Raw genomic sequence first — 72,089 nt, forward strand, 5'->3', positions numbered from 1 at the left:
TTGGAAATATCCTTCCAAAATAGCATTTTCTTGGTTTGGTAGAATTCCATCAATGAATGCACCTTAATTTAGCAGTCCCTTATGTTGAACATCTAAGTTATTCCTCATTTTTCATTAACATCTCTCCATCAGATCTTATTGAAAATATTTCATTAATTCATTAGAATGAATTTCTGGAATCGGAATTATTTATGATGTTCAATATATTAGCCAAATTTTCTATAAGGAAATTTCTACTTGTTTATAACGCTACTAGATATAAAAATAGGGCACATTTACTCATATATTCATCATGTTTAAATATTATATTTTTGATAGCAGTCATTTTTCTAAGAAGAAATATGTCTCATTTTTGTTTTATTATTTTTTACTAGAGAGACCAGTACATATTGAAAAAACTTTTTAAAAATCTTTATGGCTAAATATCATAGTTTTAAGTTATAAGTTTTCTTAGCTATTAGTTTTCAATAAGGTTTTTAATAAACCTTGTTTTTATTATAATCTGGAGATTCTATTCTTATTGAAATCCTTTCTCGGTAATTTTAGTTCAGCCTAGGATGATATAAATCAAATCTGAAAATATCCACTATTTTAGATCACTACAAAATATTCTCACAAGTTTTTTAAGGTGGAGATTCTATCTGATTGCATTCTATGATGCAGTAAGAATATATTACTTAAATTCCTAAGAACTACCTTCTTTCAGAGCCATTTGGACCTGCGTGTTAGGAAGAAAAGGAGAAATATGCAGATTTATTTCAATACAATTTGGAAAAGTATAATTAATATATTGAGTAAGTATTGCTACTGGTTGAAATTTTGAGCACTTATACCAATTCGGAGCTTCTCAAATGTATAAGATATTCTCTATTTTAGAAGACTCTATTTTTGCAATAATGGCAAATCATTGTAGCTAGACATTGATTTATTGTATGCAGCCACTTTCTGATTAATCTACCACATCATTTTAATCATTATTTTCATTAAAATTATTTCCTCATTATGATTTAAGTCTTTCACCAAAAGATAATGACAGGAAAGGGAAGATAAAACTTACTTCTAATATTCAGAGATGAAGCTCAGACAGGGTATATGTGACTGTCAAGAGATATTAGGGTATTGATACTTCCACCCTGAGGTGGCTTATTGAATGTGAACAGAATTATTAGGCCAAAAGATACTATAAAGATACAGGTAGTCACTGACTGAGAAGAGACTACCTACTTGATGCTTCAGGGAAGCAATGGAGAATAACAAGTTAGGGAAGATAGATGGCAATCATTCTACAGGAAAACTTGGAGGTGGGGAAGTGGGAACACATAGTTGGTTCGTCTATTGAAGCATTTTTACTCAGGAACATCATGAAAAACTGGTAAGTGTCGATAGCTGATCACTCCTATAGGACATTCATGAGTCCCATGGTTTGCTTAATTATTTATAATTAGGCTTTGACCGACAAGCTGAATAATATCTCAATGAGGGCAAAATGTTTCTGTTTGTTTGCGTACTTCATAAAGAAGATAGTAGCTTGCTTATGCTTTTTTTACTCAAGAATAAACCCTAATCACATGTAATGAGGAAACTCCATAGGGCAAGTTTTTCAGACTTCACCAAGACTACACAAAACACAAAAGGCCTTGGGTTTTTAAGAAGTCTTGCTTCTAAAACAGTTCACATCCACATGACAGGAAAGATGCTCTTGGAAAGTGGACAGATCCCCAGATCTAGATCCCAAATAACTACTATATATATACTTTTATTTCGGTGCACGTGTTGTTTCCTCTAGTGTCATACATTTGCCTGCATGTGTGGGTGTATGTTTGAAATAAATGTGCATTCCCTATATATGGATTACAACATGATATTATCTATTACAACAGGCTTTTTTATATTACATATATTAATTAAAACCTGAGTATCTTAAATTTTTAATTTGTATTTGTTTTGTCAACGTCTAAAATATGTCTGGGGCCGGCCCCATGGCCGAGTGGTTAAGTTCATGCACTCTGCTTCAGCGGCCCAGGGTTTCGCCAGTTCGAATCCTGGGTGCAGATAAGGCATCACTCATCAAGCCATGCTAAGGCGGCACCCCACATGCCACAATTAGAAGGACCCCCAACTAAAAATGTACAATTATGTACTGGGGGCTTTGGGGAGAGAAAGGAAACATAAAATCTCTAAAAACAAAATTAAAAATAAAAAAATCCAGTTAAAAAATAAAATAAAATATGTCAGTTGCCCACAATTATTGTGGATTGTGTATTTTCCTCTGAGTCTTTGAAATATGTATATATATTATATATACGTATATGTCTATGTATACACATGATACAGTTTCATGACTATTAAATTATTTTAAATGGTTTCATTTTGTCAATATTCCTCTTTATTATTTTATTTTGGTTATAGTTTATATTTTTTCTCAAATTCTATTTTTTTAAAAAATTTTGCTACATTTCTTTTTATATATATTAGCATTGATTTGTCTCATAAACTTTTTCGTATCATTTATTGGGCATTCTTCTGCTCACAAACTTTTGACTATTTCCCATTCCTCTTGGATTCAAATTCAAATTCTCACTTTGTTTTATAACTCCGGTGATTGTACTCCCACAAATCCACCTGTCTAGGCCCATAATCATAACATTCTCTCTTTCCTCCCTCACTCCAGGCATGTTGACCACCTTACTACTCTTTGAACTCCTATCCCAGAGCTCTTGTATTTCCATTCAGAGCCTCTTCTCTGGAATGTTCTGTTAGTAACTACACGACTGACCTGCTTATTTCCTCTTGTCCACTGTTCTAACGTCATATTATCAGAGAAGCCTTCTATGATAGGCAGACTAATTGACCCCAAAGATGTCCGTGTTTTAATCCCCAGGAGCTATGAATATGTTTTATATGGCAAAAGAAAATTAAGGTTGCAGATGAAAGTAGAGTTTCTACTCAGCTAACCTTAAGACAGGGAGATTATCCTGGCTTGTTGGAATGAGCCCAATGTAATCACAGGGTCCTTTAACGTGGAAGAGGCGGGCAGAAGAGAAGGTCAGAGTGATGCAATGTAAGAGGAACTCAACCTATTGTTGCTGACTTTGAAGATGGAGGAAGAGGGCCACAGGCCAAGGAATGAAGGCAGGCTCCAGAAGCTGGAAAAGTCAACTAAACAGGTCCTCCTCTAGAATACCCAGAAAGGAGCTCAATCCTTTTGACACCTTGATTTTAGCCCAGTGAGACCCATGTCAAACTTCTACCTACAGAACTATAAGATAATACATTTGTGTCGTTTCAAGCTACCAAGTTGTAGAGATTTGCTACAGCTGCTCTAGGAAACTAACACACCTTCTGAGACCAGCTTATACAAAACAGCACACCTGCCCGTCTTTTTTACTCTTCTTTACTCCGCTTTTATCTCACTTCATAGCACTTATTACCACTTAATGTACAATGTAGTATAATATAATATAATGTAATATATATACTCACATATATATATATTATTGTTAATATTAGTATATTATTTCATATTTCTCCAGTCTTTATCTGGCACATTTATAGTCACTTTCTAAGATCAAGATCGAAGTTTTCTCCTCTGTAAACTTTTGTAGAGTTCTCGTAACTTGTTAAAAAAAATTTCTGTAAGATCATGTAATCGTATGTATAGATTTGTTCTGCTTACGTACCTGAATCTGTCTGTAATTAGACTGTGAATACTCTGTGGAGAAAGACAGCATTTAGTTCAACTTGTAATCACCTTGAGTAAAGCCATTCATTTAAATATTTACCCAGTGTCTACTAACTGACAGGTATGAAAACAAGACAGATAAGTACACAGGGAAATAAATACATAAAAGTGATACATTCTATCAATAAACTAAAAGAAGGTGAAAATAAAGGATGTCTAGCAGTGATGATGATGAGTAAGGCAGGCAGGTCTGAGATTGCATGGTCAGGAAAGATGTCTCTGAGGAGCTGCTGTTGGAATTGAGATCTGAATGACCAGAAGTAGCTAGGTATGAGAAGATCTGAAGGAAAGACATTCCCGGCATAAGGAACTGTTGATTCAAAGGCCCAAAATGGCAACAAGCTTGGAATGTTGGAATAACAGAAGGAAGGGCAGAATGAAAGGATCATAATAAACAGTTTGGGGAATGGATTGGGGTGAGGTTGAAGAAGTAAAGCAGGGACCATTTTGGCAAGTTCGAATATGGAGTTTGGATTCTATCCTAAGTGAAATGAGGAGTCATCATGACCTATTCAGTTTTCTATTTTAAAATAGCATTGCTGCTATGAGATGTTTGAATAGTGCCAGAGCAAGAGTGGAGGCAGAGAGACCAACTTGGGAACAATTGTAGTGGTCCAAGCTGGAGAGGACGGCGGTAAGAGGGGATAATGAGAAGATGTAGATAGCTTAGTATTTGTCCAGAAGAGAGTCAACCTGGAGGCTGATGAAGCCTGAGCTCCTGATCTTTCACCTACACGCCATCTTCTGAGGCCATTTGCTCATTCTGTACTAATAGTTTTATAATGTTTTTCTTAATAAAAAATGGTCCAAAGTTGTATAAACTTTAGGCCCCATGAAATCTGGATTCAAATTGTTTCTGTAAGTAGCAAAAAAATTTACCTAAGTATATTACCATAACGGTAAATCATGAGGGTATTACATATGTATGTATATATGTATACACACACACACACACACGCACTGATATTGGATTTGGAATGGATTCCAAAGCCAATTGTCCTAGGAACGTTTGAAAAGTTGCTCTCTATGATTTATAGGACTTTTGTTTTCCATGAGTTTTTACATGTTTCAAGGTAGAAAATATACGTATGTGTATATACATGTATATATGTAGACATATGTATACATATGTGCATATAAATACACATATATATTTCCTCATATATATTAGTATGCAAGAAATATCTCATTCGGTATATATTACATCATACACTATATATAATATATTTTATATCAATTATATATAAATATATATAATAAATGTAATGAGGAAACAAATGTAATGAACGAGTAAATGAAGAATACCTCATTAGTTATATAGATAATATATATAAAATAATATATTATATATGTACAACTAATGTGGTATTCTTCATTACTAATTCATATATTACTTATATAAATAATATATCTTATCTATGTTTAAAAATCTGGAAAGAAAATAAAATTCTATAAATCATAGAAAGCAGCTAGCCAAAGGTGCCCCAGACAATTGGCTTTCGAATCAGTTTAACTAATTCCATTGCCACCAGTGTCCACATTCCAAAGAAGCTCCACTTAAAAAAATACATAATTTTCTTAAATATTTCTTACTCTACTCTTTTGCCAAAGGTTTTTTGGAAAGAGACTGAAGCTGCCCAGAATCGAGGTAACTATTTCAAACAAGGAGTAATTTTGTGTTTTATCAAAAGGCACTGATTACCACTTAGGAAAACATTTCTATCTATAGCCAGATCCATCTGGATGAAAATGTCCATTAGCTGGGAAGTGGAACATGCACATGTTTTCCAACATATAATCATCTGAACTCTAAATAGCCAATCCTGCTATTTTAAGTGTCTTAATGTGCCTTTTTAACACATGTGGAAATACCAGTGACCTTAATTGTATATCCTTTCTCTATATACTAAAGACGCATTTGTATATATCCAGAAATATGCAGTTTTTAAATAACAGATTGGAGGAATATTAGACACAAATACTTCGCTATGCACCCTTCTATGCTTTGTGAAGGAGGTTTACATAAGGAGAAAGTACAATAAATGATTGACAGAAACAAAGACAGATTTTGGTATGATTCCTTCTTTTCTTTATTCTCTTATTTTTAATTTTGTTTTTTATTACAAAATAGTACATACTTATGTAAAAAGTAATACAAATGAAAGTTGCTCCATTCCCCATTTCCAAGTCCCAGAGATAATCACTGAAAATAATTTGGTATGTATATTTCTAGATCACATATCCATTCTCGCTCGTACAACATATACACACGCCTGTACATGTGTGTATATATTTGTTTTACAAAGATGAAATAAGGCAATAAAATTGTCTGCAATTTTTCCACTTGTACTATAGCAGGGACATAATTTCATATTATTACATCAAACTTTCTCTTTTTCTAATAGGTATATAGTATTCCATAATACTACCAATATACGTTTAATTCTCTCTCTCTCCCCTATTATTAATTTGTTACCATCAAAGTCTTTGTGCATATACTCAAGAACTTTCTGGAGAATATTTCTGTGTGTTATTTTCCTTAGAAGAGGAACTGCTAAGACAAAGCCTATTCATGTTTTATATCATGATGATTACTGAATGAATTGTTTTTCAAAAATGCTGTGCTAATTTATTTTTCCTCCAAAAAATGTTTGGCAACATCCCTTTTCCACACAACTGCCAACATACTAAGATCACATTTCTTATAAAAATGTTTGTTTTCTCTGGAGTTACTAATTGCTTCTTTTATTAGCATTCACTTGTTTTTCTGTCTACTTATTTCTATTCCAGGGCCAAATTTTTGGTTTAACATAATCTCCCAAATATAAATCTCCCTGTGCAATCCATACAAATCAAGTAGTCTATCAGTTCCTCTGATTGTTTGTGTCCTCTTTTCACCATCCCATGAGGAGCCCCATCCTTGTGACCCCTTAGAACTTCTAGATCTTAGATACTAAGTGTGGCTAGCATTCTGAGACTTCCCTCCAATATCGTCCCGGGAATTTCCTCCACCTTTTTCTAATATTTGAGCTCCTGTTTCTGGGATCTCATGACTTCCTTCTAGGATTACTATATTATTTTAGGAACAAATACTTTATGGAAGATTACTGAGAAAGTGCTTATGATAAATCAATTGCTTTAATTTGTGTGCCGGAAATGTCTTGATTCTAACCTTATACGTGGTCGGATTTAAAATTCTAGATTGAAATATTTTTTTCTGATAAATAATGTTTTTGTTATGGAATCTACACTGAATTCTGAATTTTTATATAGCCCTCAGTCTTTCCATTATATAAACTTTTAGGATTGTCTCTTTATTTATGGTATTTTAATTTCACAGTAATGTAAAGCTATGGGTCTTTCCTCATGCATTATACTAGAGACTTCATGAAACAAACTCATGTTTCTCCAAAAATTTTTCTTACATATTTTTTTTGATAATTTCCTTCCTCCTATTTTTTCTGTATTCTTTTCTGGGAGCTGTACAAATCTGATGATAAATTTGTCAGAATGACTCTCTAATTTCATTCTCTTTTCTAATTTTTTTTCCTGTTAGATTTCCTCAAATGTAAACACCAAGCTATTGACTTTAAGTTAGAATTTCATATCCTTGACTCTAGGAACACTTTCTTCTTGTACATTGCTTTAACATTCTTTTTTTTTCTCAATAGTATTTTGTTTTGTCGCATAATACAGTAGCTTCTCTTGCCTATAATATTATATATGGGACTTTCCCCGAAGTTCCTTCTGCTCGTTGAGTTTTCTCTTTCCTCTGACTTCTTTCATTCTGATTATTACTTTTTTTTTTCATGTTAAAGGATTTTATCAGATATCTGATGATCTTTGGCTGTGCATTCATATTTAATAGCAGCACATTAAAACTGTTATTAGAATCATGGTGTTTGTGCTGGGCTACAGTATAGAGGTCTTGTTGACTGGTGTTTTTGCTGCTCCCTTTTATAGTCCATTTCCCACAAGATGAATCTAAATTCTTCTGCCTCATGAATTTAAGTTTAGCTATCAACATGTCTAGACTGGAGGATAATCCCTTACTTGTGGAAAAGTGTCTCTTCTCTTCCTAACCAGTTTCTGATTTTACTGAGTACAAAGTCTCCAGGATAAACTTCTTCAGAGTGAAAGCTTCCTGCCTCCTATAAGATTTAGGCAGGACCAGAGACCTGGCTACTTGGGCAGATGAAAGAGATCTCAGGGTCTAACGCTTCCATAGACACCAAACACACCCTCACTTGTAGCCCTGCCATGTACTTTGGCCTTCAGAAGCCTGCTTTTAACTATCCCCCAGTCCCCAATATATCTCCCTCCCACACTCACACATGCTCTTCAGAGCAGCAAAACTCTGACACTCACTTTCTATATTCCACAAAGTCACTTTTGTCAACTCTTCCGGTTTCTTTGCCTTTCAGGCCCTATGTGCAATTAATTCCATTGCTGTAATTTCAGTAGAATTTTGGCACAGTTCAGAGATAAACACATGTGTTTGATCTTCAAGGTTTAAATGCAAGCCTAGAATTTTGATTCTTTTTAATTCAAGAACAAGTTATATGTTTCTATTTATTTAGGATTCCTGTTGTATTCCTTAATGGTGTTTTAAAGTTTTCTTTATATTAGTCCTACACATTTCTGTTAGGTATTTTCCTAGGTTTATTGGTTTCTTTAATATTTTGGCAATTCAAAACACAAACTTTTAAAATGCTCAGTCTTTCATCTGACAATTTCATTTCCACAAATTTGTCCTTGGAGAATAATCTAAAGTTCGCAGAGTTACGTAAAAAACAATGACAACAGGAACACAATTTTGTTTTATAATAGTCTATTTATACCACTTAAATATCTAAGGGGAAGAATATTTAGTAAAGAATGTTACATGCATCTGTGAGATTAAATGATTATAAAAGGCTGTCAATGTCTTGGGAACGTGTCTCAGATATAATTTACACATGGAAGATTAGAGGAATAGTGATAAAATCTTAAACATCTTTGTTTTAGGGTATAAAGATAATGAGTTTTTTCCTCCATTTTGCCTATTTGTCATTTTCCAAGTTTTCCACAATGTGAAAACGTGTTTTGGGATTTTTTTAATTGGAAAAATCTTCATATCATGCATCTGACATAGTGAGGGAATGAGACAAGAGGTTTTTTTCAGATAGCTGATTTTTAAACCTTAAAGCATTAAAAAATATATTAACAAAGCAAAAGTTTCCAAAATGACACATTTCTTGTTTCCTGAAAGTGATCTAAGATACTCATTATAAGAAATTGAAATGTGCAATAACAATCTTAGAGCTTATAGGGAATTTATAGTTTATATTTATTTTTATAGTTATATTTATAGTTCGTATTTCTTCATGAGTATAATTAAACAGAACACAGTGATTTTATAAGTGTATAACTGAATCTCAGAACAGTCACAAGGCCTTTGCCAGGTCGTGTCCCTCATAATCACTGAGATCCAGGAGGTTCCTCTTTGTTGAAGGACACTTGGTACAGAAAAAGTCACCTTTAGAGAGGTTTCCAAAGGTGGGGTGAAAACTTTATAATGAACATTGACAATACTTGATTGGTCCAACTGGCTGATTTGAAATATACAGCGAAAAATTATAAAAAAGCGTTATTTAACTGTCGTATTTTTGGTTGTAATTATAAGTATAAGCTAATTTTTAGAATTAAAAAGAATGAATTGTATTAACTTGGGGGTAATTTTTTGGGCAAAATTAAATGATAGCACTATATTTTGAATGAACAGTCTAAAAGGGAGGGGTATCATTTTTGCAAGAATTTTCAAGGATTTTCTTCATCAAAATTCTGAAAAGCTCTTCATTGTTTGATATTCAAAATTATTCTCTCTTGAAAGATCTTTTTTTCTTTTCTTTTCCATTTCTCTTCTTCAGTCATTAACCACGCTCACTCTGCTTGTGTCTTCACTTGTAGATTGCTTTGCATTGGTTGTATTAGTTATCCAAAATCACTTTATTAGATTTCATGAAACCCTGCAATCCACATGATTAACAAGTTCCTTATCTTTTTTGCTTAGTATTTGTGTGAGTAGATTTTTACAATATCTGAAAAACAGGAAAGGTAGGATATGACAGAAATAAAACACAGTGCTTAGACTAAACAGAATATTTTAACAAATAATCAGTTCATTAGTGAATATGCTCATGTGATGATCACAGGAGCTGCCCTGTTAACTGTTACCATTGGACTAAATGGCCTTTCCATATGCAAGTTTATTTGTATCTATTCTCAATTGCTCTAAACTTTACTTTTGTTTAAAGTGTACAGTAGTTCTTTAGTCTCCAATGTCAACATTAGCTCTCCATTGCATGTCCGTTCTTACTGGTGTCGGTGGACCTAAGGCCAGCCTCCAACCCACCCTTCCCTGCCTGTCCTAGTTCTGATACCTCACCTCCTACTAGAAACACATTCTCTCTACTTTCCAGTTTCTTATAATGTCTAAAATAGCAGAAGGCAAGTTCCAGACAAAGGTATAATGGGCTGTCTCGTAAATTGTATGAGCTTTAAGATACAGATCCCATAGAAATTGTGACTTCTCTTTGACTGCTTAAAATGAGTATGGAGAATAATACTTCTGTAAGAAGTTACATATTACACACTCATACATACATGCACGTATATTCCAAGGATAAATACTGGAGGTTCTTTTTTGGTTGTTGTTAACTGCAAGACGTTTTAGAGCCTTTAATATGCTTTTCAGCAAAATAAATCTTCAATATGAAGACGTGATTTGCAGCGTATCTCAAAATCTAATTGACTTCAGATTTCTTTATTTTTTAAATGTCTTGATTTGATTACTGTTCAGAGAATATTTTGAAAAACCTAGCTTGAATATTCTTTTTTCTCACCTACTTCTGAATCTCATTTCATTTCCAGCAACTGGGAACATCACATGGCTCACATCCATAGAATTAAATTATTATATTTGGCATTTTAATCTTATCATGGGGCTCTGTGTACCGACATTTTACTTAAAGTCAAGTTCAATCAAAAATTTCAACTCTTTGTTGACACTTTCATAACATTTTCATTTTCTTTCTTGTTTTTTTCCCACCAGAGGTAATGAGTCACATTCTCCTTTGGCTTTCCCATAGACCAGTGGTCCTCAATGAAGAATAGGGGATGGGGACAGTTTTGCTCCTGAGGGGACATTTGGTAATGTCTGGATAGATTTTTGTTTGTCACAATTTGGAGAGAAAGGCTGCTACTGGCATCTAGTGGGCCAAGGCCAGAGAGATTGCTAAACATTGTCCACTGCAAACGATAGCCCTCAAAACAATTAGTAGTAGAGCCCAGGTTGAGAAAAACTGCTGTAGATGGCTGTGCTTTCCACAAATCCGTTTCTACAAACCTCTGAAGTGATGTTGTGGTAAAAATCTGGGAATGCCCAAGTTAAACTAAAAACCAGAAGGTATGTTAATACGAATTTCTTCCCTTTGAGATAAAATAAACATTGACAAGGAAAAGACAACTTTCTCAAACCCCAAATGTGCAAGTCTAATTATAAACTCTTAAATAGTCTAAAACAAACACTAACCAAACTTGATAGGTAAATTAATGCCATGGGCCAATCTCATGCAAGGCTCATGTGCTGACGCTTTTCTTAACATTTTCCCTCCTTTCTAATATTTAGATTGAAAGTGGATTTCTAATTCTTATTCCACTCATTACTTAACAGGAACACAGAGGTCACCGCAAATAAAGCAGTATGAGTTAATGAGAACAGCTTTAGCCAAAGAGGAGGTATTTCTCCAAGTACATCAAGTGCTTCACATATATTAAGAAACCCCAGCTGAATCGATTTAATAATGTTGGGATTTACACAATTATTACGGAACCTTCATTATTCAGCCAGTCTGCGCATACCACAGCACAAATGAACATCTCAGTCTGGTGGTATTAACATTGCCATTTTCTCACCCGTTCCCAGACCATCTGCTCAATGCTGATCATTCATGGCTTTAACATTTAACAGTTACCCAACTGCAACTTAGCAGATTTGTGTACTTTTGAAAACAGCTGGTTTAATAACTGCTTCAGAGCTTTTGGATAAAGAAATTATTTTGTAGTGCTTTATAATAGTCTTTTTTTATCGGTGCCTCTAAGGAAAGAGTTTTACACTTGCTCCATTTATGCATCTGCAATCGCTCGTAATATTTCTTGTCACATTTGGAAACATATTTTCAGTATTTATAGCACAATCATGTAAGAAGTCTTTATTACCCTCCTTGTTTTTGCTGTTTGTTTTTTTAAATATCTCTGAGGACTAGAGTGAAACCTTTTGCATGGAATAATTGCGAGAGGCACAAAGGTATAAATTTCAGTTGTCTCAGTTTCAACTCACTCGCTATGTCATATGAATTTGTTTCTACTTCAGTAATGTTTCTCTTTTTCCTCTCAGAGAAAATGAAAGAAAGAAAATAACTACTTGTTTCAATATTCCAGGCCTCCAAGTAGATATATTTCCCCTGGGTAGTTTACTAGGTAACTTTGTGACTTGGTTGCTCTGTTCAAAACTGGAAGTGGCCTAAGAGGTGCTTCTGAGTGCTGGCACTGTTCTGATTTCTTGATCTGTGGAGGGGTTACATATGCATGTTTACTTGTGAAAAATTTTTGAGGCGTACATTTTGCATCCTCTTTTGTATGTATATCATATTTCAATAAAGTGTTCAAAAATTTAAAAAAACAAAAGGAAAACTTTCCTGGATTCTCTGCATGTGTATAGGCTAAATCCTAAACTCTTTATAATGACACAGAAGGTCATTGATCCTGACCTGACTATGGCATCAGTCTAATATTCTACCATTCCTCACTTTACACACGTTCAGCAATACAGAGCTGTTGGACAGTTTCTAATACAGCTTGCTGATTCACTACATATGGGTTTGCCACTGATTCTGTTCACTGGTAGTGGTAAGTGAGGAGAGTGGCTTTCTGTTTAGTGCAACCTCCTGACTCTTGTAAACCGAACTCAGCGTCAAAACATAAACACTAATATTTGTCAATTGACATGCTATGTCTAATAAAATCTCTTAAAAATCCTATAGCTTTATGGGGATTTATTTTTGTCCTTTTCCCTGGTCCAAGGCATCTTGTATAAATGCTTTTTTGTAAAAAACATGGCTTTTTAGCTTAATCTTTTTACATATTTAAATTTCATAACTTACCTGTCACTGTCTTCAAAGGCTCAGAGGTTTTGTTATATGATTCTTTTCTCATCAGTTGGAAGCTAAATCAAAACCTACCTTTTAGATACATTAAGATACAAGAGAAAAGACTTCTGCCTTCAGTTGAGATGAAATAAGAGAAGCTGGATTTTATCTTCTCATTTGAAACAAACACAACAATAAACAGATGAAATAGAAAATGATCATATTCAAGGTTCTAAACATCAGACAAGAAAGGAAAGAAATTCCTGACAGACAGAACATGAAGGACTAGGGTGGCTAAAATTCCTAAGACAGAATAACAATGAGAAGAGAGCTACATAAAGAGAGAATCTCAGAAATCTGCAGAGACCAGATGTAACTTTCAGCATAGTGGTGATTAGACCATGCACCAAAGAAACTGTCTGAAGCTGTGGAAAGAATCATCTGAAAGGATAATAAGAAAGAGCTCTAAGCACTCACATAGGAACTAGACTAGTACCTGTTTTGACCAGCCAGACTAGAACACGTCAAAACTCACAGAAAATTGGCTAGAGTACTAAAAAGGATCGTGCTTCGGGAGTGAGGATTAATTAGACCTAGATTAAATGATGCTCTGGTCCTGCCTAAAAGATCAACTTACTTTCTTTGTTTTTACAAGTAAATTTAGTGTATCCTAGACTAAAAGTAGTATCTATATAGCTAATATAAGTATAATATACTATGAATATATATAAGTATATGTATTAAGAATATATAAATATCCCGCTCCCAACAAGATTCAATTTGCAATGTAATTGTAAGTTACATTGTAAGCATCCAATTTACATCCTAATTACATTTGTAAGCATCCAAAGAAAAAGGAAAATATAACATAATGAGGAGAAGAAACAATTAACTGAAACCGGTTTAGAACTGATATAGTTATTAGAATTAGCAGAAAAGGACATTAAATACTTATTATAACTGTATTCCATATTGTCAAAGAGATAAGTAGCGACATGGAAGATTACAAAGAAAAAGATTCAAATTAAATTTGTAGAATTGAAAATCAAAATCCTTGAGCTGAAAAATACATTGGATAGAATTATTTGAATATTAGATATTACAAGAAAAAATGATAGTGAAATTGACAACATAGCAATACAAATTATCTGAAATGAAACATTTAGAAAATAAAACTAAAAATAAAAAAATGAATGAGTAATCTAATATGTGTCCAGTTAGAGGCCTAAAAGAATATAAAGTACACAGAAAAAAAGCATTGGAAGAAATAATGGTAAAGAAATTTGCAAACATAATGAAAACCATAAACCCATAGATTGAAGAACCTTAGCAAAACTCAAGACAAGATACAAGAAGAAAACTTCACCAAGACACGTCATAATGTAACTGCTCAAACCCAGGAATGAAGAGAAAATTTTACAAGAAACCAGAAACAAGGTAAATACAATAGAAGACTTGTCAATAGAAACAACGCAAGTGAGAAAACAGGTGATCAAATTTTTCAAAATAATGAAAGAAACAAAACTATTAACCTAGAATTCCATATTCATCAAAAATATCTTTTTAAAGCAAAAGTGAAGCAAAGACATTTTGAGACACACAAAAGTTGAAAGAATTACTTATTTCCAGATCTATGTTATAAGGAAGAGTACAGAAAGTTCTTCAGATAGGAGGAAAATGATATGTGGTAATATGAATCTATACAAAACACTGATGAACACTGTAAATGGTAACTGCATGGGTAAATATACAGTGTATTTTTCATATTTTCCAATATCTTTAAATGATGATTGACTATTTAAACAAAAGTAACAGGTTACTGTGCAACTCGTAATATATATAAAAGCAAAATGAATGAAAACCAGCATTAAACTCAGAAGGGAAGAAATGAAAGTATACTAATGTAATGTTTGCATACTACATAGAATGTGGTATAATGTCACTTGAAAGTAAACTCTGATTAATTAAAGATGTCTGCAATAAACCCTAAAACAACCACTAAAATAGTAACACAAGTTATAGCTTATGAACCAATAAAGAAGGTAAAATGGAATTATGAAAAATAATTAATTCAAAGAAGATAGAAGAAAAAGAGAACAAAGGAGAGAAGGGACAAATTGAAAACAAATAACAAGTAAATGGGAAAAAATGAACTGGAAGAACACATTTGTAAATGAAACATCTGATGGAGTAGTTGTATCTAGAATAGATAAAGAACTTCTAAAACTCAACCACTTAAAAATCAGAGAAAGATTTGAATAAATGCTTTTCATCAGGTAAGATAAACAAATGGCAAATTAGTACATGAAAAGATGCATGACATCATTAGTCATTAAGGAAATGCTTATTACAACCACAAGACTCTACTCACACCTGTTAGAATAGTTGCAATTAAAAAGATTGACCATGCCAAGTGTTGATGAGGATGTGGAGGCACTGAAACTCTGTTACCCTGTTAATGGGAATGTAAAATGGAACACTTTACAAAAAGTTTGGTAGTTTCTTAAAAAGTTAAAGATACATTTGTCATATAATCCATTTGTCATTTACTCCTATTTACCCAAGAGAAATAAAAGCATATGTCCATACAAAGACGTGGACACAGATACTCATAGAAGCTTTATTGAAATATGCCCAAATTGGAAAAAATTCTAATGCCCATCAACAAGTAAACAGACAAATTATGGCATATCCATACAACGGAATGCTATTCAATAATAAAATATAATAAATCATTGTTATGTGCAACATTTATGTATTTCAAAATAATTATACTGAGTGAAAGAAGCCAGACAAATAGGAACACATACTCTATAATTACACTTATATAAAATTCTAGAATATCACGTAAATCACATCACCATTTGCCTGAGATCCAATGGGAACAGAGAGCAGGAAAAAAGGAAAGATTGAAATGGGATATGAGAAAACTTTCAAAGGTAATAAGCACGTTCTCTATCTTGTTGATTAAGATAATTTCTCAAGTGTATACATATGTCAAAACTTTTCTATTTGTATATTTTAAATATGTTCAATTTACTGTATGTCAATTATACTTCCTAAAGATTTTTTAATGGTAAGTAAAGTTAGGTACTCCTGTTTTCTTGCTTTTCTCAAAGGTTGTGTAGGCATGAAAATCTTACTCTGGTTCTTTTAGAAAAAAATGCTATCCTACAATTATAGTTTTATAATTAGAATATACTACTGATTTATAAAATAAATTATTTTGACTATTAGGTTAAAACATCTTACAAAACATTGTATAGATGTATGTTAGTAAAGTGGAAATTCTCATTTCTTGAACATGATAGTGTTCAAAGATTCAACTGTTTGTTTTCATTAACATCCTTTGTCCATTTTTCTCTGTTCTGTGTAGGCCACCTTTAAAGCCTGTGGTAATTGTTATGCACACAGAAACATTAGTATTCAGTATTGTTCAGTAGAATTCAATCAGTTATATAGACAAAAGCTTGTATTTATGTGCCAACAGAGTGACGATTCATGGTGGTTTTTAAAGACTTCTTCTCTTACACAGCCATCAATCAAAATGACAGTGTTCTTTAGATTAACTTTGGATTCCCCAGCACAAATTAATTAATCTGTCCACTACTTCCTATCTCAGTGTTTCAATCAGCCAACAAATAAAGCCAATCAAGATTTCAATTCTTTGCTGATTAACCAATAAACTGTGACAGTAGACTTGTGGCAGGACTTCTGGGACTCTCATAGAAGCTTATTTATAGATGAAGCAATGCTGTGCTCAGTCTCTAAACCACAAATAAGAAGAACATTGCGTTTTCTTCCCCATTACTTTCATCAAGGCAAAGAACCTTTTGAGGTAGAAATAAAACTGTTAAAACAACAAGTTGGAAGCATACTCTCCTTGAGGTTATATTAATGATGTTTTGGTGATGCTGTTGCTTTACTGGCATCAAATTGTGTAAATGCCATGGAATTTTAGAATTTAAAGAATAGCTTTTGTTCAAATGAAAGGATGCATACTAGTGCTGTCACTATTTCCTTATTGTCAAGAACCCTAAGTACTCTTCCACCAAAAGAGAATTACTTCCTGCTTTTTATATATTTCTGAAAGAATATACTTTGTGGTATATCCTAAATTAATCCAGTATACGTGCTGTCTCTCAAAAATACTTCTATAAACCCAACTCGAGGAAAGGATATAGACTGGGAGTCAGAAATCTAGGGTTAGTCCAGATTTTTCCAGTAACAAATTGTGTGAGCTTGAGAAAGTTACTTAATTTGTGTAAACTTTGGTTTTCTCTTGTGTGAAATTAAAGGTGTAGAGTAAACACCCTCTAAAATCTGATGGCTCAGCAAAACATGCTAGTGTCTTTTTTCTTCCTGAGACTAGATCTAGACAATTTTTCTGCTCTTTGTTTTTACCACCATCACTTTTTCAAGTTTGTCCAAACGTCAACGACTTCATGAACTTGACACTGAGCAGTAAGCAAATGTAAGATGAGGTTAGCGAACTTTTGGTTCCCCATTAGACTTTGCATTCCATTTCTTCACCTCTTCCCTGGGGACGGAGAGAGGAAGGAAATAAAACAAATCAATCCTGTTTCTCAAAGTATATGGGTGCCATCTATCCCTCTTGGCAAGCCCTGACCTTTGGCACTCTAATCTTCTAGCCATTCTACTTCATTTCTTAAAGACTTTAGCTCCTATATAACAACCTATATTTTATGCCACTCTTGTCATCTTGGACAATGACCTATCAGTTCCCTGACTTCCTCCTTTCCTGGTGTTTTTATTTCTAATGGTATTTTCCTCCATATCACCTCAGTCAGCAATTTCCAATTTTATACCAGAAAGTGAATCACTTCTGAAATCTCTATTTCAAATATTTTCCTTTACGCCAATCATCTCCTTTCACATAACTTGTTCAAGTCTCTATACAACTTTACTTTTTGACCTTACCAAAGTATTGATTGTAATCTATTGTCCATCATTTTATTCACACCCTTTAAATTTCCTTCCTCTCTCCCCTCCCATTTACGCTGCCTTGCAGAATCTCAACTGTGTATGTTACTTGTGTTCACAGTTTTTATGTGGTCACTTAACACTGACTGGAAAACCAACTATGCTCTACTCTTAAGCTCACTTTCTCACTTTTTGGAGTGACTCTTCTCCACCATATTTCTTTGAGAAAATGTAAGGTGGAAATTCGAAACTCCCTTATCTTTCCACCAACAAATCTACTTTTTCACTTGCAAAAGTACTCAACTTCTCTTTCTTCCTATTATAAAAAAACAAGTATCCCTACTCTTATCAAATTCCATTCTTTCCATTTCAGTCCTGGGCTCCATTTTATATCTCTCTTCCCTGAATGGATATTGTATTTTTGATGATTTTCCTTATTTTCTGCATCTCCAATCACTTCTCCTTTACTGAGTTAGTCCCATTGATATCTACAAATTTTCTATTATCTATCTTATAAAATCAAACAAGAAATTGAAAACGCCATTTCTTCAATAAACAAACCAGTTTAACGCCTACACAGTTTCTTTGTTCCTTTCATACCATGCTCTTTCCAAATTTCTTCCTCAATTCTCATATACTCTTCAATCCATTCTAGTCTATCTTTTTAAAAAAATTCTTATACAGTAGTCTTTTTTAAATTGCTCTTAAATCATCAAATACCTCTATTTTGCCAAATCCAAATGACACTTATCTGTTCCCATCCTACTCAGCACCTAAGGAGCTCTAAGCTCTCATACTCAATTTTTAATTTGTAGAAGTCATGGGAATACGCCACTCAGATCTCCATTCAAGAAAGAAATTGCCATTTGGCTACAAGGAATAAAATTAGCTGACAGTCTTCAGCTTCAATGTTTTCAAGACCTACTTCAGTTTTCAAACTGACACTACTTCTTCCCAGGCAGCCCCTAGACAAAGACTGCAGATGGCAAGAGCACTAAAGTCTGGCCATTTCTGCCAAATGCAGAGCTCCTCAACAGGCAATTCAGTATTGTCTATTACAGAACTATTTTTCTTTCCTAATTTCCCACTACTAATAAGAAGACATGATTATTTTATTTGTCATTATTATGCATATATGTATGTATATTGTGTGTGCATATATATACACATATAGGTGCATGTGTGTGTGTATATATATATATATATATATTTTACTTTTTTTTTTTACCTGTCTCACAAATAGATAGCACAGGTACCATTGAAGGCAGATCTCTTATAAAGTCCCAAGGAATCCCCAATCTCTAAGACAGCATTCATAATCTATTCCAAATAAACGTCTATTAAGTTGCTGAATGAGTGAAAAAGCCAGTAAATGCTACAATGTTTCATATATTTCTCTTTCAAAAATTAATCTTTAATTTCTCCAAAATTCTAATATCTGCTATAGGCATGATAAAATAATTCAAACTGAGAAATAAATTACAATCATCCTAACATTGCCTTCTTCAGTTTTTATTCATTTAGTTTTCTTTTAAAATATTTTATTTATTTTTAAAATTTACTTCTGTTTGATTTTATTTATAAGCACAATAGAATTTCCTTTCAAGGTCTATTACTACCGTATAGAGAAGATACTGCAGGGCAACAAACAAGTATAAAAATCAATCACAGGGGCCGGCCCCACGGCTGAGTGGTTAAGTTTGCCTTCTCCACTTCAGCTCCCCAGAGTTCGCCAGTTCAGAGCCAGGGAGTGGACCTACACACCACTCATCAAGCCATGCTGCGGCGGCATCCTACTAGAATGGGATGACTTACACCTAGCATATCCAACTATGTACTGGGGCTTCGGGGAGAAAAAAATCAATCACACTGTCGACTTAGTCTACTAATTTAAAATGGTCTCCTCTCATCACACACACACACACACACACACACACACAGAATGAGTTTTGTCTCTATGATACAGCTTTATAAACTTAGAAAACCTTATTTTGCAAATATCACAACTATTGAGAAACAATGGGAGCAAGCAGGAATGTGTGTGGTGTCTATATGTGTAGGAATAGCAGTGCTTCCACTAGTTGATCACAATACTAATATTATGCCCTTATGTCACTCTTCCAGGTTTTTGCTCTATTTGAATAAATGCACAGTAGAAAACTCTGGGTATAAATAAAGAGAAATGACAACACACACAGGCTAAATTCCCAACTGAATGCAATAAAAGAAAATCAAGCGAATGTTTTAAAGATGTCGCTTTGCTCAAATGACAGCAAAAACTGTTGAAAGTTAAATCAGATTACAAAAAACAATGGAAAAGTCTAATTATAAACTGTAGAAGCTCCAGAAAATAAGACTATCCTCAGTGATATGTAACATACATGTTAATTTTAAGATTTAATGTCTAAGGATTTGTTATAAGTGGCTTGGTAAGACAAAATTTAAACTTTAAATTATTTTCACTTTTGCAATTACAGATCCAAAAGCAGCAGCACATTATGAAAATGTTCATTTCAATAGTTTTTTAATAATATCAATATAATTAAACATATTAGAATTTTCTAGGCATTGAAAAGTAGATTGATGATGATATACAATATTAACTATAACTCAGGTTAAGAAATTACATAAACTGTATTACAAGCTAAGAACAATTAAGTTGCATATGATTTATTTAAATTCAATATTTTAATCCTAATCTATTAACCACCTGCCTATTAATCAGCAATTATATTTACATAACACAGGTGAAGAAAAGAAAGGCATGCTATACAAAATAAAATTTTTAAGTAGAAATTCATTGAGTTCCATTTTTCAATGTTTCATCTGGATTTATTTTTTGTTTTGTTTTGTGTTTTTTGGTGTGTATGCGTGGTTTTTTCATTTGTTTATTTTGTTTATCATGTTAGAAACTAAGAAGAAAGGTTCTTCCTTTCAGAAGTTCCTTAGAAATATCTCATGGGGAAACATGAAGAGAGAAACTATATACTTCCTGGAAATTTTAATTGAACTTTGAGTACTCAGAAGGCATAAACTGTTGACAATTTTCCCAGGAAACCATTTCCGATACTCAGATCTGTTTGAAAATTTCCTTCACCAGTCATTCAATGTGATCCTTTGTGTGATCCTATGATTATAAACCAAGAAACCTCACCAGATTAGGTTCAGTTTGATTAATCAGCCCTAGAAGAGCAGTAGTTTAACGTGAAGAGTAATTAACTGGCAGATGAAGATTAACGGATGTCCTCAAACCCCTAAAGAGCTATGGGTTCTGCTCCTTCAAAAAGAAGACATTTGATTCCCTCCAAAGCAACCAAAAGCCAACACATACTTATCAATATTCTTATCTAGCTTTATAAAACACCAAACTCTTGAGGGCCAACTGGAAAAATTACTTAGTTCTGACATAAATAATCAGAAGTTTCATTTCATCCAACTTTTTTTAAAAGATAGGCCTAATTTACGTGTTAAATTCTTAAGAAATAAATCTCATTATCAACAACATGTATTAGACACCTAGAGTACCAGCTCAGCAGTTAGGTCTAACATAATCTAGAGTCAAGGTGAAAAGAACGATGCATAGATAAGTAAGTACGTGTACATTTTGTGATCAACATAGGTCAATTTGCATAAACTGGCTAATATGAGAGTAACAAGGGAAGACAGAAATTGAAGATATACATCTTGAGCCAAAGAAAAATTCTTAACTCAATTTTATTTAATGTATTTTGAGTTATTTTCAAATATACAAAAGAATATTGCTAATAAAAATGGAGACTTTCTTTTCTGATTATATAGTGGATCAGAAATCTCTCCCACTAAAAGACGCCTAAAAATATATATGTAGACACATATCTCAAAAATGTAAGGTAAGTTTTCTGAAGCCAAAAATCCCCCAGGTAACAACTTTTAATTTGATATAAACCATAATGACAGTACTTTATTGGTCAGGGTTCAGTTATAAACTACAAAAGCTGCTTAAGCTACTTGAAGTAGGAAGTGATTTATTACAAGGTATTAAATGAATTAGAGAATGTTTGGAACTGAAGAAACAGACAATCGTTTGAACTGCCAGGAATCACTCTTATGCTACGTTACAGAACTGGGCCACCAAAAGATCCTTAGACTTTGCCACTATCAGAGAACTGTAGAATCAAGAACCAGTCTGCAAATTTTGGAGGTAGCTTTAAAGTTGCTGTTTCCAACATTCAGCAGTCCTTTCCATGATCTCAACAAGCTCAAGTTGCTCGGTAGGGGTGGGGACCTTCCTCTGAGGAAATCATCTCTTAAGGAAACCCAGGACACAGAGCATTCCCAATAACAAAGTTTCAACAACTCTTATTCACTCAAAAGAAAAATCATGAAACATACGATAAAACAAAATATTATGAGCAAAAGTCAGCTAAGACAATAAACAGCAAAATTGAATTATCAAAGATAATTATGTCAGAATTATCAGAGAAAGATTACAAAATATACATTTTTAATATATGTAATAAACAAAGGAGGGAATAAAAGCCATGAGAAAAGAATACAATCTGTCAAAAAGAAGCTTAAATTCCAGCTTTATATAAGATAATGGCATCCACTTAATCGAAATATTTCCACTCAACCTTAAAATTTGATTAACAAGGAGATCAAGTATAATAATCGATAACCCATGCCTATATATATATATATATATATGCATATATATATGTAAAATACGTATATGTATGTATGCATGTAAAATATATATATATATGTAAAACTAGGAGACAGAGTATGTTATAACTTCATAGTAAATGGAAGCACTCAAACAAATACCCCAATTCAGCAAGGTTAGCTCTAGAGCCCACTTTAGAGCAGAGAGTCAAGAGGAACTGACGAGAAAGAGGGGACAGAGAAGTGGAGGCCTAGTAGTGAGAAAGATAGATCAATCTGAGAAAAGAAAATCCCACTGTCTAAACTGTGGATCTCCCAAATTCATTATGCAGAAGTCCTAACCAGCACTACATCGGGATGTGACTGTACTTGGAGATGGGGCCTTTAAAGAGGTAATTAAGTTAAAATGAGGTCATTAGGGTGCACCCTAATCCAATGCGACTGGTGTCCTTATAAGAAGAGGAGATTAGGACACAGACACACACACAGAGGGAAGACCCTGTGAAGACACAGGAGGAAGACAGCCATCTACGAGCCAAGGAAAGAAGCAACAGAAGAAACCAAGTCTGCTGAAGTCTTGATGTCCAGAAATGTGAAAAAATACTTTTCTGTTGTTTAAGCCATTCAGTCTGTGGCACTTTGTAATGGCAGCCACAGCAAATTCATACACCTGCTAAGCTGAGAAATACATCAATTAGTTCTGAGATCTGAGCACTAGCTGCTATGGCAGGGTGTGCCAATCTTTCTATGTAAAGAAACAAATAATGATTATATTAGGGTTTGTATTCTATATGGTTTCTTTGGCACTACTCACTCTGTCACTGTAGCATGAAAGTAGTCTTAGACAATATACAAACAAGTAGGCGTGACTGTGTTCCAATAACATGTTATTTACAAATACAGGCAGTGGACTTGATGTAGCTCCTGGGTTATAGTTTGCCAACTCCTGTATAAGAGAATCAAAAGGTGCTTAAGATCAAAAGAGATCAGATGTGGCAGTCTTGATAAAGCGCTGCTTCTGGGGAAGAGATGAGTAATTTGGAAGGTGGAAATTCCTCTATAATTCTCGGTGGTGAAGTAAAAAAGAAGCAAGAGTTGGAGGACACAACAACGCTATACCCTCCATAAAATAATCCATCTCTTAAAATCACTGAATATGTTAAACCAAGAGAAGAAGGTGCTCTCGACTGAAGAAATTATAAGCCACCTAAACCTCTCACCTCTGGCTACATACAACTGTTATTCCCAGTCCAGGAAAATAAGATATTTTAAACAAAAACAAAAAAAAAGAAAGAAAGAAAACATCCAAGATAACTTCTTTAAAAAAGAATATGTAATATGAGATTTAGAGTGCTGTAATTTTGGACTTGGCAAGTTTAGAAAGATATAGTCTGAACAAATAAGATTTGTGCTTCATGTACAAAGTGGTGAGCCTACAGATAAAGATTAAATATTTTCTTCCCATCAGAGCCTCTTATTTCAAAAGGCTTTGTGTCATTGGCCATTAAGTTATGAGTGATGCTTAGCAAGAGCTCTGAAGCCAGTAAGTAAAGATCGGAGACACCAAACTTAAAAATTACAGCCTGATAAAGTGTTTGCTTGTAGTTATCCGAACAAATACTGACAAGAATAATATAGACCCTGAGTTTATTAATTTTTTTGGAGGAAAGTGTATATGTATTGTCAAAAAATCTCCCATCCTCGCCTGCAGGATCTTGTCTTGGTGCCCTGCATCAGGAAAAGATGGACTGCTAAAGCTGTAATCCACATCCCAGTTCTGATGTGGCACTGGAGGGTAGTGTGCAAGGAATAGCAGTCTAGAGTGCGAAAGCTAGGGGCTAACCAAGTAACTTACGCCTAACGAAGCTTGAATATTCTTAGCCAGGAGCTAGGGACTGCTAGGTATTTCCTATTTACCCCTCATCTGGAAGGGAGTTTGAATGAGCTATGTTGTTCCTTGTCTGTCAATGTGAAATGAGTGAGTTTGAACCAGATGAGTTGTCATTCATCTAAAAGGTTACTAGACTATGAGAAGACACATATGAACCTGATCTGGAAACCTGGACAAGTCCAGATCTAGGTCTGGTAGTAACTTAAAGAGAACTGGGTGTTGTGAGAGGTAAAGTGTGGTCTATTACAGAAATAAGGATGTACATGAATGATGGTGGGCAAAGGGCAGACTGGCTGACTTATAATTTTGTTCCCCAAATCGAATTTCTCGCATTTGTTTTGTAATAGAACCCCAGTTTTTGCCTGAGCACATTTCCTAGCCTGTATTTCCCAACTGCTTTAGCAGCTGGGTGTGACCATGAGACTTAGTGCTGACCAAGGACTTGGAAGTGGAAATGTGATGTGGAACTTCCAGAGAGGCTGATTAAAAATGCTCACTCAGCTGTTTAGCTCATCTCTTTTGCTCTTCCTCTTTTCTCTTTCCTTTTTCCTAGGAGAACTGAACATGATGGCTGTACTAGTTATATCAATCTGTGCCGTGACCTTGAGTATGAAAATCAGCCTAGCAGAGAGAGAGTTAAACGACTTTATGGGGCTTTCATATTATCCCAGGACTGAATATTTTTTGTTGTTATTGTTTTTCCTTTTTTTGTTCCCTCGGGTGGTGTTGGTTTTTATTTTTTTATTGCTTTATTTATTTATTTATTTGTTTATTTATGCGGAAGATTTGCCCTGAGCTGACATCCATTGCCAATTATCCTCTTTTTCCTTTTCCTTTTTCGCTTGAGGAAGATTAGCCCTGAGGTACACCTGTGCCAGTCTTCCTTTATTTTGTATGTGGATGCCTCCAAAGCATAGCCCATGAGTGGAGCAGGTCCGCGCCTGGGATCTGAACCTGTGATTCCTGGGCCACTGAAGCAGAGCACGTGGAATTTTAACCACTCTGTCATGGGGCCGGCCCCCTCATTTTGTTTTGATCTTAATGTGAGAGAATAAATTCTAGTGTGTTTAATCCAATCCCTAGTAGTTTCTCAAGTTTTCTGTTACAATGAACTTAAAATGTACATGGCCGGTATTCACTATTTTTAAAAATTACCTATTTCTTATTGAACTGCTGTAAACCTTGACATACTGCAATTAATCATGGTTCCCAAGTTTTAGAGATAGAGCAGAGTAATGGAGATACAAAACACCAAATAATTTGGTCAGAAAACAGTAGGAAAAATTTTCCCTTCTTTAAATCATAGAGACTATGAACAACTCTGGAATATCTCTGTGTGTGATAAAAATAGTATCTTTACTGAATCTTTAAAAAATAACTCTAAAGTTTGGTTGAAATCTCCATATATTTGGTTCTGTAGTTCAGAGGTTAACTATCAGGGTGAATACTATTGGTATATCTGCTGGCATAGCTACATTTTATTATTTTATTAGTAAAATGCATCATTTCTTCCATTTTTGTTCATATATTCTATAGGCCACCTGTGAAGAATAACTTAAATCTTGACGCACATTCTGGACAATTAATGAGGGCATCTTGGTTTGAAAGATCAAAGCCTATTCTGAAGTTGTCCAAGGAGTATTCAGATGTCTTTCTAATAGCTAATCAGATACTATCAGATATCAAATCAAAGCTATTTAACTTAAAAAATAAAATTGATGGAGGACTTGTTTCTCTTAAGAGCTTCCAATTTAATATTATCAGTGTATTTGAGCACCAAAAAAGAAATTCTAATTTTGGGTAGAAGATAGTGTGGGCAGCGGGTCAATGCTCCTGCTAAGAACCACTAAAAATCTACACAATTACAAAAATTGGATATCAAAGCCATCAGAAAGTTGAAAATCTGAACGGTTTTGTGCCAAGTAATTGTTTTAAGTAGGATAAAAAGAGAACTGATCATAAAAGGAAACTGATATATTACATGTCATCAAATTTGTTTTTCTGAAGAAGGAATCCACAGAATAATAATAAATATGTATTTTAAAGGAGTTACATCCAGAGAACATAAAATACTGTTAAAACTCAATTATAAGAGCAAAAACAATCTCATAAAAAGATGGATCAAAGATGTAAATGGACATGTCAGCAAATAATATGCACAAATGGCAAACAGACACAAGAAAAGATATTCGACATCATTGCTTATTAGAGAAATGCCACTTAAAGCCAATAAGATAGTACTGCACATTCACTAAAATCTCTAAACTTAATAAGACTTAGCATGCAACATTTTGGTAAAGATTTGGAGCGACAGGACCTCTCATAAATTTCTATTGGGAACACAAATGGCACAATCACTTTGGAAAACGCTTTGGCAGATTTTTAGAGAGTTAATTATCTAGCAATCCTAATTCTAGGTGCTCACCCATGAGGAATGGAGAAAATAAAATAAAAATTGACCAAAGTAAAGGTAGAAAATCCTAAAAAAAGTATTAGTAAAACAAATCCAGGGATGTATAAAAGGACACATCAATTCCATGTATTTCACAACCAAATGTGAATAGTAAAACAATAGAACTTTGGAAGAAAATATAGGGAATATCTTCATGGCCTTGGAGTAAAAAAAATATTTATTAACACAATACAAAAAGGACAAACTATAAGGAAAACTTAAGAAATTTGATTATTTTACGGTTATGACACCATTAATAGTGAAAAGGGAACATTGTATGTGGGGGAGATATTCTCAATATATATATCTTACCAAGGACTCTTATTCAGAATAATTCTTAGAAATATCCCATAAATCAATACAAAAGACAGACAACTCAAAAATAGTCTTGGCAAAATAACAAACAAACAAAAAAGAATATGGAAAAAGCCAGTGAACATTTGAAAAGATGCTTTAATTTTATCAATCATCAGGGAAATACAAATTAAACCACAGAGTGATACCCTGATCACTCACTAGAATGGTTGAAGTGAAAAAGCAGGAAAATATCAAGTTGGTGGGGATGTAGGATAGGAGCCCTCATATATTGATGATGGCAGTATTGGAATATATATATATACATAATTATACTTGCACACATAAGGAAGTATATATTTTTCTTTTGAGGAAGACTAGCCCTGAGCTAACATCCAGGCCCATCTTTCTCTACTTTATATGTGGGATGCCTACCACAACATGGTGTGCCAACCGGTGCCACGTCCGCACCCGGGATCCAAACCGGCGAACCCCGGGCTGCTGAGAAGTGGAACGTGCACACTTAACCGCTGCACCACTGGGCTGGCCTGGAAGTATACATTTATATTTTATATATATCCAGTAGAAAAGCAAATATCTATCACACAAAAGATATGTACAAAGGGAGCTGGCCCCGTGGTCGAGCGGTTAAGTCCCTGCGCTCCCTGCAGGCGGCCCAGTGTTTCGTTGGTTCGAACCCTGGGCGCGGACATGGCACTGCTCATCAGACCACGCTGAGGCAGCATCCCACGTGCTACAACTGGAAGGACCCACAACGAAGAATATACAACTATGTACCAGGGGGCTTTGGGGAGAAAAAGGAAAAAAAATAAAATCTTAAAAAAAAAAAGATATGTACAAAAATGTTCATAGTAACGTTATTTGTAGTAACTCAAACTGGAAACTGTGCACATTCCCCAAAACTGTAGAATAGATAAATTTTTGCATATTCAGAAATAGAATAGGAGACTACAGCAATGAGAATGAGCACATCACAATTATATGCAACACTATGGATGAATCTCATAAATTTAATATTGGGCGAAAAGATATAGACATAAAATAAAGCATAATGTAAAATTTCATATTAAGTCCCAAAACAAGCACTGCTAATCTGTGGTTTTAGAAGTGATAGTAGATGCTTTGGGGGTGACTGGATAGGGCATGAGAGAAGTTTCTGAGATGCTTCTCAGTTCTCCTTTTGTTCTGGGTAGTAGACAGGTGTGTTGTACTTTGTGAAAACTTATCAAGCTATCTACTTATGGTATATGTATTTTTTGTATGTATGTTATATTCCAATAATGTAAAAATTGGGATAAGTACTATAATTAATTGAAAAAATTAAATACATAAAAATCTATAAGGCCATAATAAAAAGAGCGAGTCACTTAAAATCAAACAAAAACATATTTTTACCATTTAAAGTAGTTACTATACCACATTTCTACACATAAAAAATTTTTTGATTAAGAGAAATAAATGAAATATTTATTCTCCCTTTCTTGGAGATACTATATTACACCATAACCAAATAGCTTTACCTGATGTAGGAAAGCTCTTCTTTATGGAAGAGCGCAGTTCAACAAATGTGAAAGAAAGTCCTAGAAAAATTACCATTTTATAGCTACTGGATAAAAAGTTGATGGGAACAAATTTTTCTCAAGATACGAAAATATCACTCCATCCAGTATTTCTAGTTTCAAGGGAGAAAAAAATGTAACTTTACAGGGGATGAGTAAAGCTATCTCCACCCTCACTAGGTGATTAACTTTAGCATCACTAGGAATGGAAAACAAAACATTGTGTACCTACTCATGTGATGCAATATGACATACACACCACCTATAAAGAATTCTTGCCCAAAATGTTTCACTTGAATCAGAGGCTTTAAACCAAACTTCCACTTTATATAAAATACAGATGTTTGAGACTGAATGTTTGCTTTACCCCCAAATTCATATGTTGAAGCTCATGTGATGGTATGAGAAAATAGGGCCTTTGAGAGGTGATTAGCTCATGAAGACAGATCCCTCATGAATGGGACTAGTGCCCTTAATGCCCTTATACAAGGGACCCCAGTGAGCTCTCTCAACCCTTTTCTGCCACGTGAGGAAACAGCAAAAGACAGCCAGTCAGCCTATCATCTAAGAACCAGGAAATGGGTCCTGATTCTCATCAGCCTCCCGTTCTGCCAATGATTTGATCTTGGATTTCCCAACCTCCAAAATTATCAGAAAGAAGTTTCCGCTGTTTAGAAGCCACCCAGTTTACATCACTTTGTTGTAGCAGCCTGAAAAAGGCAACACGAATAGAGAAACATTGGTGTGACAATTTGAAAACTTGAATACAAAACATATATTAGATTATATTGATAAACAATAGCTTTGATGTTCTCATAATTGTTAATTTTGTTAGGTGCAATAGAGTATTACTTTTAAGTATAAAATGTCATTATTTATTTAGAAAATTATAATAAAATATTTCATAGTGAAGCTTCATAATGTTAATAATTTATTTAAATATTTTGGCAAAAATAGATACAAAAATGGAAAAAATGTGAAAATTATCTAATCTAGGTAATGGGCACTTGGATCTACATTACATGATTTCTCTATATTCACATAGAACATTCTAATATTTATGTAGAATATGTTTCCTAGAGATTTAGACAAATTTCCCAAAGCCACTTAATTATCATATATACATAATCTAGTAAATTATAGATTTCTATATCCTTTCTAATGTTTTGGAGCCCTTATAGAGTTCACCTTGATCTTTTGTGATGAGATGCTCACACTCAGATTGTTTTCAACATTCCATTATTTATATTTTGGATACACAAATCTGAGGTAATTTTGATATTAGATGACATGATTGATTATAATTCAGATAGATTGTCAATAGCGAAAAAAGCCTCATGTCCATCAATAATGTGCTATTTTTTATTTATGATTCTACTAACTTTTATCACATGCATGTTTGTTTGATATTTCACAAAGCAACTAAACTTGTGGAAACTGACACTTTTTTCTGTTGGGCTTCTCAGCTGTTTCCGTAGCTGTGTGATAGGGCAATTCCATCATCGAGTGACTTGAATAATTTATTGATGAAATCAATAGATCATGTATTGGTGCAGATAAACGTAAATGTTGTCTAACTATAGATTGCTTTAAGGTTTTTGTTTTTGTTTTAATATATTGGTGGGGAAGTGAAACTGGCTTATCGTTCTCTTCATTTTTTATCACCAAGACTGACAGATACTACCTTAATTCGTAGTATCATCATGCCAACATGAATTTTCCAAGGTAATATTACACTTTATTTTATGCTGAACATTAAGAGAATGGTTATGTGCTTTAATATTGCTGTTAAGGACAGGTTCTGCTGGAAAATATCTTCTTCCTCTCTTGATCTCTGGTGATCCATTGTCTGTGACTTCTCAAGAGTCTCTAATGTCTTTAATTTAAGGAGCTGGATACCATGACTCTCTGGCTGAATGAAGAAGGTAATCCGCTTCTCAGACAGTGTGAAATAAAAAAATCAGAGAGAAAAGAAAGCTACTTATAGCTGTTTGCTAAGGTTGGAAATGTCCCCAGTCTATAGGTTTCTTATTCTAGCATTAAAATCTAGCTAAATTCATAGCCATAGCTTGGATTTATTTCTAAATTTGGTGTCTGGGAGAAATACTGTGCAAGATTTATTTTGTGTTTTGCATCATTTACTGCATATTTAGTGTAAGAAGATAAAGCATTTTCCTTTAGATATGTGTGTATGTTTGTGCTTTCATCTTCTATTACTCATTATCTTTCACTGTTTAAGAAGAAACTAACTAAAAGAAAAAAAATTCGATCTGCTACATTAACTTACATTGATTCAGTGGTAGCTACAGCCAAGGCTGTTAATGTGAATAGGTAATTATCCCATTGTGAGTTTTTCCAAAACAAATGCCTGCACACATAGAATAGGCTGATTGGCCCACAAGGCTGATGTTCTGGTTTTCAAAGATCTTAGAAATGCTGAGTTCTCTGATTCTTTGCTCAATATCGAAGATTTTGTAGTTTTTATCTTAAAAAGTTTATCAGTTGGTTTCTATTCTGTATTATCCAATCCCTTTCACATTAAGGGGGGTTTAGTATTACAAAGGAAACTAGTGGTTGATGACAGAGGCAAAGCACAGGGTAGGATCAGAATAGCTAGCATCTATTGAGCACCTACTGTGTAGGCAATGTGATACATAGTTTAAGGAAGTTATCAATAGAATAATACTGTGAGGTAAAGAATCAAAATCCCCAGGTAGGAAGTGAGGTGATGGAGACCACAGCCTTTAAGCAACTTGACCTTATATTATACAACCAGGACTCTCAAGCCATGTCTTTTTGACTCCAAGTCTCTTGCATCCATAAATAATAAATACTAGTCAATAGTGAAATAATTTAAACATTAAACTAAAGGGCCACACACTATCTCTTAGTTCAGTTTAGCATCTTTTAACATCATCTTTTTGTCATTCATTTTGTATCTCCTACACACAAGAAGAAAAATATACTTTTCGCATAAAGGTGATTTACATTGCAGTACAGTGAAACATAAATAAGTAATTATAACAAGATTCTTGCCATAGTAAAAGTAATTTGAATGACTAGAAAAAGAAAGATGTAAATAAATTTGTCTAGAGAGTCAGGAAGTTATGCAAGGAGTCAGTGACCTCTAAATAAGATTGTTCATGACGGGAAAGAGTCTACCAGTTAGAAGAGGGACTTAAAGGGGTTCCAGACACTTAGAAGCCAAAGCGCAGAGCATGAAGTCACCCGATGCAGGCAAAGAGCAACTAGGAACTTGATTCTGCTGTAACCCCATTGATGGGGGCATGTGGTAAGATATTTTATTGAAATGTCAGGCAGCGTCCTGTTAAAGGGGCTTATACACAGTATTAAGTAGATTGGACTCCAATCTGCAGGTTATGAGAACTATTGAAAAATGTCAGCATTGTACTGACATATGAAGATTTTCATTTCAGAAATCTAACTCTAGCAATAGTAAGGATGAAGGAAAGAGATGTCACTAATGGCAGTGAGATCAATGAGGAGATTATAAAAGGTCAAGTCATTTCTAATTTTCTTTATGTGTCAACTTCATGCCTTTGTTGTCCTCTCTATGGTATTTAACACTGTTGTCAAACAACCTCTATTTTCAAAACAATTCTCCTCCTTTTTGTCCCTATGATCTTAGCTAGGGGTCTTTTAAGACACTGGTTGGTGAGCGAGAATTGAGAGGTGAGTAAAAGAAACTAGCAAGTATGGGATATTTTCAACTGCTTAAGTAAACAAGAAAAGTTTCAGGGAGAATTTATGAAGGTTACGAGAGAGGATAGACAAGTTCATATTCTTAGAAGAACTCACAAGGAAAAAAGTTTTATGAGAGAGGAGGAAAGCACCTCAAAGGAAACTAGGGAACAAGAATAAAAATCATAAAAAAGTTGAAAATTACTTTTAAATGATCAAATTTAAAAAGTTATAGTTTATCTTCCATGATGACTTGAATTAAATCAGTCTCTTAGTTTTTCCAGATCCAGGAGATGGATACCTGTTAAACTGAGAAAGTGGGACAGTGGCTGGTAGTCCTCTGAACACTGCTGAGAGTCCTGGAATAATAGGTGTGACTAGCTTTTCGCGAAGAATGAAACAAAGCCTATAGTAAGTGTTTATATAAAAAGAGAAGGGTTTACTTCAGTACTTAATGTTTGTGAAAAACACTGTGATTTCTGGCATACAAGTAGTATGTCAGAGTAATTAATAGCATACATGTGACATACTTGTACAATTTGTGAAGTTAATAGGGCATATTTTATACTTGCTATTCAGCTCAAATATTTTGATTACATTGTTCCTTTTCTTTTGTTTATTGGTTACAGATGCACTCTAGAAACAATAACCTAGCAAAGTTTGGTAGACATGAGCTAGTATTTCTTGCAAAGATTTATAGAAGGTCTTTCTTACAAATATCTTTTCAGCGTTTTAGAATAAGCAACTCGGGAAACATTTATTAGTCTTCTTTGCCAAAGAAATTTCTAAAATCTATGTTTTATTAAAAAATTCTTTTAATTGATGATGTTTCTTGTTTGTTTTAATATGTATTTAATTTTTCCAATGTGTCAGGCAGAAGCGAGGTGACTTGGATGCATCATTTACTCAATCTTCACATCACCGTTATGTGAACTATTATGGGAGCATGTCAGGTTATTGTCTAGGATCATGTAGTTAATAAGTGGTATATCCTGGAAGAACACACTGTTTTGATAATTCTTATTATATAAATGCCTTGTCTTTTTCAACATAACGAAATTAACATAATATCGTCATTATTTTATTTATTCAGTTGACATATTTTTATTGAGGACCTACTATGTGCCAGGCTGCAGGCTAAGTTCTAGTATTCAGTGGTGAGATATGCATATTATGGTCACTTTCTGAAAGAGCAATAATTATGCAACACCTACACTGAGTCATGTGTGACATAAGCCAAATGCAAATTCCATGATAGATGTAGCAGTTGTCATCACAGATGTGGGTGTGTTCACGAGGGTGAGAGATTAAAGGTTCAGCAGACATTTCCTGTTTTAGGAATGAAAGTGGGCATTATACCAATAGAATGAAATTTCCTGGGTTATTTATGCAAAATATGTCTATTTATAGTCATTGTAACTTTTTCCCCAAGGCACTTTTAGTCATATGTGACACTCAGGAGCTGAGCATATTGGTAAAATTGGGGGTAAGGCTCAAATATATCTACAGCAGTGCCCCCTACCCTTGAGGGATACGTTCCAAGAGTCCCCGGGATGCCTGAAACCATGGATAGTACCGGACCCTATATACACTATGTTTTTTCCTATACACCCTATGTACACTATGTTTTTTCCTATACATGCAGATCTATAATAAAGTTTCATTTATAAATTAGGCATAGTAAGAGATTAACAACGATAACTAATAATAACATAGAACAATCATAAAAATACGCTGTAATAAAAGTTATGTGATTTTGATCTCTCTCAAGTATCTTATTGTACTGTACTCATATTGACCCTTCTTCTTTTTGGGGTGATGGGAGATGATACAGTGCCTAAGTAACGAGTTGAAGTGAGGTGAGTGACATAGGCATTGTGATGGAGCATTAGGCTACTATTGATCTTCTGAGGACATGTCAGAAGGGGGATAATTTGCTTTCTGACTGCAGTTGACCGCAGGTAACTAGAACCAAGAAAAGCGAAACTGCTGATAAAGGAGAACTACCGTATACTTTACTGAGCTTTCTGGGAATCATCAATTCCAGAGACGCAGATGCCTGTTTTGTTATTGACTACATGCTTGCGTCTGTTATAGACAATAGTGTGAAAAATAAGAGGGGCAAAAACTACAGGATAGCCATAAACTCATTGGAAATAGTCTTAAGAACAGGATTTTTAGGAGAAGGGAAAATATCATAGAGTTAATTTAACTGCAAAAGTGAGAACTAATTAAGTACTGCTTTGATGGAGGTGCTCCTAAGTTAAAACCTAAATGATAGCAGCACCTCTATGTTTAAATAGAATTATTTCGTAGGGGGAAAAATAAAGCCTGACTTCATACAGACTGGCATCCTCAAATGGTGATCTCAACTAAAACTCTCCATTGGAGAAGGTATAAAATAGGCTACAAATACCTGGGTAAATAAAAATTAGTTGGCGTCATGAAATCTGGGAGAGTTTTTAGTTGAGGATGTAAATACGGTTATTGTTAGTTTCTACTCTATGAGTGACTATTGGATATAGGTGATTTTGAAGTGAATCAGACATCATGTTCAACCCCAAGAAATATATAGTGCATTTTCTAGCATATTATTTAGGATAACATATTTTAATCTCTAGAATGATGATTGCCCTAGTTTGAGATATAAATTTATATTTTTTATTTTCTATTTTTAAATTTTCTGGTTTTTAAATCTTACCTGACGAAACCAAAGCTATACTCTAAAATCATTTCTTTCATAAAAAAAAGTGCAGCCAGTGTTGGCAGCCTGGTCCTATGGCCAAGTGGTTAAAGTCCCCCTCACTCCACTTCAGTGGCCTTAGTTCGCAGGTTCGGATCCTGGGCGCGGACCACCTCCACTCACCAGCTATGCTTTGAGGGGTCTCACATACAAGATAATAGAGGAGGATTGGGACAGATGTTAGCTCAGGGCAAATCCTCCTCAAGCAAAAACAGAGGAGGATTGGCAATGGTTGTTAGCTCAGGTCAAATCTTCCTCAGCAAAAAAAAAAAATCAGTACAGTGTTGGGCATATTTATTATTTATGTCAGAATATACTCACATAACTATACTTAAAATACTTGGGAATTTACTCAATTTACTATTTTTAGGACATATTTAAAAACTGTCATTTCAGTTTAAATGGCAAAAACTATAACTGTGGGCTATAAAAGTGTTTCAGTGAATAGATTAATCTAATGATATCATTTGATCACCTTCCTTTAGGCCAGCAGCAGACTTAAGAATTTTTTGAGATTGGTAGAGTTTTCATGTGACGTCTCTTACTTGCAAAAGCTCACATTAAGAATAACGTTTTTTTGTTTGTTTGGACTGATATTTTACTTCTTAAAGAGAAGATTTTAACTTGTATATATATTTAATGGACTAAGCCAAAGAAGCTAGACTGTACTTTCAAATATAATTACCAATAAAAAAGTTATGTTGCAAACGTATTTATTTGAAGCCTCACAATATCTACAGTCTACTCTGAAAGCACATTATGACAGGGATCCATCGTACTCAGAACTATTTTTTGGAATATTTAAAAAATTACAAATATTTATGGGAAAACATTTTTTGTTTATTGTGTAAGATATTGCATATTTTTTCCATTTTTAACTAAATATGATTTTTTTCTAAAGTATAATTTAAAACATGAAGATACATAAAATCTAGGTAAATTCATCAAATCTTTTTCATTTATTTGTCCTTCAAAGTGATGTTTCACTGTTTGAATTTCCTTATCAGGAACACCTAAAAATGAGTCAATGAGCTGCTCTTAGTTCTAAAGAAGAAATATCTATTTTACAGGATTCCTACATAGTCATGCTTCTGTACGGCATATTAGAAGGGACTCTGACCAAGGAATCAGAATTCAGGATTGCATGTGTGAATTCTACAACTTACTAGTAGTGGATTTTGAGCTGTACTTGAATCATTTAAATATTCCTCAGGGACAACAGTACCTACTCTTTAAACTTAGAGTTTGAAGGAAAACTAAGTGAAACAATTTATTGATGTGAAATTTGTATATTATATTTCTTTACATGGATCAAAAAAGAGTTATGGTACAGCCAGTGGGGGTTCCCAAGTAGTTCATCTATTCCTCCACATTTGCCAAAGTTTTGCAGGTGGATATGATTAGATGGGTAGAAGTAGTATGTGTTGTTCAGAGGCAAGAGTGTGAAGAGACAGTCCGCAACCATCCAGCATCTATCTCTCTTTCATAGTTCCTGATTGAACTTTGTTTTAAGCATGAGATATGAGAGAAAAGGGATGATTACAAGGTACATGCCTTGAGCAATGAGAAGAATGAGGATGCCAGCAATTAAGATGAGGAAGGCTGTGGCACAGGTTTAGAGGCAGAATAGAGGCAGGCTGAAGACTTAAAGTTTGAGATGGCAATTATATATCTAAGTGGAGATGTCATGTAGTCCATTGGATTTATCAGTATAGTCTTCCAGAGAATTCTGGACTGGAGGTATAAGCATAGGAATTGGCATATGGTTGGCCTTTAAATCCATGAGAGACTACCAAGGGATGGAATGTAGATATGGAAGAGGAATAGAGACTGAGCACTGTGTCACTCCATTACAAGATTAGGTAGAAGAGGAAGAATTAGCAAAAGAGACTAAGAAAAACAACCAGAAAGTTAAAAGAAATCGCAAAAGTGTGAGATGTACTAGAAGTCAAGCAAAGAAAATATACCACGGAAAAGGGAATTATCGGCTGTGTCAAATAATGCTCCTTGATAGCTCAGTGAAAATAAGGAGTAAAAAATTGACCATTGAGTTAGCAAAATGAGATTCCCATTATCTCTTGCTGTATAGCAACCCATCCTAAAATGCAGAGCTTAAAACATAAATTTATTGTTATCCCTTCTGGTTCTATGTGTTGACTTGTCTCTGTTGGGTGATTCTCATTTGAGATCTTTCAGGCAGTTGCAATCAGATATCAGTTGCAGCTGTAGTCATCTGAAAGCCCTGCTGGTCTGAACATCCCTGATGGATCCCTCACACGGGTAGCAGTTGATGCTGACTGTCAGTTGGATGCTCAGCTTGGGCTGTGTGGTAGGCAGAAAAGTGACTTCCCAAAGATGTCCATGTTCTAATCCCCATAATCTGTGAACAGTTTATGTCATATGGTAAAGGGAAATTGAGGTAGTAGATGGAATTAAGGTTGCTAATCAGGTGACCTTAAGATAAGAAAAATCTCCTGGATGATCCTACTGAAATCAATGTAATCACAAGGGTCTTTGAATGTAGAAGAGGAAGGCAGAAGACAATGTGAAGCAAGGCAACGTTATCACTGACTTTACAGTTTGAGGAAGGGGACCGCCAGTCAAGGAATGCAAATGACCTCTAGAAACTGGAAAATTCAAGAAAATAGATTCTTCCCTAGAGTCTCCAGAAGAAAATGTAGCCTGCCCACATTTTGATTTTAGCTCAGTGAGACATGTCTCAGAATTCTGACCCCCAGATCTGAAAGACAATAATTTTTGTTGGTGTTGTTTTATGATATGGAGTTTCTTTGTTATTGCATTAATAGGAAACTAATACAGGCTGACAAAAAAAGCAACTATTTAGAGGCTGGCCCTGTTGCCAAGTGATTAAGTTCACGCATTCCGCTTTGGCGGCCCAGGGCTCGCCAGTTTGGATCCTAGGTGTGGATCTATGCACTGCTCATCAAACCACACTGTGGCAGCATCCCACATAGAACTGGAATGACTTACAACTAGGATATACAAATATGCACCGGGGCTTTGAGGAGGGAAATAAAAAGAGGAAGATTGGCAACAGATGTTAGCTCTTTTTGTGTTAACACACAAAAAGAATAAGAAGAAGTCAGGGATGTTAAAAAAAAAAAAGCAACTATTTGTCACCTTCCCTTCTGGCTTCAGTGTCTCTGACTGCAGAGGCTAGTTCCAAGAGTCAGTGCCCTAAGAAAAAGTTACCCCAAAGATCCAAGCAGAAGCTGCAAGGCTTCTCACAATATCGTCTCAGAAGTCTCAAAATGTCACCTCTGCTGCTTATACAAAGAAGAGCAAAAAGTAATTTGGCAATGGGAAGAGAAGTGGCATTAAAGAAAAAAATGGATGAGAGAAAGAATATCATATTTGTATGCTAATTGTAATGACTCATTAACGAGACAAATTTTATTTCTTTCATTTATATGTATGTGCATGTCTGAATATTACAAAATTTTGTTACTAGTACACACCATATAAGAGTTCTCAAACATATTTTGGAGGCATCCAGTCCTAGCTTTGGTTCCAAAGTTTCCATGTCAATATTTATCAGGGTATGTGAGTCCACGCAAGGTTTATATGCTGAAGCCCTAACTCCTGATGTGACTGTACTGGAGATACTGTCTTTAAAGAGGTGAGTAAAGTTAAATGAGGTCATAAGGGTGGAGTCCTGATCTCATAGAACTGGTACCCTTATCAGAAGAGGAAGACTTACACCAGAACTCTCTCTCTCCATGAAGTGAGGCTACAACATGAAGACAGGTGTTTGCAAACCACGATGAGAGCTGTCACCAGAACCCAACCATGCTGGCATCTGATCTCAGACTTCCAATCTCCAGAACTGTGAGAAAACACATTTCAGTTGTTTAGATGACCAGTCTACAGTATGTTGTCACAGCAGCCTGAGGTGACTAATACAGTACGTAAACGGAGAGGCAGGAGTGAAGGAAAGGGAAAATGAGCTAGAGAAGGAGAGAGAGAAAACAGGAAGGGAGATTACTAAACCAGTGACTGAATATTTAAGCATAATTGATTGTCTACTTATATTTAAAATTTTTTTAAATGAAAGATCTAAAAAAATTCCTACAGGTACTCTGTAAAACAGAAAATTCAGAATTCACTCTAATTCACTTAAAAAATCTAGATAAGTAAGACAGTTGCATACTTACATTTTCTTGTAATGTGTGTAATGCTCCAATCCATCTAATTTGAGTAAGTGAAAATGGACCTTAAGACTGAACTTCTTCCAGGGCATAAACTCCTTAATGGAAATAAATTAGGTATATCTTTAACATATTACATTTTTCAGAAGAACAAGAAGAGGCTCTGCAGTTGACATTTATGAGCCACATCAGATCTCTTTAGACTCCCCATATGTATTTTTGCTTGCCTGTTTTTAAGACACTCCTTGAATGACGGTCTTCCCATAAATTTGACTAGGTAAACAAATTTAAACACCTCCTTCTGCAATCACACGAGTAACTTATATGTACACATTTTTTTCTCTATTTAAACCTCAAATTTATTAAGCATAAAACATAACCTGTTCTGTTGAACGCTCTTGTTGCAAATGTAATATTATTACTTGTAATTTTAAACATACTTGTAGCTGTCTCATTTTCACACCTGTAGAAAAAAAATATGAATAGATTATTCAAATGATTTAAATCCCTTTGAGACATGGGCCTTACAGCAATACTATAAATTTTGTTTTCCCTCCAAGGTTAGTTGTGATGTTGGCCTTGATTTAAAACCCAAGATTCTGTGGCAAATGGCAATGATATTGAGCTCTGACAAATTGAATTGGTCTCAAGGTATTGGAGCATGACTAATAAATCTGCAACCTGATCCAGAAAATATTCTATACAAGATATTTTTTCTCCTTGAAACACATGTGACACTTTTAAGTGTTAATACCACTAGCTGTTTGTTTTACTTAAATTGTGTGTTTGGGAGTAATTTCATTCTTGTTACGATCGACACCCACCTGTTTATGACAATTGCTTTGGATAAAGATACAAAGCAGTCTTATTTTGTTTTGTTTTCCATGCAGTGTAGCATTTTATTTTTAATGTCATCCTTTGCAAGAGTTGGCAAGGTACTGTTTACTACTGTATTTTCTGTAGCTTGTCATACCATGAAGGGGAATAACATGTTTTCATAAGACTTTTCCAGGAACGTGACTTAAAATTTACCACTTAAAATGTACTACTGTACATCAAAGTCTTAAACACTTTTACTGATACCAGAAAGAATGAGACAACATGTCTAAAACATAATATGCATTTTTAGAAGTTCAATGAAGAGATTCAAAGACAGAATTATGCTTTCAATGTAAACCTCTGAACCTTATGTTTAACAAGGCTTTATGAGAGGTCTATTTTTAAAGTATTATAATTATCTGTCAGGATATTTGCATGGAATATTTCTTCTTAAAACATTCTGAACATCTCCAAAACGTCCTCACTTTTATTAATTTATTGCTGTGTTTGCAGATGTGCTTTAGCTACTGGAGATATAAATGGCTTATTCACCAGGTCTGAAAAAGTCTTTGAGATCCAGCTCAGATGCCTTCTCTCTCACAAAGTCTCCTGTCTTGCTGTATCCCACACGAATCTCTCTTTTAGAAACTCCAGGCTTTAACGGCATAATTACAATTTTATTATATACAGTCCTAACTTCAATTTGGACTGGATAGATAGTACATCCCATATATCATGTCTAGTGTTCCTTTAGTTTCATATCCTACCTTCCTGGGGAAGCCTTGCTTGACCACACTAAACTAAAATATTTGTTTACTTCCTCAAACCATGTAGCACTTGATATTAGTATCATACTTTACATGTCCTATATTGTTAATATTGTAAACTTATTTTTCAGATGTGCATATTTTATTTATACACTTCTTTTGAAAGTCAAATGAGGGTAGGTACTAAGACTTACATATTTAATAGAAAGAACATGTGGCTCAATGGCTGTTGAGGTGACTCTATTAAATGGATTATATTTGCTATCCATATAATCTGATTAGAAATTGTATTGTGATATAAATTACAACTATGCTATTGGTTCACAACATTTTATCTTCTACTAGAATATTTTAAGATTAAGCTGTTGAATTCATAAAATAAATTGGCCTCTCAAATCATAAAATCCTATGTTACGAGTAATCATGATAAAATAAGAAAAAATAGCCCACAAGTGAACCAAAGATTATAAAGGAAATGTTTGTAAATGTACAAGAGAAAAATGACAAAAATAAATCTTTAACACTAGGTAATTGGTTAAACTGGGTGTTTGGTGTGTGCGTGTGATGGGGTACTATGAAATTAGCACAAACTGAGAAGAATATGCAATGAATTTTGAAGGTTTCTATTCAAGATCTATTAAACTAGAAATGTGGAATTTTTTAAAAGTGAAAAAAGTAAAAGGTAGGATGATAACAGTCCTCTTTTGCCTGAGATTGAGGAGTGTCCCAGAATAGGGAACTTTCAAAGTTAAAACCAGGAAAGTCCCAGGCAAACCTGAACGGGTTCATCACCTGATAGGAGATCTGTTTTAAATCCATGTGCATGTATGTGATTTACTGTATACCTATGTACACACACAGTGTATTTATACAACCTATACATACCCTTAAACATATGTATCTTATGTACACACACATACTGAGAAAGACAAGGAAACAATGGATGTCTGGAAGAAAATATGCCAGAACGTATGTGTATATGTATGCCTGAGTACGTACACACATATACTCCTACACACACACACACATATATAGAATCTCCATTGAAAGGTGGGTATATTTGTCAACTTTGCTGTGTAGCAGACAACCTCAAAATCTCAAAGATTTATAGTGAGACATTTATTTCAGGCTCAAAAAGAGGCCAGCTGAAACTTGGCTAGATGTGGCTTGGGTTGGATCCAGAGTTTTGTGCAGGTCTGTTTTGCATGTCTCTCATTCTGGACCCCAGGCTGAAGGAGAAGGGCCAGCATGAGGCACGGCCATGCCACGCAGACATGAGGAGTTACAAGAGAGTCAGCCTCTGAAAGCTTTTGTTCTGAACTGGAACTTCTGCCCGCATTTAACACGTTACTTCTTCCCACATTCCGGAGGCCAAAGGAAATCCATGGCCAAGCCCAGACCCCGTGGAGCAGGAGGTGGAGAGTGAATATTTGCTGCAAAGTAGTTTGCTCAGGAGAAGTGGAGTGAATATTTGCTGCAAAGTAATCCAATATGCCAGTGTGGGATTTTTGAATAATGTTTATATTTTCAATTACGTATTTTCCCAATTTTCTAAACCAAAGATGTATTACTTTAATACTCAGAAAAATACATAATTAAAAAAACCAAAAACACGTGAAGTCCCATTAAGATGATTGTACTCAGCATAGTAAAGAGACAAATGGTACCTATTCTTGTCTGTACAGAAAAATGTTTTTCTATTATTCTTTTATGCAAATGAAAGAGATGACTCTTTATGTAAGTTTAAGGTGTATAAAACTGAGAATAAAAATTAAATAGTGCTAGAAACAGTGTCTGAGTTTGGAAAGAAGCTGTAATACTTTGTGCAGAGATGGCATGTATGTGTCCCAAGAATGTGGCTTTGTGTTAGTTTTAAGGTCCTTAGTTAAGGTAAGAGAAAGAGGACAGCACGGGAAGACTTTCACAGGGAAAATGCTTATAGAAAGATGCTCTGTTCTCCAGAGACTTGACAAGAATGCAATCCTTATTTCTTTATCTGATAATTCTCTGGAGAAAGTATTCAGACTAATTCTTATGATTTAAACCTCTTTAGCAGCAGCGAGCATCCTGGTTTAAAGACTCATCCTTGCTTAAAAAGATGGGTTATCGTAATCCGTTCCCAAGGAACTCAGTCACTATAGAAAAATATTTGGGGAAAAAAATCAGTCATAAAAGAATTCTTATAGCGCCCAAAGTGCCACTTGTACCCACCCACTCATTCGTAATTGTTAGGCAAACGATAACAAAGAATTTGGCCCCTGACAGAGCATTTTAGCAATTAAACTTCTAATGTGTCAGGCTGCCAGCTGTGGAAATGGGCTTCTTGGCTTCTACTTTTTAGTTACTTATAACAATTTGTTTAATTACTGAACCATAAAGCAGACAAAACTAATTAAGAGATGCGACGCTAGGCTAGTAGTGCAGGTGCACATTAGTCGTGACCGCCACCTGTGGCAAGTCTCTGCAGCGCACTTCAGCAAAAGCACCTGGCATTGGCTCTGAGCAGCAGTGAGGCTGGACAGGCTGCCTGAGTGCAAGCCGCAAACCGGGCTGCATCCACCTCACAGACCCACTGCTTCCCTGTCCTGTGAGGTAACACAGGGAATACAGTCCCTCAGTTTATCCTTCAGGAAATCCCAAAAGAAGTTGCCCCTATTTACCTTCCCAAGAATACGGAAAGATAAGATTAAAAGATGGATATAACATACAGTGAGTGTACGTTCCCATATTTTTACCTATAAAAATGTTTTTCTGGCGTATGTATTCATTAATTCATCACAGTAAAGTACCAGTTACAGGTCACATATTTATTTCTGCGCTGCAAATGCAATTTAAAAAGAAACGTTTTAAAAGCAACAAAAATAAGATTTACATACAGCAGTTTGCCAAGTAAATTTTATGTGCATTGGCTCATCTGAGTTTAACTTTACCACTGTGAGGTAGGTCAAAAGGAGGTATTAATATTAAGCTTAGTTCATTAATGAAGGCACACAAGCTGTTTGTAAATGGAAAAAAATCACATGTTGTGGAAAATATGAAGTATATCTGGGACTTTACTCACCTCCTAATACGATGGTTTAATGGAAGAAACTGAGGCTTTGGAGCCGGACATCACGAGTTTGAAGAGTAACTCACTACTCAGCAGGTGTGGCACGTTGGTGAAGTTACTTAACCTTCATGGTTTTCAGATTCCTCAGATGCAAATGTAGATAATAGATTCATTAAGGGCTTAAGACTATTAAACGAAACCGTAGGTTTGCACACAATGCAGTATCGGGTGCCTAAGAGAATGACTGGAGTTGTTAATTTCGTTTATCTTCAGACTCTAATAAGTTATTCATGCATTTGTTTCTTCACTTATCTATATCATGCTTTTTCATAGAAATACAGGATTTATGTATTGATTAGGGCCACGTAAAACATGAAAAGTGAAATTTTTTTTCTTTCACATGGCCAGACACTAGTTTCTCATTAATACATCCTATGTACTTTTTCCCTGTCCAAAATCTACTGTATGTACTGATATATTAATGAACGGGATGTTTTAATGTAAAGCTGATATATATACATATATATGTTTATATATATAAACACTTTTATATAGTTTAAATAATACTAATAAACTATTTATCCTTGTTCTCATTTCAAATAACAGACCTTCAATATTTTAATGCCTTATATGTCCTCTTTGAATATCTCCATATCTAAGTCCCCCAGCCTCTGAAGCAACCATTATCCTAAATGGTCAGTGATAATTCTTTTTGCTTTTTTAAAATAACTTTACTCCGTGTGTCTTTATCTCAAGTTTATTTCACCCATTTAAAAAAATTATGTTATGAAATAGGATTATACATACTCTTTCGTGACTTGCATTTTCTCTCTTGAGTTTGTTTTTGAGATCCAAACATAGCAATGTATATATCAATTGTTCATTACTTTTCACTGCCATGTTTTATATTGTGTCTATACCAAAATATGTTTTGATTATATATTAAGTCTAAAATCTTTTAAGATTGCTATTACATCTCATGAAATGGTTTAATATCACTTGAGGATAAACTGTGATAAGTTAAAACTGTGTACTAGAAACCCTAAAGCAAACCACTAAAACAATAGAGGGACAGCTAATAAGGCAACAAATGAAATAATGTAGAATCATTAAAAAACTCAATAATAAAATTCAAAAAAGACTGAAAAAGAAAAAACTATTAAAGATAGAAAATGAATAGAAATATGATAGAATTTAATCTTATAAATTAATACTTTAAAAGCAAAAGTTCTAAAGAATCAACTGAAAAGGAGAAATTGTCAGATTGGATAAAAGCAAGACTCACCTATATGCAGCCTATAAGAAATAGACTTTAAATATAAGGGCAGAAATTGTCAAAAAGTAAAAGGATAAAAAAGTTATACCATGCTCACATAAATCTAATGAAAACTGGAGTGGCTATGTTAATAGAAGGAGTAAATTTGAAAGCACAGAATATTCCCAAGGATAAGAAAGTCATTTCATGATGATGAATTAGCGAACTTATTGAGAAGTCACAACAATCATAAAAGATTATGCACAAAATAACAAACCTTCCAAACAAAAGAAGCAAAACCTGATAGAATAGCAAAGAAAAATAGACAAAAACACAATTATATTCCAACATCCCTCTTTCAATGATTAATAGAACAAGTAGACAGAAAATCACCAATAATTTAGAGCACTTGAGCAACAAATTGACTTAGTGGACATAAACATATCACTCTGTTGAATATACATTTTATTCCAGTGCATATGGAATATTTAACAAATTAACCATATTCTGAGGCATAAAGGAAGTCTCGATAAATTCACCACGATTCATATCACAGAAAGTATGGTCTTTGAACACAATGGAATTAAGTTAGATAACAACAGAAAGATCTCTGAAAAATATCCAAATATTTGGGAACTAAACTAACTACTTCTAAGTAACTCACAAATGATAGAAGAAATCAAATGGAAATTAATCTATCAGTTGTTTTTAATGAAATTGAAGACATGACATGTAAATATTCATACAACTCTGTGAAAGCAGTAATTAGAGGTGAAATTAAAACAAAATACTTATATTAAAAATAAAGAAAGGTTACAAATCAATGACTTCCATCTTTAAAAACTATAAATGGAAGAGCAAATTAAACCCCAAAAAAGAGGAAAAATAACAAATATGAATATGGAAATCAACAAAATAGAAATCAGAGAAAAAGGAGAAAATCAACAAATTTAAGAGCTGAGTTTCTGAGAAGATCTACAAAATTGTTAAACTCTAGCAAGACTGATAAGGAAAAACAATACAGAAGACCTAAAACATCCATATCAATTATGACAAAGGTAACTGATTTACAGATGTTAAAGGTATAATAACATCATGATCTACTTTATGCCACAAATTTGGCAATTTTAATAAAATGAACAAATTCCTTGAAAGATAAACACTGAAAAATTTCACTCAAGAAGAATTAGAATAGTAAAATAGTCAACATTGATCAAAGAAGTTGATTTGTATTTGAAACCCTTCACAGAAAAACAAAAACAAAAAACACATCAGGCTCAAATGGCTTCATAGGTAAATTCTTCCAAACATCTAAAGAAGAAATAATACCAACATCCAAAAAGTGGAAATGGAAAAAACAGTTCCCAGTTCATTCTATGAGACTAGTAAAAACCTATTATCAAAGTCATTGCAAGACAAGACCAATGTCCCTCATGAATTTAGAAGCAAAAATTCTAAACAAAAGTTTATCAAATTGAGTCCTACAGTATCTAAGTATAATAATATTTCATGACCAGGTAGAGTTTGTTTTAGCAATTCAAAGTTCTCAACTTTTGAAAATCATTCAGTGGAATTGACTGTATCAAACTAAAACAAAAACCGTACAATCATCTCAGCACACACACCAAAAATTCATTTAACAAAATTCAAAACCCATTTCTGATTTAAAAAAGAAAATCTTTCAGCAAACTAGGAGAGATTTTTTTTTTCTTTATTGTGTGTGACATGATTGTTTATTGAATGTTTAATATCATGTGGAGAATAGTAGATACTCAGATAATTTGTATCTATGTCTGGAAATGAGCCTGGCCCTCCTTTTGTCAGAATATTGCTTTAAAGTGTTGAGCCACCTGGTCAGGAGTTAAGCTGAGTGCGGGTTCTATTGTTGCCGTTGTTAGCTACAGGGCACAACAGGATTCAATTTTTTTTTTTGAGGAAGATTAGCCCTGAGCTAACATCTGCTGCAAATCCTCCTCTTTTTGCTGAGGAAGACTGGCCCTGAGCCAACATCCATGCCCCTCTTCCTCTACATTCTTTGTGGGACGCCTACCACAGCATGGCGTGCCAAGCGGTGCCACTTCCCTACCCGGGATCCAAACCTGTGAACCCTGGGCTCCTAAGCAGAACATGCGCTCTTAACTGCTGCACCACCGGGCTGGCCCCAGGATTCAAATTTTTCAAATGCTTTCTTGTGCTGAAGGTGGGAGCTAAGCTACCAGAGGGTTTTCCTCAGTATTCCTGCTCCAGTCTCAGCTTTCAGCCATCATTGCACAACTGCAACACAGAAGGTCACTCTCCAGAGAGAATAACTCTTGCTTCTTCCCCAGGGAAGAATATGATCACCTGTTACTTACTGTTTGCTGGCTGATGGACAGAGGACAGAGGCAGTCCTCTTCTGTCCTGGTCCAGTGTGTCTTAGGTCCCGTATGCCTGGGCTTCATAGGTGGGGTTTCTCATCATTCCTACGCCTCCTCCCGATGATGGCCGATTTCTGCATTATACCTGTGGTGAGTCTTGTGTGGGAGAGATTTTCCATCTTCTCCTATGGTGCTGAGACCTCCAACACTGTTAATATAGAACCCTGTGTAAAACTCTTCCCTGCCATTTCCCCAAGAAAAGAAGTTTGTTTCTACTTCCCTTCCCACAGCAATAATGGGTATTGACGCAATAATGGGTGCCCTGAGAGTGCCAGAACTTGCTTTTGCTCCCCAAGCACGTTAGGTTTTTGTTTAGTATGAGAGACAAGTCCAGGCAGGAGAGGTGCAGCTTCACGGCTTTCCTATATTGGGAGATGATTACTTCCTCTGCCTGTACCACCCATGGGAGGCTTTCTCCGGTCACCTGGACTTGCGCAAGCTCACACAAGCTTTCTTGTGAGCATTTGGTGGAAGTCCATGGAAAACAGCCTCCAAGTGAGTGAAAATTCCCTTGTGTCCAGGGCACTGAAGGATTCTGTGCTGTTGGGCTAGTCTGCATTCACCCTTGAACAATGTGATAACATTCTCACTAATTTCCTCTTGCCTGCTGGAGCTGCGTCTTCTTCCCATGTATTCTGTCTCTCCTGCTTAGACTTCTTTGTCCTGCGAATTTAACCTCAGCTCTTCGATGGAATAAAAAGTAATGATTTTGTAGAGCATACAGTTTATTTTCCTGTTAGAGTGGGAGTGATGCTCTTTGCCAGCTTTAAATATCCTAAGTGAAAGTGGAACCCCATCATTATTAACATATCCTTTATTTCTTTAAACGTATCAAATAAACTTATTTTTAATTCTAGCATATGCCATTTTTGTGGATCTCTTTCTAAAGGTAGTTTCTTTTTTTTTCCCCAGATAATTTTCATTCATGGTGGTTTCATTTTTTAGGGCTTCATTTATTTATTGCTATTATTTTTAATTATAAGCTTTTGGAACTTATTCTGTGGGACTATTTAAATGTTTGTATTTTTGCCTTTGAATTGCATTCATTCTAAATAATTCTCATTGCTTCTAGTAGGTACTTTTTTGAATTAATGTTATTGATTAAGGAAATATTAACTGTCTTCCTAATTAACAAATCAGCCAGAATGAATATCTAAACTATGACTTGATTTTTTTTTATGTGAGTTAAAAAAAACCTCCTATCCAAACCTTAACCAAACTTTTATCTTGTGTTTTAGCTTTTGTCTTCAAATATCAACCTTGAGGACATAAATAAATTAATAAAAATCATAGAAATGCTGTGTTTAGTGAGTGAGTCCTATAAGCAAGGTCTAAAAATATTATATAAACTTAAAGTGTTCTATAATGAAAATGATTGACAATTAAGCCAAATACCCAGACCTTAAAACAAGATGTTTAAGAAACTCTCTGATAAAATTAGTGAGTATAGCCAAACGGGAAACCGTTAAATGACAGAGTGTTACCTTTGAATGGTTCATTTGTTAGTATAGCGGTGGATAAGGAAGAATGTCCAATATTCATTGGGACTTTTTTTCCCCAAAATTGTCAATCCATAACTAATGAAGGATACTTTATACCCCTTAGTCATGCATTCATTGGCTGAAATTAGGTTTGACTACTTTTTTTGTTTTTTTGATGAGGAAGATTGGCCTGAGCTAACATCTGTGCCAAGCTTTTTCTATTTTATGTGGGATGCCACCACAGCATAGCTTGATGAGCAGTGCTAGGTCCATGCATGGGATCCGAACCTGCAAGCCCCAGGCCGCTGAAGCTGAGTGCACGAACTTAACCACTATGCCACTGGGCTGGCCCCAGGGTTTGAATACTTTTTAATGCATAGATATATATAGATGCACTTGATTTTCAGTCTCTTTGATTTTTGCTATTTTATACAGATGTTAGACTATTCCAGTAATTATTTTAAACTGAAAAGAAAAAAAAGAACCCACTTTCTCATTAATGATGCTCTTAGTAAACTGAAAAATGAACTAGTATTACAAGTGTTTATGTGGCTATTTCACACCTCTTTCACTGTAATGCTTGGCTTATTCTTAGATGAAGACTACCATTTGGAGTCATTTCAAAACATAATTAAGAACTGTGATAAGGCTTGATCTACTGTTCTAAACTATTCTTGAACGTCTCTAAGTTAGAATACAATCATGAAAGAATAGAGTACATGGATGCCAAATGACAGCATCGAAAATAAGCACAAAACAAAGAAAGAAAAATAACTGGTCTCTATCCAGTGAAAACAACTCGTATTCAAATGCCAAATAATTGTAGATTAACAAGACAGAAATATGATCGCATGGGTTGGCTTACACCCTTAATGTTATGAAATTTTGAATGAACAATGTGGTGGACTGTTTCCGTATCTAGCAATATGGCAGGGGATTTAATGTCATGATTAGGTAAACAAACAAACTGGGTAAGGAAATATCTAATGGAGGAGGTTTTTACTTAAAAATCACTCAGATAAAAAAAAAAGCTCCAAAAGGCAGACACAAGAAAAGCAAGCTAAGGTTCTGATATTAATGGATAATGTGGTGCCATCTGCTTAAAGTAATTTACCCTACATAATTCAAATGTATTCCCTGTACACATCATATTTTTAATATTCTCTTTGTCAGCTCTTTAGACCAAAGGCATTAAACCAGAAACTCTACAGCGGTAACAATGTTTAGGCAATGTAGATACTTTCTTGTATCTGGATGTAGCCCAAAAACCATTTGTCAGACCACATTTCTTGACTTGGGATTTGGGGAAAGCAATCATCCTAACCACATAAGTTGCATGCATTTTCTATTTTCAAATAATACAATAAAAAGCACTTAGCACGAAATAATTCTGAATATAATTTGACATCTTTTATTTATTTATTTTTTTGCTGAGGAAGATTGGCCCTGAGCTAACATCTGTTGCCAATCTTCCTCTGTTTTGCTTGAGGAAGATTAGCCCTGAGCTAACATCTGTGCCAACCTTCCTCTATTTTGTATGTGGGTCACCACCACAGCATAGCTCATGAGTGATGTAGGTCCACACCCAGGATCTGAACCCAGGCCGCCGAAGTGGAGCTTACTAAACTTAACCACTGTGCCACAGGGCTGGCCCTTGACATCATTTTAATAGCACCAAAAAAAACAACAATTTTTAAGGTCACAGCATCATTCTGAGGAAACCAACTATTATAATTTACATATACAATAGGGCTGGCCAGTTGCTAGAGAATTATAATTGATAGACTATCAAGTAAACAAGATGAAACTTTTGTTTTTTGGTGTTTTTATCCATTATCTGATAGACTTAATGGTTGGGGAGTTAAACAGTACATCTCAAAAATTAATTCATATTTATTCAGGAAATCAAAAATTGGCTTTTCAGCACAAACCAATAAAAGAGGATTATCAGTTTTAGAAAAAAGAAGAAGCAACTATGGAAATTATGCCAGTGGATCCAATGTATTTATTGAATTTAGCAAAGTGTGAAGAAAAAGTAATTTTGTTTGTTCTCACATTTATTCTGTTTGAATACATTCGAGGGCTTGTTGAAAGCTTGTTCTGTCCTACTCTTAGATACAGTCTTGGACAGATCCCATAGCTTTCCCTGTGACTTACGGGTATTAACATGTACTCTCACTTTTTCAGGTATTAAAAAGTCCAGTCTAATTTAAGATACACTTATTCATGTCATTCAAATCTTCTCCACTCTTTTCACCCCTCTTTATTCCCATCCCCACTCAATCAGCAGGCAGATTCCACCTCGGGCCCGAAGCTTGCAGTGGGAAGGGGGTGTGGAGGTCATTTGCTCTCTTTTCCTAGCTACACACACCCTTCACTTGTATCTCTTGTAATTCTCATTCCAGGGTTGAGTCTGAGAAGGGCAGAGGAGAGTTAGATATGAAAAATCACACCTTCCCTGGCCTATGCTACTGTCAACCAGCATTGGTATCTTCCTTTGCAGGATGTCTAAACGCTGGCTCTTTCCCTCATCTGGCGTTCTCCTCCTACTCCCAGCCCTTTTCTCTCTCTCATGTTCTCATTTTTAGAGACCTCCATATAACGTCATATTCCATCTGCAGGCCCCTAGTTTCAGATGAAACCTCATCCAAGTGATGGTTTCGCACTGTAATCTCCTTGCTCCTGGGGATCCACCTTCATTTAAGGTCACTTCGTTCAGATGCACCACTGTCCATTAATACATTATTTTGCAAATTAGAAAGAAGCACAAGTTCTCCAGGCTGACAGGGCCCAACTGAAATAATGGCACAGGCTGGATTTCAACCTCAACTTGAACCTCTTTGCAGGACACCAACTGTAGCACCGGAAACCATGGCCCTAACTCTGCCTTTCCACAAGGATGTTTTGGAGCCCCTTGTGAGTCCAAATGTGAATCACAAGAAACTTGTATCTTTGCCCAAACATGCTCTGAAAGAGTAACTTTCACATCATACTTTATCCTATTGTGCTCAGGCAGGTCACCACCAAGGCCTTACGATTTTAAAGCGAGTCAAGTAAAGTTCCTTTTATTCTCCCCATTCCATAAGATGTGTGAAACCTTTCCAAGGGGGTTTCTGGGTATCCCTCTCCATAAACCATTATAACATGGCTTAAGGTGAGAGGGAAACCCACCTACCCATCAAATCTCTGAGGACTGGGGAGGGGAGGAGCAATAGAATGCTGACTACTCTCTTCTAAGAAATTCTTGCTCCTAGCCGCTTTAACCTTCTCTTATATTGAGAGTGGAAGAGTTGGGTTGATAAAATAGGGTTGCTGTTTCATAGTATCCTAACCAGTCCTGCTGAAAACTGGATCCCACTCTTCTCAGCTTTGGCTGAGGCTGTAAAACTGGAAATTATCTAAAGTGTATTCCTTATTGAACTCCATCCTATTATTAAAGTGTTTGGGATATACAGAGATTGCTGCCTTACTTTTGAACTGAAAACTCTTGTTTTAAAAAACAAAACATATCTATCAAAATTCTTCGTGAAAGGACAGAAATGGTAAAGTTGGCCAGGACAACAATAACCCAGCAAAAGTTAATCAGTCAGTAGGTCACATACGGGGAGGTCAGCCAAGGCATGTAGAAGCAGGTGAGAAGGATAATGATCTAGAAGGTAGATGGAATGATTTGTACCAGTAAATAGTGTTGGGGCATCAGATTTATGTCCACTGCATTTAGGATAGAGAGTACCAGCTCTACAATTTTGTAGCGATCTGCTTGCTGTGCATACGAAGGAGTGCTGTCATAACCAAAACAGAAATCAAAGCCAAACTGTAATGAGGCTGAGGACTTTGGTATTAGGATCATCTCACAGCAGCAAGCTTAAAATTATATAAATTCTGAGGCTAAATATTAAAATCACAGAAATTGTTTTACTATTCTTGACATCTTGACATTTTAAAGGCATGTTGTATCATTTTCCAGCCAATCAAAACCATTTACTGAATGCCAACTCTAAGCATCATCCAAAACTAGGCACTGGAGGAACATTGTTTTAGAAGTTTGGCTAAAGTCACATAGCTAGGAGGGAAAGCTTCAATATATTTCACTGAAACGTACATTGCATGCTTCAGTGTGCTGAAATCACAAAAAGTATTTGAAATCTTTACCAGCAGCACTGAATATGTTAATATGCCTGAACGAGGAAATCATCTCTGTAGTCAAAGGTAAGGTGTATTTTCCTGTTCTCCTAATAATTTTATGTAGTTTTAATGTGCAGAATTCCTACTAAATGTGCATTAAGTAGCACACTTTATTTCAATATGCGTTCACAAAAGCATGTGTTTGAAGATGCCAGTACATATGAAAGCTCATTCAGTAGAAACTAATGGTGTCCAGCAGAGAATAAAGTAACTAATTGAATTTTGTAACGTAGCCAGTAACATGATTTTCAGAGTGTGTGGTATTTGCAAACAAAGTGCTTTATTATCTATAATGTTGAGAGAGATCACCTCAAAGAGGGCTTAAATCTTTCATCAAAGTTCTTTCTTTATAACTGCTAATGGAGAACAGATATGCTCCAATGCTTTTCATATAAATATTTGAGTGACATTTTTCCTCCCAGCTTTCTCTTTGTACAAAACATGTAAGTTATTGTTGAATTGCAGTGATCATATCAGTGAGAAAGGAGAATATCTTGCATTATTGGTAGATTTGTAGATATTTCATGATAAAGGAGAAATAGGGATACCGAGACTTTACTCAGACTCTGTATTCCTCATGTAACATTGGGCAAGTCTGTTATCTCACCCCTGACAGGTTTTCTTTTTATTTAGTGGAAATATTTATATGTGTACCACTCTATCCAAAAAACAAATAAAAGCAACACTAAGCTAAACAAAGAAATACTTAACGTTAGTACCTACTCCCTTAAATAATAGATTGCTATGTAGCCATTTAGCACATATATATACTGGTCGCCTGCTATATATCAAGAGCTGAGATTTTTATCCTACTTTCAAGCTAACAAGTTAGCCTGCCTCAGTTTTATAGAAAACGACGGGACACAAGACTCTTGTATCAAAGACATAGGAGAGTTTATCACTCACAGAGGCAGCAAAATCTAGAGTAGCAGGATTTTCCTTTTTTTAATTCTAGTTCTCTATGCTCCAATTCCCACTGGGCATCCTGTAATTATTATTTCTTATTTGGCCTTCTAGTTCATTATGAAGATATAGTCATCCACTTAGGAGGCTAGAACATGCTGTATTTAATAGATGGTTAGCTTGATTCATGACTTTTAAATATTTAGTCATATGGTATTGGTGCCTTTATTTGTACTCTTTGCCTGGGTGCCGCAAATGTTGGGGGAAGTTTTGCCCATGGAATTTAAAATCTGTAGGTAACAACATCTACAAACAACCAACAACAATTCAAGGAAGAATGCAATAACTCACATAACAGATCAATCAACTGAAATACTTTGGAAGCAAGAGGATAGTTCAATTACATTCCGATAAAGAACCTCAGAAGGTTTCAAGGAATGTCCGCTACTTGAGCTGTGCCTTTAGGGATGTACAGGAGTTTAATGGCTAGGAAAGAGAGGGAGATGTACATGTAAGCATATATGTACACATATATATAATCTTTATATATCCATATATATCTATCTCTCTATATATGTACAATATGTTTACATGCACATTATATATGAATATATATTAAATTTAGCACAACACAAAAATATTTTATTAAAAACCATAGAAACTAAGAGATGGCAGTGTATATTATAAAAGGAAGAGAAAAGAACCATAATATGGGCTAGTAGCACAAATAACTATCACATGGATAGAACGGCAGAAGAAATTGACTCTGCCTTTAAGTCAGGGTCACACCAATAATCAACTGAAAAGACAATCGAAAATTAAACTAAATAGACTACTTATATACGTTACTTACATACACCTTCTCTCTGTATTTTTCAGGCATTCATTGCAAGAGAATGCATTTGTCTAGTCATTTCTTGTGATATAAATGGAAAAAAGTGTATGTACATATGTATGAGTGTGTGTTCATATGTGTATATGTGTGTATGCATAGTTTATCTCACAGAGGATATTTAATATTCACTGTTAAATTAGATTCATGGCAAAATATAATTTGCAATAAATAAAAATATGTAGTTAATGAGGAAACACGGCTAGGACTGAAGAAGGTTTGTTAAATCGAAGACAGAATCCAATTTGAAAAGTAAGATATCTTACTCTGTGAAAAACAAGTGCTTGATTTATATCACATCAGACCACGCTTAAAATCACATGCTTGGTTATTTTTATCAGATGAGCACTCCAAATGATTAGATAAAAGCCTCTACTAGTTCCCACATGCCATGGTTTAAGAAGTAAACCATAAACAGGATTGGATGAAAAAGCTGTGTGTATAGAGGCAAGGAAATCAGGAGGTGTATTTGTGACATTGCACACATATGGTACATTCACTTGCAAAACATGTATATAGGTGCCATATTATTAAAAAAAATAGTTTTCTTCAACTAGTTTTTTATTGTTGTTGTTTGAAGAATCAAAAACCAAAAACTCACGCTCAACTCAGATTAGGTTAAACTAAACAGAAATGTCAAAGGATGCTGTTCTCCCTCTCTCTCTCTTTTAATCTCCATCACTACTAGATTCTTTCATTCTCTCTGTTGGCTTTACATATCCCCCATATTGGAGTAGTGGGGGCATTGAAGACTTCACGCTTACCTGTTCCTCAGACTCAATGATCCCGGAGAAAACGTTTCACCCAACATCCAGAGTAATCCAAGGGCCTTGCAGATATTTCAGGTCAATGTCCGTGGCTAAAGAATCAGCACCCCTACAGACACATGTAATTGGAGAGTGGTTCTTTCCCATGAATAATCATTTTCTTATTTAAAAAGTGGAAAATAAAGTCAGGTAAACACTAAAAGAAAACAAACAGCAGCAGTAATAACAAAAAAATTAAAACACATCCTCTACAAAACAGTTTCCCTTCACATCTTTCTTTAAGGGATGGAAAAATTAACATATAGGTCAAAAGGTGGAAAATAAAAAGAATGACCATCAACATGTGTTTGTAGCTATAATTTCTCATAGATTAGTCATTATAGAAATGGTTTCAAAAATAAACTGATGCCCTTAGAGAGAACAGAGGGCAGAACAGGTACGTCTCTGAGATTCTGAAAAAGTCAGGCAGAGAAGGTAAGAGGTTGTGATATCAATTGGACCACTAAAATTCTCAGAGAATATCAGGAGACTGATCCAAATGAAGTAGTAAATGGATTAACTCTCTTATTCAAACTCCTATATTTATGTTTGCTTTAAAAATATTGTCAAACAATATTATGCTCTCTGTTTTGTCCCACTGATAATGGTTGCTATATAATTATATTTCTCTTACCATAAACATTCAAAGACAATCATATTAAGAGTTTACCTATCAGTCTAACTACATAAAATCACGGAATGTGCCAGGAAGCTTCAGAGAGAACACTCATATTTACTATTTATTTTTGTAATCTGTAAATCATGTCATATTTAGAAGCACTTACAGGTGGATTGGAAATCTCAAACTCTAACTTTTCTTACCAGAAATGAGGCTACTTATTTATTGCCCATATTTTATGATTTTTGTGTGCCAAAAAGGCAAAGTTGGAGACTTTCAATTGGAAATTAAACTAATTGCAATAATAGTTATGAAACTTGTAAAGCTTGGAATAGTTTTCCCTAAAGCAAAACAACTTTTTAGCATCCACTCATAAATCAAGAACTGTAGTGTTAGCTACATTAAATTTATCTTATAGTCTAGTTTTCAAGAAAATGTGTGCTTGGAATGCATTTGGTAATAATATATCTTCTAACTTGAAATGGCATTCAAAGACGTTTCACAGTAGATCTTAGACTCCTTCCAAAGTTTGCAAAGCTTCCTTGGTATAAACACTCAATATATTTTGATTGAATTTGTTTTATAGTCAGCTTATCTGCCCTACTTTAAAAAAAAAAATGTTGTCAATTTTCAAATATTTCATACTTATTACATCTAACAAAACCATAACACATGAGCTGTCACATCAAATCTGATTCTATGCATAGAAAAATAGATTGTGACTTTTTTCTATGGTATATAGTGAAAAGATCAGTCTTACCTTTACAAATCAGAATTATCTTTGAAATAAAATTCTAATAAGCTATTCCTATCAACTTCTTCAACCTTAAAATTCTTTTCTAGGATAACTAGTATCATTCTGCTTCCTTTTGATTTAATGCACAACTATAGCTCCTTTAACCAATTTCACTTGTTGAAGACTAATGTGTACTCATCAAATTGAAAATTATAAATATCTATTTTGAATGCAAGTTTAATAATGTGAAGTGTCAAAATCATTTCTCTCTCATAAGCACTAACATCAAATTACTTTCATTGAATGAACTATGGTCTGGATTTAAGTTATTCTTGCTTTCTTGTTTTTGTTGTTGATGATGATGATGAGGATGATAATGCTTTTTAAAATGTATCTTTCATCAAATTGCAGATTATTGAGTGTTTCAATGGTATCTTTTTAATGTGTGGGCATTTAGCGTGTATTATAATGCTTGTAAAAGAGAGGGATTTAATACTTGCTCAAGAAAGCTTATTAGCACTTTTGAAAAATTTCATGTGAGTAGCTACCAAGTAAATGCTATGGATTTATATTATCAGAATTTTGTGGTATCTTGACTTAAAAGACTGCATTAAAAGGTGATTTCAATTGTTATTTTTCATTTCTCAAAATGTAAGCATAAATACATATGAAAACCACACATTTCCAGAATTAGGAATTTCCTTGCTCTATCTATTGGAATATAGAAATGTGTTTTCTGGTATTCCTGAGAATGCATTCAGATGTTTGTTTCTAACTTTTTAAGATAAATGATGTCAAGATTTACCTTTAATCAAACCTAAGATCCCATATATAAGCTCTTAAGTAAAATACAATAAAACACACAATTATTGAACATAAGTATATATTTAAATTTTAAAATATTAGATAAATGTGTTAATTCTTGAAAAAAGAAAAATTCATTTTTTCTATGTTCTAGTTCCTTTTTATACATTATCTCATAGCAAAATTGTATATAAAAATACTGATTTCCATTCTACAGTTCAGACAATATACTTACCCTGCTTCCACTTGTTTGAAATCTAGATTTGAATTGTCATCTTTACAATTGTAAAATACGCTTTTTCTTTACCACATCATTCTGTTTCCATTTTATTATCACCTGAACAGAGGGAGGGGTAGGATACTTAAAATTCATTGTATTAAAATAAGTGTAAATATTGACTTATTGGAAATTTAAAAATAGTAGATAATAACAGTTAACATAATAATTTTTCCTGAACAAATTAGAGAATTGTTGCTAAGGAGATCATACTTCTTTCTCTTCCTTACTTTTTCCTTCACTTACAGAGATATTTTTAATGAGACTACTCCATGCAGGATTTGATGATAAAATAACTTATATTTTACTTTATATATAGGCATGTTAATAAAAAATTAAAAATTACTGTACGAACAAGAAAAATAGTAGATTAATATTGTTAATGCCATAACTAATTTTCCAGAATAAAATAAAATCTTACTTAAACATTAGTCTGTCACAGCAATGAGTAGTAACATTCAAGTTTCTGTTTGAGACTTAATTTCTGCCAATTTGTTAAGGACTTTATCAAATTGGATAATTTTTCATGTTCATGATCAACAAAGATTAACCAGATTTGTCAACCTATCTTAATTCATACTTGATTCAAGAATATTTTTTCCCTTAACAAAATTTTTTTTGATGTACATCATAATATATTTCAAATTCTGTGTAGATTACATCATGTTCACCACCCAAAAACTAATTATGGTCCATCCCATCACAAGTGAGCCTAATCCCCCCTGTTCCCTTCCCCTATGGTAACCACCAATCCAATCTCCAATGCTATGTGTTTGTTTGTCGTTGTTTTTATCTCCTACTTATGAGTAAGATCATACAGTATTTGACTTTCTCCCTCTGACTTATTTCACTTAGCATGATACCCTCAAGGTCCATCCATGTTGTCACAAATGGCCAGATTTCATCATTTCTTATGGCTGAGCAGTATCCCATTGTGTATAAATACCACATCTTCTTTATCCATTCGTCCCTTGATGGGCACCTAAGTTGCTTCCAAGTCTTGGTTATTGTGTATAATGCTGCAATGAACATAGGGGTGAAAGTATCTTTATGCCTTTGCATTTTCACGTTCTTTGGATAAATACCCAGCAGTGGGGTAGCTGGATCATATGGTAGATCTATTCTTAATTTTCTGAGGATACTCCATACTGCTTTCCATGATGACTGCACCAGTTTGCGCTCCCAACAGCAGTGTACAATGGTTCCCTTCACTCCATATCTTCTCCAACATTTGTTGTTTCCTGTCTTGTTAATTATAGCCATTCTGGTCAGAGTGAGGTGATACCTCATTGTAGTTTGATTTGCATTTCCCTGATAGCTAATGATGTTGAGCATCTTTTCATATGCCTGTTGGCCAACCATATATCTTCTTTGGAGAAATCTCTGTTCAGATCCTTTGCCCACGTTTTAATTAGATTGTTTTTGTTGTTGTTGAGCTGTATGAATTCATTGTATATTTTGATAACCCCTTATCTGATATATGGTTTGCAAATTTCTTCTCCCAATTGTGAGGTTGTCTTTCCATTTTGTTGATGGTTTCCTTTGCTGTGCGGAAGCTTTTTAGTTTGATGTAGTCCCATTTGTTCACTTTTTTTTTGTTTCTCTTGCCCAGTCAGACAAGGTACTTGAAAATGCGCTGCTAAGACCCATGCCAAAGAGCACTGCCTATGTTTTCTTCTAGAAGTTTCATGATTTCCAGTCTTACATTCAAGTCTTTAATCCATTTTGAGTTTATTTTTGTGCATGGTGTAAAGGAATCGTCTACTTTCATTCTTTTGCATGTGGCTGTCCGGTTTTCCCAACACCATTTATTGAAGAGACTCTCCTTTCTCCATCATATGCTCTTGGCTCCCTTGTCAAATATTAGCTGTCCAGAAATGTTTGGGTTTGCTTCTGGGCTCTCAATTCTGTTCCATTGATCTGTGTGTCTGTTTTTGTGCCAGTGCCATGCTGTTTTGGTTACTATGGCTTCGTAGTATATTTTGAAATCAGGGAGTGTGATATCTCCAAATTGTAGTTTTTTCTCAGGAATCCTTTGGCTGTTTGGAGTCTTTTGCTGTTCCATATAAATTTTAGGGTTCTTTGTTCTATTTCTGTGAAAGATGTTGTTGGAACTTTGATAGGGATTGCGTTGAATCTATAGATTGCTTTAGGAAATATGGACATTTTAACAATGTTAATTCTTCCAATCCAAGAGCACGGCATATCTTTCCATTTCTTTGTGTCTTCTTTGATTTCTTTCAACAATGTTTTATAGTTTTCGGTGTACAGATCTTTCACCTCTTCCGTTAAGTTTATTCCTAGGTATTTTATTCTTTTTGTTGCAACTGTAAATTGGATTGTATTCTTAATTTCTCTTTCTGATACTTCATTGTTCGTGTATAGAAACAGAACTGATTTTTGTACATTGATTTTGTATCTGGCGACTTGACTATATTCCTTTATTGTTTCTAAAAGTTTTTTAGTGGATTCTTTAGGGTTTTCTAGATATAAAATCATGTCATCTGCAAAGAGTGACAGTTTCACTTCTTCTTTTCCAATATGGATTTCTTTTCTTGCCTGATTGCTCTGGCTAGGACTTCCTATACTATGTTAAATGGGAGTGGTGACAGTGGGGATTCTTGTCTGCTTCCTGTTGTTAGAGGGATAGCTTTCAGTTTTTCTCCATTGAGAATCATATTTGCTGTGGGTTTGTCATATATGGCCTTTATTATGTTGAGGTATTTTCCTTCTATACCCATTTTATTTAGTTTTTATCATAAATGGATGCTGCATCTTGTCAAATGTGTTCTCTTCAACTATAGAGATGATCATGTGATTTTTATTCTTCATTTTGTTAATGTGGTGTATCACGTTGACAGATTTGCAGATGACGAACCATCCCTGCATCCCTGGAATTAAACCCACTTGATCATGATGTATGATCTTTTTAATGTATTGTTGTATTTGATTTTCTAGTATTTTGTTGAGGATTTTTGCATCAATGTTCATCAGTGGTATTGGCCTGTAATTTTCTTTTTTTGTGTTGTCCATGTCTGGTTTTGGTATCAGGATAATCGTGGCTTTGTAGAATGAGTTAGGAAACCTCCCCTCCACTTCAATTTTTTGGAAGAGTTTGAGAAGGATAGGTATTAAGTCTTCTTTGAATGTTTGGTAGAATTCACCAGGGAAGCCATCTGGTCCTGGACTTTTATTTTTTGGGAGGTTTTTGATTGCCATTTCGATCTCCTTACTGGTGATTGGTCTATTCAAATTTTCTACTTCTTCTTGGTCCAATTTTGGAAGGTTGTATGATTCTAAGAATTTATCCATTTCTTGTAGATTATCCAGTTTGTTGGTGTTTAGCTGTTCATAGTATTCTCTTATTATCTTTTGTGTTTCTGAGGTGTCCGTTGTAATCTCTCCTCCTTCATTTCTGATTTTATTTATTTGAGCCTTCTCTTTCTTTCTTGGTGAGTCTAGCTAAGTCTTTGTCAATTTTGTTTATCTTTTCGAAGAACTAGCTCTTGGTTTCATTAATTTTTTCTATTGTTTTTTAGTCTCTATATCGTTTATTTCTCCTCTGATTTTTATTATTTCCTTCCTTCTTCTGATTTTGGGCTTTGTTTGTTGTTCTTTTTCCAGTACCTTTAGATGTGCTTTTAGATTGTCTATTTGGGATTTTTCTTCTTGGTTGAGGTAGGCCTGAATTGCTATAAACTTCCCTCTTAGAACCACTTTTACTGTATCCCACAGATTTTGGCATGTCGTATCTTCATTTTCATTTGTCTCCAGGAATTGTTTGATTTCTCCTTTGATTTCTTCATTGACCCAATCATTGTTCAGTAGCATTTTGTTTAATCTCCACATTTTTGTGGCTTTCCTGGTTTTCTTCCTGTAGTTGATTTCTAGTTTCATACATTTGTGGTCAGAAAAGATGCATGGTATTATTTCGATCTTCTTAAACTTATTGAGACTTGTTTTGTGGCCTAATATGTGGTGGATCCTGGAGAATGTTCCATGTGCATTTGAAAAGAATGTGTATTCTGTAGTTTTTGGATGGAATGTTCTGTATATATCTACTAATTCCATCTGGTCTAATGTGTCCTTTAGGGCCAGTGTTTATTGATCTTCTGTTTGGGTGATCTATCCATTGGTGTAAGTGGAGTCTTAAAGTCTCCTACTATTATTGTGCTGCTGTCTATTTGTCATTTTATGTCTGTTATTAATTCCTTTATATATTTAGGTGCTCGTATGTTGGGTGCATAGATATTTACAAGTGTTGTATTTTCTTGTTGGATTATTACCTTTATCATTATGTAGTGCCCATCTTTGTCTTTTGTTACAGTTTTTGTTTTAAAGTCTATTTTGTCTGATATAAGTATTGCTACCCCTGCTTTCTTTTCTTTGCCATTTGCATGGAATATGTTTTTCCATCCTTTCACTTTCAGTTTGTGAGCATCTTTAGGTCTGAAGTGTGTCTCTTGTATGCACCATATACATGGGTCTTGTTTTTTATCTAATTAACCACCCTATGGCATTTGATTGGAGCATTTAGTCCATTGACATTTAAAGTAGCTATTGATAAATATGTATTTATTTCCATTTTGTTACATTCTTTTCTGGGTGTTTTAATATTTATCTGTTCCTTTCTTTTTCTCTTTCTCTCTTCCCTTGTGATTTGATGTCTCTCTTTAGTAATATGTTTGATTTCCTTTGTCTTCCTTTTTTTCTTGCTTATTATAGGTTTCTCATTTGTGATTACCATGAGGATACTATTTAATATTCTATGTATATAACAGTCTATATCAAGTTGATAGACTCTTTAGCTTGACCTCTTTCTAAAAGCTCTACTTTTCCACTCCCCTCTTCCCACATTTTATGTTTTTCAAATTATATATAGTCTCTTGTTTAGTGTGAGTCTATCCATTACCCTCTTATCATTGAAATAGGTGATTTTAGTACATTTGTCTGTTAACCTTCATATTATCTTCACAGGTAGTTGATCTGCTACCTTTACTATATTTTTACCTTTACAAGTGATTTGTTTGTTGTTTTATGTTGTTTTGTTTTTTTGATAATTTTTTTTTATCTCTATTTGTGGTCATTGCTTTCCCACTTAAATAAATCCTTTCAGCATTTCTTGTAGAACTAGTTTCTTGGTGATAAACTCCTTTAATTTTTGCTTGTCTGGGAAGCTCTTTATCTCTCCTTCCATTCTGAATGACAACCTTGATGGATAGAGTATTCTTGGCTGTAGGTTTTTTCCTTTTAGCACTTTAAATACATTGTGCCATTCTCTTCTTGCCTGTAGGGTCTCGGCTGAGAAGTCCGCTGATAGCCTTATGAACTTCCTTTCGTATGTCTCTTGTGGCCTTTCTCTTGCTGCTTTTAGGATTCTCTCTTTATCCTTAATTTTGGGCATTTTAATTATAATACGTCTTGGTGTGGGCCTCTTTGGGCTTATCTTGTTTGGAGCTCTCTGTGCTTCCTGAACTTGGATGTCTGTTTCCTTCCTCAGGTTAGGAAATTTTTCATCTATTATTTCTTCAAATAAATTTTCTGCCCCTTTGTCTCTCTCTTCTTCTTGGACCTCTATAATCCGAATGTTGTTAGCATGCTTGATATTGTTCCAGAGTTCCCTTAGACTGTTCTCATTCTGTCTAATTCTTTTTTCTTTTTTCTGTTCTGCTTGGGTGATTTCCTCTAATCTTTCATCTAGCTCACTGATCTGTTCTTCTGCATCTTCTACTCTGCTACTGAGTCCCTCTAGTATTGTACTCTTCATTTCTGATTTTTTTTAATATCTTCCAGTTCTTTGCTCATGAGCTCAGTGTGTTCATCCAGTCTTCTCCCAATATCTGTGAACATCCTCACGATATTTTGTTTGAACTCTTTGTCGAGTAGGTCACTTGTTTCTGTTTCATTTAGTCCTTTTCCTGGAGTTTTGTCCTGTTCCCTTGCTTGGAAAGTATTCCTTTGTCTCCTCATTATGCCTCTTCCTCTGTGGTTATTTATATGTATTAGGTGAGTCGGCTATGTCTCCTGATCTTGGAGAAGTGGCCTTATGTATGAGATGCCTTATGAGGCCCAGCAGTGTGCTTCCCTCTCGTCACCAGTCCAGAAGATCCAGGATTGACCCCTTTGTGGGCTACTTGTGTCCTTCTGCTGTGGCAGGGTTGCTCCCACTGCAGGTACCCAGGAAATCTAGTCTTTCCTTCCCTGGCCAGCTGTTTGTAAACCCAGTTTGGGGAGCCTCAGCACTGTTGGCTACAAAGTCCATCAGCACACTCCTCTTGCAGTTTTCCTCTTAATTGGGTTGGTACCCAGTGTAGCTGGTTGCTAGGCTCAGGGGCTTACAGCTGTGATAAGGCTCAGGTCTGCCTGGCTGTTTTCAGTTCTTTTAGGAGTGCACCTGAGTTGGGCTGGCCCTAGGCATGGAAGCACTCAATTGTTTCAGGCTTTGGAAGGAGGGGCTGATCCTCTTTATGCCTATTTGTGAAGCCCAGGTCTTCTGCCTGCTGATAAACCTCACTCCTCACAGTACCACACACACTGTCAACTCAGTCCTGGTCCATGCACACCTCTCAACCCCTCTGGAGCATACCCTGACACCGCACTGCAGGGGCCCCCACCTCTCGACCAGTGCCCCCCACAGTTCACCTGGTCCTCACACAGGCCCTGCCCCACAGAGGCAGACACCCTTGTCTGCCTGTAGAGGGTAAAGGCACCCAGTCAATGCAGGCTGAAAAGTACCCCAAGGGCTTGCTGTTAGGTAGGGCCAGTCCTTAGGGCAGGTTGCCTACCCTGGCTGAACTGGATTAAATCTGTGCTCTAGTGGGTGTGGCAGACCCCTGGGCTAACAGGCTGAGGGATGAACCTCAATGGCGCCCACTGAGATCTGTGTCACCATGCCTGGACCAGTTCAGAACAATGGCTCCACCAAGGTCTCAGTCTCTGGAGAGGCCCGTCCTCTCATCAAGATGCCCCCAGAGCCCACCAGGTGAGTCTCATTTCACCAAAGGACTCTCAGCCTTGTCTCTGGTGATTTTAGGTTGCTGCAATGAGTGAGTTTGTGCATGGGCCCTTTAAGACCCGGGTCTTTTTGGCTTTTGTGGATATCTTTTCTGGGGGTGTCCTTGCTGCAGTTAATAGCCAGCAAAGCCAGACAGTAAGACCCCCGTCTCAGTTGGGCTGAGTCTGAAGGATGCTTATAGCAGTATCTTCCCCACTGCGGACCTCACTCCTCCAGGGAGGGCTGTGCACCTTAGGGTGGCTCCTGCCTGGCCAGCTGAGAAGCTCCGCTGCTCCCAAAGGTGGCTTTTTTCCTCTCCAGCAGGAATTTCTGCCTCTTCCGCCTTAGTCAGGACTTCCCCTCATTGTGGGGATTCTTTTCATCCAGTTTTCAGTTTTCAATCCGGGGTAATTTTTCCAAAAATAGTTGTAATCTGGTTGTGCTCGTGGGAGGAGATGAGTTCAGAGTCTGCTTATGCCGCCATCTTGATGAGATCTCCCAAAGAATATTTTTAATAAACCTTAATTTCAAAAGTTTCTTTCATATGATGCAACAGATAAACAGTTAGAAAAAGTCTTAAATTCCAGGAAATTTAGCACAAATAAACATTTCAGGTGGTCCATGTAATAATAGAATTGAAGCAATTCAAGTTCCATTTTCACATCAACATTAAGCTCTCATTGTTTATTCCAAATCTCATGTTTAAATCTAAGAATATATAGGATGACTGGGCTTGGAAACACAAAATTTGTCCCCCAAAAGAGCTCAAACATTTTAAAAACTTTATGAAATTTCTCTCAAAACAAATATATGTGTTAAGTCCCTATGTGTGATAATCAACAGTATCACCAGGATTTCTTCAAATTAAATTCTTCATAGAATATAATGTTTATTGAATATAAGTAATAAAATATGCAAAAGCTTAAAATGTATTATTAAATTTCAACTGTAACTCAGCAACCACTTAGAGGTTATACAAACAACAGTGTATTACAAGGAGAAATAGTATACCTCTGACTGTGTAGAATAACGGAGATAAAAAGCAAATTGATGGGGCTAGCCCCGTGGCTGAGCGGTTAAGTTCGCACGCTCCGCTGCAGGCGGCCCAGTGTTTCGTTGGTTCGAATCCTGGGCGCGGACATGACACTGCTCATCAAACCACGCTGAGGCAGCGTCCCACATGCCACAACTAGAAGGAGCCACAACGAAGAATATACAACTATGTACCGGGGGACTTTGGGCAGAAAAAGGAAAAAATAACATCTTTAAAAAAAACCGCAAATTGATTCTTAGTCAACATGGTTGTTTTTAAGATCTCAAAAGATCGCTTCTCAGAGCACAGCCCTGTTTCTGGTCCATCACTGGATCTCAGTGCGTTCATAATGTGGTGATATTTGATGTGACTCTAACATTCAAGAAGAAGAATTAATAAAACAATTAATAAAAAACTAGAATGCAGTGAAAACTTCAAGGAGTATGATTAAAGATATTTTTCAAACAAATGTTTTACATTTATATCTTATTAGAAACTTTTTAAATGTATGAAAAATGTTTGAACAATTTTCAAAATGTATAAGAAATTTTTAAATACATAAAAATAATTTGCGGTATAAAAATAAATTAAACATAGTAATATAGCATTTTTTTACCATTTCTTAAGCTCAAGCTGATTTGATGGTTAATAAAATTTGAATCCACTTTTAAATTTTAAGTTTATTTTGAATGTCTATTAATTTCTTTTCCTAAGAGACATTGAGAGCTGCCATTTATTTGTCAAAAACCTAAGATCCAAGACAACTAATATGGTTGGAATCCTTTCACTCCATACAATCTAGACCTTTAAACTTAGTTTTGAAATTGTAAGCAATGTAAAACATCCTCTGATTGCAAAGGTTAGTGGTAAATTAATTCCAAATATTTCTATAAATGAAATAGCTTAAAGGAACATTGTCCCTGAGAAGAAGATGATACAGTCTGCTAGTTTATTTCATTCTAACTCAGGGAACATGGCCTTTATGAGCACTATTATCAATGAATTTGAAATGACCCCTAAGTTTAAACATAAGTGAAGCATCACATCATATGTTCAAATCAGATGACCGTTTGGCTAGGCAAATGCCATTTGTATTTCAGGAGACATCCATGTTATAATCAAAAATGAATTAACAGACATGGAAACTTCAAGCACCATTTGTCATCTGGAACTCATGCGCATTAATATACCTCATATCTGTGACTCTGAGAAAAGCTAAGTCAACTCCAAAATTACCATAACATTCAAAACTACACAGTAATACATTTTAAAGTGAATGTATTGAAAATTGAATGCCAACGGAAAATAAATGATGGTACCATTTAAAATTAAATTACAAAGGCTTTTTCCTTGTCCTTTACCCTATTGTCATCTTCAGTTAGCAAAGCTGTCACATTTCCACCACTTACATCCTATAATAAAAATGGTTTAGAATATAAAATGAGACAAAACACACACCTAATTCTACTTAGGTGAACAGCTGATAAATAAACTTGTTTTCTTATGAAGGAAAGTCCCAATGGTATTTTATTAATCGACTTGAATCTTCTACACAGGTCACCTTTAGTAACCTGTCTGGGTTTTATTTTTATCATTTTTACTTCCAATGTACAATATTTCCTAAAGATATTTGCACTTTAATAAGAACAGGCAGAAGAAAACTAGTCATTAATGTGTTAAATGTTTAATATACCAAGAGGGAACATACATTTTATGGTAAAAATGACATTATGAAGTATTTATTTTTTGTCTTTCTTAATAAGCCTTAAAAAATGAACACATAAAACTGAATTATGTTTTAAGCCTAAAAGCAAATACAAATCAAACAAAAGACAGCTGAAGATGTGTTTTGCCAATAGATTATTCTCTCTTTGTATACAGATGTGTGTGTGTGTACTATTGCACAGAAAGCACTGCCAGAATACATGAATCATTCTAATTATGCTAGGGGGAAAATCGCAAAAACAAAACGTAAAATTCTAACCATCAAATACTATTAACTAAAGCTAATTTACAGAATTCCAAAATTTTTATGAACTAAAGGGATAATGCTCAAATTTCCAAAAGCAGTAACTTTTTTTCTGTCTCAAACACCTCATCACAGCGCTTGTCATGTCATAGTATTATAGTTACTTATTATAATTTTATATACAGTATATATATAAATTATATACATTTATGTTATATATAAATGTTACGTTATATATGTTTTCTATATATGTATATATAAATGGATATAATGTAGTCATGTTGTGTATTCCTTGGGAACAATAATCATATTTCATTTTGTTTTCCCTGTGAGGATAAGTGTGCTGCTTGAAATAGTGCACATACTCAAAATTGGTTTATCACGTGACTGAAATTTTCCAAATGACTTAATCCAAGGTAGTAAGAGACGGCTCTTAAATCCTGATGGCTTCCATGTAGAGAACACTTTCTCTGTGTCAGGCTTGGTACTAGATATGGTAAATACACGATTTTCCATTCTCAAACAACCTGTCAGCAGAGTATTGTCATGTCCTATTTATATAACAATAGCTATAATCGCATTTTGAAGATTGTATGATTTTATATATCTAATCTAATCCTCACAATAACTTTCTGAGGTTAATAGGTTCTCCACACTTTAGGGATGATGAAAAAAGCACTCAGAGAGGTTTAGTAGCTTTCTCAGAATCGGATAAGTGTTAGCTCAAACAGAATCCCAGTCTAGTTCAAAATTGTGATTAAAGTCTATGTTCTTTCTAATATATGGTGCTACATCTCTTGTGGGTATGTAGCTAGTACTTAAGGCAGAGTAAAGCTCCCTGTGCCCCCAGAAATGAGGTTTATACTGAAAGTATTTGTGCACAATGAATGGGATTAACCACGTCCTAAAGTAATGTAAGAGATTATCAGTAAATGTGCTACTGAGGAACTATTGCAATAGCCAGTCTAGTTGAAATGTCTAGATTGTAGCCTTAGTGTACAGGTACCTCAAATGGAAACCTAAAAAATTGCATACAGTATCACATTTCGAGAAAGGCAAGCCAAAAAAAAAGGCAATCTGCCTCAGATATGAAAATTGAAAGTCTCAAGTATAAGAACATGCATAAAGGAAAGGTGACCTTGGCTAGTTGTTTTGAATATCTGGTTAGAGTGTAAGCCAGTTTTAAAAGAACAGACTCTTCATCAGTTAGAATTTATTGGTGTCTAAACTCTGACACTGTTAGCTAGTGATAATGGCTAGTTATTGAACATGTGTGAGACTCAAACTTCTCTCCTCTAAAATGCAGAAAGTGACACGTGCACAACATGGTTGTCCTGAAGACAAAATCTGATTGTCCAAAACACGAAAGCATTGCTTTGTTCTGGGATAGAGGAATAATAGAAAGGGGCGTTTCCTCAGCCTCCAATGGAAAGAAAAATATCAAATCTGAAAAAAGACAAAAGTTTTTGACTCTCAAATGTTGCTGACATTATTATTGTAAAATTATTGTGTGACAGCATAAAAATAGCAAGATTGCCATTAAGATGAAAAACAAAAGGGGCTGTCCTGGTGGCATAGTGGTTAAGTTCATGTGCTCTGCTTTGGTGGCCTGGGGTTCATGAGTTTACATCCTGGGCACAGATCTACACACTGCTTATCAAGCCATGCTGTGGTGGCATCCCACAAAAAAAATAGAGGAAGATTGGCAACAGATGTTAGCTCAGGGCCAATCTTCCTCAGCAAAGAACAAAAAACAAACAAAAAAACCCCACACTGACGTTTTAATGTGGTAGATACAAACTTTCCAGAATTTCTATTGATTACTATCAGTGTAGGTAGTTCAAAATACATCATTTGTGAATATAATACAAATTTAATGAATGTGTGGGTTTTTTTCTTCTTCTTCTCCCCAAAGCCCCCCAGTACAAAGTTGTATACTCTAGCTGTAGGTCCTTCTTTTTGTGCTATATGGGACACTGTCTCAGCACGACTTAATGAGCAGTGCCATGTCCATGCCCAGGATCCTGGGCCACCAAAGCAGAGCCAGCCCTAATGAATGTGTTTTTCATTAAATTTATATTATCACTTGACAAAAATGTGGCTGAGATATCACATAGAAATATTTTCATTGATTTTAGCAATTTGAACAAAATTACTAATTTTTTAGCAGTTGTATCTATTGTAAACATTAATTATTTATTTATCAATTTAGTCAATATTAATGACAGGCATACTATAATGTATTTATATATGTACACACACAGAAATAGATATAGATATGGCTTCTTATAACCATAATGAATATCAAATCCTATAAGAACCTATTTTCACCTCATCCTTGTTCATACTTCAGCTGGGCTTTTTTAGATTTTAACTCAAACATTAGTGCAGTAAATTTGATTTTTCAGTGAGTTACTTTGTTCCATATCTCAGGTGAGAAGGATATTTGGAGTCTATTATAAGCCTTTGGATAAAGCAACAGATACTGTCCTAGTACCGGGTCAAGTCCCTTCTCTTGTAGTTTAGTATCTAAAGAGTAAAATTATGTGCTTATGACCACAGAGAGTCAATTTGAGATGAAGTATTTTTGTTTTTTGGTTTTTTTTGGTGAGGAAAATTGGCCGTGAGCTAACATCCGTTGCCAATCTTCCTCTATTTTGTATATGGGACATGACCACATCATGGCCTGATGAGTGGTGTATAGGTCTCTGCCCAGGATCCAAACCCACGAACCATGGGCCACTGAAGCAGAGCTCATGACCTTAACCATTACACCACTGGGCCGGCCCCAAGATGAGTTCATTTTTTTTCAATCAATGATGCCACTTACATATAGCAGCAGCATTTGTTTTCAGGGCTTTTTTTTTTTTTTTTTTTTTTTACACAATTAGTGACATTATTATTTATGATCAGGCATTTTACACTTCAGAGTGCATGACATATCTGAGAGTAATAGGGTTCCCGCTTTGAGGGGCTTCTAATTTATCATCCCTTAATTGCCTGCTTGGAGCAAAGTCAAAGCAATTCCCTTTTTGCCTGACCAAAGCAGCAATCCTTTTGGCCTTGGACACCTGACTCTCACTTTTCTTTATAATAAAATTCACGTCAATTTGAAAAACATTCACGATAAAAGGAGGGCAAGGAAATAAAATATGTTGAAATGATTCTTATTAATGTCATTGTTCCACGATTTTCAGAGTCGTAAGGCATTACAAAATAACACCTCACAGTTTCCTTGGGCGTCCTTAAAGCCTTGCCTGAACAACTCAGATTAGGATTGATTTGGGGCTGGAATCACATTAAGTAATGAAAAGTACTTGGAAAAAGAATTTTTCTATGACAAAATTCCACAAGTTTCAACTCAGTCTCCATTTTGGCTTAGATCCAGTATCTGATTTTTATGCATCAAAAAAAGATACAAAGTTTTCATTTGTTTGCTTTCTGCTATGCGATGCCTGAAAGGGACTTTGGTAATTTGGGAATATTTTGTTTTTAACCCAAAATCTCAAGTTGAAGAATAAAATAAATTAAATCGAAAATATTGTTTTCTTGGGTCTGGCCCCGTGGCCGAGCGGTTAAGTTCACGCACTCTGCTGCAGGTGGCCCAGTGTTTCGTTGGTTCGAATCCTGGGCGCGGACATGGCACTGCTCATTAAACCATGCTGAGGCAGCATCCCACATGCCACAACTAGAAGGAGCCACAACAAAGAATATACAACTATGTACCGGGGGGC

The 72,089-nt window shown here is 35.0% G+C and overlaps 1 long non-coding RNA gene across 2 annotated transcripts; it reads right to left on the reverse strand.

Annotated features, from left to right (window-relative positions):
* Window positions 1–7,540: 7,540 nt before the first annotated feature.
* Window positions 7,541–47,988, reverse strand: LOC106783087 (uncharacterized). Of its 2 annotated transcripts, XR_002807432.2 has the most exons (6): window positions 47,594–47,988; window positions 43,997–44,127; window positions 39,730–39,812; window positions 39,356–39,447; window positions 38,902–39,027; window positions 8,390–9,822 (listed from the first exon to the last, which is right to left on the reverse strand). It is a non-coding gene; the product is annotated as an uncharacterized lncRNA (long non-coding RNA). The 2 variants fall into 2 exon arrangements; XR_011437821.1 differs by lacking the exon at window positions 39,730–39,812 and having other exon boundaries at window positions 7,541–9,822; window positions 47,594–47,939.
* Window positions 47,989–72,089: the final 24,101 nt, after the last annotated feature.

The sequence above is a fragment of the Equus caballus genome, chromosome 4, assembly GCF_041296265.1.
Source record: "Equus caballus isolate H_3958 breed thoroughbred chromosome 4, TB-T2T, whole genome shotgun sequence".
NCBI lineage: Eukaryota > Metazoa > Chordata > Mammalia > Perissodactyla > Equidae > Equus > Equus caballus.